This window comes from Lemur catta, chromosome 6, assembly GCF_020740605.2.
Source record: "Lemur catta isolate mLemCat1 chromosome 6, mLemCat1.pri, whole genome shotgun sequence".
NCBI lineage: Eukaryota > Metazoa > Chordata > Mammalia > Primates > Lemuridae > Lemur > Lemur catta.
Window position 1 is genome coordinate 50177835 of NC_059133.1, and position 72089 is coordinate 50249923.

Sequence of the window (72089 nt, forward strand, 5' to 3'; positions counted from 1 at the left end):
AATGAACACAAATGTCTCCAACCAGTTAGGTCTGTTTTGTTGACAAGGACTCTCTTGCAGGCTTTTAGAGAGTATTTGATTATATGTCATTCCAATACAAGTGTGTGTCAAATCATCCGCTAATGAATAGTGACCAGTGAGTCACTGGTCTCATCTGAGAGCGAGTTTTCTGAAGCATGTTTCATGTAGTTGAGAGATGTTTGTTACTAGACAACTGTGTTTTTTTGGGATTAATGGTGGGTAAGATAAGGATTTATAATTTCAGAAAATACTAGTGTAAGAGCCTAAATATCACTTCTGTAGACAAGCCCTCAGGAAACATCAAACTAGAGCAGGATTCCTCTAAATTATAATCTCCATGGCACTTTTCACTTTTCTTTCCTATTACTCACCCCTGTCTGCAATTATGTCACAAAATTAAGTTTCCAATTCCTTCGTCAACTGGATATGGAGCATATCCCCACAACTTTGAGACCTAAGCTTGTAAAGAATAGAAAAAATAGTTACACCAGGAGACACCACAATGTTAGCTGCTTTGGTAAGGTTTTCGTGGGCTTGTGACTTTCTTGTAAGCAATAGAAGTGACAGAAATTCTGCTGAGTGACTTCTGGGGCTGCATAAGAAAAGGTGATGCAGTTTCCAGCTCAGTTTACTCAAATACAGTTGGAGCTTTGACTACCGTGGGGCCACTACCTTATGAGGAAGCCAAGCCTAACAGAAAGGCCTCATGTAAATGCTCCAATCAACTCCCCAGTTTTGAGCCCTCTATGCCTAGGTGGCAGATATGTTAGTGGAAGGACATACAGGCTCCTCCAGTGCCCAGCCATTTGTGTCACCACCAGCCCTTTAGACTTAACAGCTGAACATCTAGATATTGTGAAACAGAACCAAGCTGTCTCCACTATATCCTTTCTGAATTCTTTACCCTCAGAATTCAAAATACCGCATAATATAGTGGTTGTTTTAAGCCACTAAATTTTGAGACAATTTATTACAGAGCAATACTAACTGGAACAAGAAGGATAATGGAGATATCGCAAGAACATTTTAGAATTTGAACAATGAACTAACTGTATAGGAATTTAGAATTCAAATATGATGGGCTATGAATATAGAGTCTATATATAATAGGAATTATATAATGAGCCTAAGCATTATGCTAGTGATTTTATATGCATAATATCATATAATTCTCATATTACCTGCATATGGTATGTATTATAATTATTTTCAATTTTTAAAAAATGAAAATAAAAGTTCAGAAAGGTAAAGTAATTGTTAAGTGTCACAGACACAGGACCTCAGAGGGCTTTGAAGTTTGGAATGGGCTTCCAGAATTGCCCCAAGTATGAACAGGGAGGGAAGTCAGCCTTTAATTCATGCCAACCAATCATTGGACACAGGCTCCTTCAAAGAATTCTTTCCATTTATATAAATTTCAAAACCAAAATGTATTCTAGATTATACAAATCAGGAGAGTGTTTTCAAATCATGGAAATATTGATTAAACAGAGAAACTAGTCCAGGAGTTCTAGACCAGCCTGGGCAACATAGCAAGACCCTATCTCTAAAAAAAAAAAATTTTTAAAATTAGCTGAGTGTGGTGGCATGTACCTGTAGTCCCAGCTACTCGGGAGGCTGAGGAAGAAAGATAGCTTGAGCCAGGAGTTCAAGGTTACAGGGATATATAATCACATCACTACACTCAAGCCTGGGCAACAGAGTGAGACTCTGTCCCAAAAAAAAAAAAATTAAAAAAAGGAAGAGGAAACTAAGTGTTCTACTGAAGGAGCTTATACTGGTGTCTTACTCTGATCAGGCTGCTGTAACAAACTACCATAAGACTGTTTGGCTTACAAACAGCAAATTTATTTCTTAGAGTTCTTGAAGCTGGGAAGTCCAAGATCAAGGGCTGACAGATTACACTACTAGTGAAGATCTGCTTCTTGGTTCATAAATGACCATTTTACTGTGTTATCACATGGCAGAAGGGGAAAGGGAGCTCTCTAGGGTGTCTTTATGAGGGTAATAACCTCATTCATGATGGTTCTGCTTTCATGACCTAATCACCTCCCAAAGTCCCCAGAATAACAGAATAACATTGAGGATTAGATTTCCATATACTAATTGGAAGGAAGGAATATAATATTAAGTCTATAGCAACTTGTCTGTTTACTGAACTGGGTTTTGGTTGCAAGAATGTGTTACTTTTGAATATTTATTGAGCCACACACAAATCATGTGTAAACTTCTTGTATGTATATTGGACCTCCAAATTTTTAAAAATCTGTTACACAAATCTTGTTTATGCATGAAGATAAAGTTGAATTTATTCTAAGAATGCAAGGTGGTTTAAAATTTAATTGAATTATTATCATTCACCAAACTACCAGATAAAGGAGAAAAACATCATACAATCATTTCAACAGATGCAGAAAAAAATTTGGATAAATACTATCATTAGAAAAAAACATTTGACAAGCATTATCTTCTCAATAGCAAGAACCTTTGGACCACTTCTTAGATATGTCCTTCTCTAACTGCCTTTCATCCCTGTTTGTCTTCACTCAAGATGGGAATACCCAAAGAGAAAATCTCTGTGGCCTTATTTTGTTTATATCCACACTCCTCTGATGAGAATGAGAGAGTTACTCTGGTTCCTGCTATATAAAAAAATGGAACTAAACATAGGTCAGGCAAAAACAAGATATGTTCACTTCTATATTTAAGAAGTATTCATTTGAATAAATCAATAGACTAACAGGTTCAAATTAACTTTTGTATATTATGAACAAGTGATTCACTGTGATTGGAAAGAACGATATAAATGATAAAATTATTAGATACAAAATGGCAAAGGTATACAAGAACCATTCTCAAATGATCTGTTAGTTCATGTAAGTAATAGGGATTTCATTCTAAAACAATGGGAAATCATTGAAGAATTTTAAGCACAATGGACATCAGCTAATGTATGCTTTAGTTAAGGCAGAGCATACTGAAACTCTATGACAAGAATTGATGTGAGGTGAGTGAACCTCAAGCACAGAGATTAACTGTAATAATTCAGATGAGAAATGAAGACCTTAATTAACTACAATGGAATTGAGAAAGAAAGATATTTAATTGTAATTTATAAAGTGCCATTCATAAGGCTTAGTATCTATTAATAGCTGAGTACACAGAAATGATGTAAGGAAAAAGGAAGAGTCAATGTTAGTGATAGGGTAGAGTGTGAGGCTAATTATAAACAAAGAGGGTATAAGAGCAGAATTGGTGAATGGGGGAAGGTAAAAATAATGAATTTATTTGATTTTGATTTTAAGTTGCCTGCTGGATGTTTTGCTGAAGATGTCCACTAAGCATCTGGATATATAGACCTGTATCTTTAAGGTTTCCCACTCTTCTTAGTAGATGTTGGGTATATGACAAATATCTGGTGAACCAAATAATGAAACAACAAATGAATGAATCTTTGAACAAAAACAAAGACTCCATAGAAGCCCCATTATCCTAGTACTTATCCCAGCACCTGGTACATAATAAATGTGCAATAAATAGTTTCAATCCATGAAAGATCAACAAAATAAAAAAAATACTTAACATTCCACAATAAATCCATAAATATATGTGAACTGCATGCATTTTCTTTTATTATTATTTATAACATTATCTCTCTTTTGCTAAAAACACTATATATTTGTGTATTTTAGGATGAAGAATGCATGAGAGTTTTTGTATCATTTAAATACCATGCATCATATCAGGAGTGTCCTTTATGTACTTCCTGCCCTTATGTGTAATTTTTCCATTACTTCAAGGCACTAGAATTTTGCAACATTCTTTTGTACTACATTGTAACACTGGATGCTTATAGATACTCCACTCTTTTCTTCATTACTTAACACATTAGCTATCAATAATATTGAGAAATAATGACAAGTAAAAAACTAAATGGCATTCTAATTCACTGTGGAAGAGGATCTTTAAACACTCATTGTCTGGTTAATGCACTATAAGGGGAAATGTACAGCAAGTGTTGTATTTCCTAGATAATGGCTAGCCATTTAATCTTGCTACATTTACACGCACAATCCCGATTTTATCTTCCTACATTCTGGTTGTGGTTGAACACTGTTCACATATGGGATTTTAAGAGTGTATGTGTGTGTTGTGGGTATAGAATTGCTGAGGAAAAATATACTGAACATAATGAAATTTCCAAGTAAAATGAAGCTTAATTATATTAGAAATACTTTTGAAATGGCAAACAATAGTAATCTTTGTCAAATGCATTATAAACAAGATGATCTTTAAAAGCAGAGGACATTGCTTTCACACGTATCTTTTGATGCCTTGATTTCTAATTTTGAGCATGATACTTTTACCACAGGTTTCTTCATGAAATTTTATTTTTTAAATTCTTTTCATATTCTTTGTGTCAATCATTGAAAACTCAACAGTAATGAAGTTTATCTCAAATAGACTGTATGGCTTTTCTACTGCCTTTAATCTGATATATATCAAAGCTTAGGAGTTATATTTTATTTAAGAATCAATATAGCTGAAAATGAAGCCATATGAGTAAAATTTAAGGCTTTAGTTGAGGAGGTTTGCAATAAAGAATTTTGTTCCTAAATATTTTTTTCTCTTCATGTATTTTCAGAAATATGTAATTAGTTCAGGGGGGCTGATATCTATGGAATTCATAAATTCTCTTACAACGTGTGGTGTTTCTCTACGAAAGTAAAAAGATTTACACGAGAATAACTGTTTCCCAAGTGTCATAAGGCTAAAATTATGAGGTTTTATTCCCCCTAAATGAGAGGTAAAATAGTAAAAACAGTACCTTCTTTGGAATCAGAAATGTACATTTAAAACACAGAATACATACATACATGCATTTATTAATTATATTAATTTATGAAAGTTAATTAACAAGTGAACCTCAATTACTTGCCTATAAAATGAGAGCATAATCTCTTATGTCAGGTATAAGAGTTGAGTGAAATATCATAATGGAAAACATTATCATAGTGCTTATGTGCCAGGGTAGGGTCTAAGATCTTTATGTATATCAGTTTATGTAAGTTATGTACATAATATACATATATGTGATTTCTAGGATAGAGTTTGGTATATATACTCAATTAGGTTAAATCCTATTAGCCTAATAACGAAAAATTTTGACATTTTGAGCCTGCAGATCACATGAGAAGAAAAATCATCAAGGCTGTTTGGGAAATGAAATACCAATGCTAACATCTCTTTTTTTTCAATACTAGGCAGCCATATAACATATAATTCTTATCATAATCCTTAGGTAACATAAAAATTTGGCAATTTTGATTCCTTAATACAAAGCTCATATTGGGAACTGAGAAGCCCCGGACTGATTTGGAATACACAGTATTGGACAAAAAAGATTAAAGCAAGATTAGGTCCCAAGTAATTGTAGGCAAATACCCTGAAGATCTTTAAAACTCATGCTGTGCATAACCTTAAGTAGCCAGAGTGTGGTTGCAAGAACAAAAACAAACAAAAAACTTGGTCCCTCACTAGTAGGTTTGTTCATAACATCTAAAGAAAGTAATTTTCTGTTTAGCATTTCAGTATGAGAGCAGTGAAGATAATGAAACAATACAAAGTTTAGAAGGTTATACTTTTTTTGAGAAATGGACTCAAAGAATACACGTGAAATTTGGAAAATATCACACTCAATGATTTAAAAACAGGATTTGGTTATTAAAAGTCATAATTGTAGGGATTAGAAATCATCTTTTTTTCCTGATGAATTTCAAGATCCATCTAAAGTGACGAAAACTGTTCTAATACCATTTTTATACAGCCTGTACCTTACTGTTTATTATTAGGGATTTTTAATCTGCCCTTGGCTCCTTTCTGAGACTTTCTTTGAGTAGTTGTCGAACAATTATTTCCTTTAGCAATGAGAAATAAATGATAGAGATGAGAAGTATAACTCAAATTAACTATTTTTTAAATCAATTTTTAACACATACAACATTTCCTACTGCTAAATATTTTGAGTTTCTACCTAATGCTGTGAATCAGTGCAATCTAGCAGATGTTAACAGAGACATCAGTTAGACTAATGTAAATATAATGTTCCCAGGAGTTCCCATGTGCCTAGAATCTTACTTCTACGTAGATTTAAAAACATATAAATTGAGGGGCAGTTTTCTCAGTCTTTTTCCAAATAGAATCAGAAGCGCGGAATCTTAGGACTAAAGGATGAAGATGATTCAACTTGATGTGCCAGAGTTGTGGAACCTGAAGGGAATGTACTGCCAAGGGAAGGATGCGTGATCCATTCTTCCCACTGGAGATAATCAGTGATTGTGTGATTATGTGCATTTTATGTGCACACCAACCTCTTTGCAAAATATCTTATTACTTCCAACACATGAGGCCATGTGTCAACGTGAAAGCAATAATCCCAGAAAATAATGGAGAAAAAACCTCTAAATTTGTGCTAAGTTGAATCAGAATCAAATCTTGGCAGGAACAGAATTTTAATTCGAAGAATGAAACACAAGGAAAAACAAACAAAAACGCTATGGCTTAGTGGTTATCTGAAAGAATAAGGCCCAGCCTTTTTTGGGGGGGACAAGTCAATACCTTTACTAAGCCTCAGTAAAGAAGAATGAAGTATAAGTTTCAGATAAGAGAAAGCAAAAGAAAATCAGTTCCAAAAAGGCAGGACCTCCCTGAAATTGTGACGTAGGTCATTGTTTAAGGATTGCAAAGAGAACCACACCTGAATAAACCTTGTCCAACTTGAACAGTTGTTCTGTCTAGTATACACATTCTAGTTTTTTGAACACCAGTTTCTTCATCTGTGAAATAGTGTTGATAATAACACGTTCTCTTAATTTCTTTGTGTGATGAGCAACTGAGATAGTGCATGAGAAATAATACCAAAAAAAAAAAAAAATAGAAAACACTAATTATAGGAATGGGGGCAGAAATCTAATGTCCATGTTTTAGTAAGAATTATGTAATGTAGGAGACCACAATTAAATCCCAGTACAACTAACTCTGTGGCAAAATGACATATAATTTCCCTGAATTTTCTGTTTTTAATGCATCAAGTTTGTAAACAAAATATGATTATCAAATCCCTACTATTTTATTGGTCTGTAAACATCTTATGTCTTTCTATCTCAATTCTTTTCTAAAATATGGTAATCATCACCATTTTTTATATTACTTTCTGACATTTAAAAAATGGTAATGGTAAAACATCAACAATTATTAAGTAATTAAATTAACAATTAAAGAACAATTATTAAAGGATGTCACTTGTTAATTACAAAAGTAAAACTAAATGTGGAAAAATAAACAGCTCTGAAATTAACTGCCAATTAAACTTCTAAAATCATCACAAAATCAGGGCTTTCACCCTTCTTTTTACATATTTAATAGTGTAGAGTATATTTGTGTGCATTTGTGTTTGGGGGGCTTGGAGGGCAGTGGGGGGAGAGAAGAAGGGAACAATTGGGCTTGGCTACCTTATTCGTGTGCAACGGCCTGCTTTTCATCTGCCATGCCTCAGATTATATTATAGATTATGAGCTATGTCAATCAATTAGCTCCAACAACAGAATTTATTGCTTAGCTTAGTTTTATTTTTTACATGACCTCTGAAAAGGAATATTGTTTTACATAAACAGACTCCTTTCCTGAGCAAATATCAAAATGTATACTTTTGCTTTTTATAGTGTGGGGGAAAAGTACACACGCAGCACACCATTATTTATTTGTGTTTGGAGTTTTGTTTGCCACAAAGCTGCAATCATAAATAACAGCCAGTAGAAGACAGAGACTCAGCCTTTAATAATATTGTTTTGGGAATACATCACCTAGCATTGAAAATGTCATATAAAATTCATATCCATAGCTGTTTACAGAGGGAAAAAAGAACAATTGAACTTTGCAATGCTAGCACAATTCTCCAAAACATTGAGAAAGATGCTGCATGCTCTGTCTTTTTTTCACACTTATTTTTGGTATCCAGAGCTATGTTTCAGGGTTATATCGATTTTCATTCTGGCTGTGGTTGATTAATGTTTCAGGAAGTAGTCAGGTGCATTAGTGCGGAGCTGAATAGAAATATCATTTTCTCAAGTCAAAGTAGGGTGGGGAGGTGTGGCAAAACAAACCCACCCACTGATTTTATCTGATAATGTGTACACACAATAAAATGAATTTCTAAAATTGAAAGCCACACAGACTAGTTAACAGGAAGCTTGACACTTTTTTCAACACTTGCTATTGTTATTAACAACCTGTAAGCAACTTCTGGCAACCAATAAAATGTTAGTGCTTTGTAAGAACATTAGTGATCATTTTTTTTAAGATTTAATCTCTAGGTTAAGTGTGTTCACCTTATAAATTTAGTTCCCAGAAGGTACACTCTTTAGTAATTGCTTTTCCTTGATAAGGATTTCTCACTCATTACAGGAAAACTGCAAATGTAATAGTTAAAGGACGATTCCATTGCAGTAACATTTTTCATCCTGACCCTATTCCCTAGGTTGACAAATTGCTCATCAGTTTAATGTTTTCTATTTGCTCCTTTGCCAGCTGCGTTTTTCTATTTTAATACCTCATTTTCCACCATCCACAATTCTCATTTTTCATATCAAGTTAGCTTTTTCATTATATGACTGTTACATGATGTTTGCAGATTTCTCTGAACCTGTTAAAATGTCCACCATATTGTCATTTCGATAAAGAATCACATCTAATTATTGTGACTTACAAGCTTCCATTAATTTCTGAGAAGGAAACACATTCTGTAGAATGTGCAACCATTTAGACGCATTGGTTATTACTGAGTTTGAAAACATTACATTTTATTTAAAGAAATGTTAATGATACAAAGAATGAGAATATATTTAATAAAACAGGCAGTAATCCAATTTAGTTGTAATCAAAGGTTATCCTACTTAGTACTTTGGAAGAAATCAACAATTTTTTTCTTATCTTTGGCAGTTCTCACATTTGCTAACATACAGGTTACAGGGAACTTGATTAAAAATTCAACTTAAAGATGCCTTTAATAGTGCCAAAGAATGAACTTTAGAAAGTACAGTACCCATATAATAAGAAACTGGTTATGAATGAAAATCTCTACATATAATAAGTGGAGAATGTCCCTTACTTCAAAGTCAAGTATATTCGTTTATCTTACACTTCAGTTCTTTAAAATGATGTCACAAGTTAGTTTGCACCAACTAATCACTGCTTTGATGAACAGCTTCTGTTTTCCTAACATTATTGAATAACTTTCAATTCTTAAGCTGACAAAAAAAGTAATGTTGCTTCTTATTCACCTCATGCTTATCCAGCCTTAAAATATTATTTCCTCTTGCATGAGGTCAATTTAGTGTTTCTGAAATACCTCTTCCAGAGCCCTCAAGTTTCCACATAAACTAATTGCTTTCTTAACTTGTTCCAAACCTTTCACTTTACTGGAATCTCCGTCTTCCTTTCTTTGACATTGTTTTGTTGTGGTTTATTGTCAAGTGTCTTTCTCTGAAGGGGATACATGGAAAAAAACATTTGTGTTCTTGCACGTCCGAACATATGTTTATTTTGATTTTATATTTGACTAGATGGCTATAGAATAAAGTTATTAAAATAATTTTATCTAAGAGGTTTGAGTGTTGTCTCTTCCATTCCACTGGTCTTTTTTTAGGGGTTCTGGATTTTCTATTATTTGTTATTTAAATTGAGATAATTGTAGATCCACATGAAGTTGTAAGAAAAAAGCAGAGAAATATCTTGTACACTTTATGCAGTTTCCCCAATAGTAATATTTCATGAAACTATAGCACTAGATAGTATCACAGCCAGGTATGGGCACTGATACCGTTCACCAGTCTTATTCAGAGTTTTCCAGTTTTGCTAGTTTCACATGCTCATTGCTAGTATATAGAAATGCAATCGATATGTGTGTGCTCATCTTGCATCCTACAGCCTTGTTAGATTCACTTATTAGTACTAGATATTTTTTGTAGGTTCCTACTCAAGATATTTTTATCTAGATAATCATTTATCTATAAGATAGATTTATTTAGTCATATAAGTATATATGACTTTTTTTTCTTTTTTCTTGCTATCACTAGAACTTCAAATACAATGTTGAATAAGAGCAGTGAGAGCAGACATCCTTGCCTTTTTCCCTGTCTTCAGGGAAAATATTCAGTTGTGCATCATTTCAGTATGGTAATCGTAGATTTTCTGGTAGATTCTCTTTTTCAAATGAGGTAATTCCCCTATATTCCCAATTGGCTGGGAGTTAATCATGGATGGAGTAGGATTTTGTCAAATCACTGGTGTAATAAACCATAAGTTTTTGGCTTAACACAACACAAATTTATTACCTTTTGATTCTAAAATTCAGAAATCCAAAAACAGTGTGTTGGCAGGGCTGTGTTCCTTCTGGGGGTCTAGGAAAGAAACTGGTGCTTTGCGTTTTCCAGTTTCTAAGGGCCTCCTGCATCACTTAGCACATGGCCCCTTCCTGCATCTTCAAGACATCCAGAATAGTGTCTTCAAATCCCCCTGCCACCTGTGTGTGTGTCCCTCTCTCACCTCTGCTACCATCATCACATCTTCTTTTCCAACTCTGATCCTCCTGTTTCCACCTTGTAAGAATTTGTGTGATTATACTGGATACACTCCAATACTACAGGATAATCTTTCCATCTCCAAACATTTGATTTGATCACATCTGCAAAATCCTTTTTGGCGTGTATGTAACATATTCACAAGTTTGGAGATTAAATCATGGACATTTTTTGGAGGGGTATTATTTTGTCTACTGCAGATCATAAAATTTTTCTTCTTTAGCTTGTTGATATGGTGGATTATATTAATTCGCTTTCAAATGTTGAACCAGCTTTGAATACATGGGGGAATATTTATGGGGTTTTGAGGTATAATTATTTTCATATATAGTTGTATTCCATTTGTTAATATTTTGCTGAGGCTTTTTACCTCTACACTCATGAAAGATATTGGTCTGTAGCTTTTCATTTGTCTGTTTTGTATTTTTAATCGCCTTGGTCCAGTTTTGATATCAGGATAACAATGGCCTCATAAAATGTATTTGGAAGTTTTCTCTCCTTTGTCTATTTTTCCTGGAAGAAAAGGTTGTAAAATTTGTGTTAATTTGTTTAAAGTTTGGTAGAATTCTCCAGTATACCAAATTCAATTCCCTTGATGGCTATTTTTCCTGGAAGAAAAGGTTGTAAAATTTGTGTTAATTTGTTTAAAGTTTGGCAGAATTCTCCAGTATACCAAATCCAATTCCCTCGATAGGCTATTCAGATTTCTAATTAATTTTGCTCGAGTTTTAACAGTTTATGGATTTTGAGGAATTGGTTTACTACTTCTGTGGGGAAGTTTTAAATTATAAATTAAATACACTTAAGAGTTATAAGGTAATACAATATTTATTTCATATTAGAAGAGTTGTAATATGTGCTTTTTCAAGAATTGGTCATTCAATCTCAGTTTTCAAATTTATTTGTCTCAAACTATACTCATTTCTATCATCTTTGTGATACCTGCAAGTCCTATAGAAATCCGCTCTCATTTCATTCCTGATACTGGTAATTTGTGTCTTCTCTGCTTTCTTCTTTGTTTGGCTAGAGGTATATCAACTTCATTGATAGTTTTAAAGAATAAGCTTTTGTTTTATTGATTTTGTCTTATTTTATTGTTATTCATTTCATTGTTTTGTGCTCTTCATTTTTACTTCTGATTGCTTTGGATTTATTTCCTCTCTCTTTCTTTCTTTTTAGGATCTTAAAGCTGAAGGTGGCTGAAGTTGATTTGAGACTTTTCTTCTTTAATGTAAGTATTAAATGCTTAGTGCTATAAAATTTCCTCTCAGTACAACATTAGTTGCATTCCATAAATTTTGAATTGTTGTTTTTGTTTTCAGTTTTGCACCTTTTTAAAATTTTTCTTTGACTGTTTTGATGCATGAATTACTTAAGAATGTGTTGTTTGGTTTTAAGTATTTAGAAGCTTGCCTGTTGCCTTCTGTTATTGATTGCTAGATTGATTCTATTATATTCAGAGGACATACTCTTATGATTTCAATTCTTTTAATTTTGTTGAGATTTGGTTTATAACCTACGATATGATTTATCTTGGAGAATGTTCCATGACCACTTGAAAAAAATGTACATTCTGCAGTTGGGTGAGTTTCTTATATTTGTCAGTTAGAGTCTATTGGTTGATTAAGTTGTTTAGATTGTCTATATCTTTGCTAATTTTCTGTCTAACAGTTTTGTCAGTTACTTACAGGGTGTGTTGAAATCCCCAGCTCATCTTTTTAATGCTTTCAAGTTTTTTTATGTATTTGAAAATCTGTTTAATGTCTACACCTGTAGGATTATTATGTCTCCCTGGTAGATCAATCCCCTTTTTACTATACAATATCTGTCCTTATTTCTTACTATGAAGTCTACTTTAGAAGATATTAACATATCTATTTTTGGTATTTTATGAATATTTGCATGGTATATCTTTTTCCATTCTTTTATTTTCAGCATATCAATATCATGAAATTTGAAGTGAATTTCATGTAGGCAGCATAGGGCTGTTTGTTTTGCCCTGTCAGTCCTCTGTCTTTTGATTTTTGTGTTTTGCTTATTCATGTGTATGATAATTATTAATGTGTTAATGCTTAAGACTGCCATTTGATTATTTGTTTTCTATGTATTTCCTTGGGTTTTTATTCCTCTATTTCTCTTTTCTTACCTTCCCACAGGTTACTTAAGTTACTTACATTTTGTGAAATTCCACCTTGATTTATTAATAGCATTTTTGAGTGTACAGTAAGTCCTCATTTAATGTCATTTATAGTTTCTTAGAAACTGTGACTTTAAGGGAAACCATGTATAGCAAAACCAACTTTACCATACGCTAATTGATGTAAAAAAGAGTTAAGTTTCTATGGCAAATTTTTGGTCACAAAACATCACTAAACTTCTAAATAAAGACCAAAACACTTCTAATATTAAACACTGAAATAAATGTGAACCATACATACATTTAAGAAAGATTAATAAAAAAGAAATAATTATTTGCTTAATTTTTGGTGAATCAGTGAGTGATGGTGGTCATAAATCAAGGAATAAATGTTTTTAAAGTGAAAATTGTAAGAAGCACTTCCTATTACAATGTAGTTAAAAAAACAACAATAATATATATGGTGGGCTTACAGAGGGCTTTCATACTCCATCATTTATCAGCATGCATTTGTATGACTATGTTCTACATTACAAATTTTCATTTTGTAGTAATTTGTATTCATTCATTCATCCATTTTCTAACCACTTATTCCAGTTCAGAGTCATGGGTGGCTGGAGCCTGTCCCTGCAGCTTAGTGCTCAAGGCAGGAACCAACTCCAGACAAGATGTCTTTCCACCACAAGATACAAACTCACTCAGTGTGGGACAATGTAGACTCGTGAATGAACCTAACTTGCACAGCTTTGCGATGTGAGAAGAAATCAGAATACCTAGAAAAAACCCATGCAGATGGGGGGAGAATGTGCAAATTCCACACCTGCAATGGTCCTTGCCAGAAATCGATACTTTTTCCTCATCATTATAATGAAGTGACTATGAACAAAACAAAATTATTTGAGGACCTGCTGTATCTGTATAATTTTAAAAGTGGTTGCTCTTGAAATATATACAGAGATGGCTTATACGAGTCTATTGGCATTAACATTTTACCCATTTGGGTGAAATGTGGATACCTCCCTTCCATTTAAGTTCTTTAACCTTCTCTACTTTTAAATATTATTGTCTTGTGTATCAAACAGTGGATAATTTTTTTCAATCATCAAATGTGATGTATAAATCTAAGAAAAGAATAGTGATGGCACGCATCCTTATTTCTGCTCTGTACATTGATACTTTTTTCCACCTGATGTTCCAAATTTCTTTGCCAGATAAAATCAGTATGTATTTTTATCTCAGTATTGGCGTCTATTGTATTTTCTCATTCAAGTTATGATTTCCTTGGCTCTTAGTATGACAGCTGATTTTTTATCACATCCTGAACATTTTGTCTTTTTATCTTAGGAGACTCTAAGTCCTAGTTAATTATTTCACTTTAGTGGGCAGCATGGTTAGGGTTAAGGTTAACATGCAGGTCTTGGCCTTCTTCTATAGGCTGTGGTTCCAATGGCAGTTTGACTTTCTGGCTTTTGCAGTGTTATTTTGGACTGCTTGATTCATCTAGTGCCTTTGTGGCTTTCATTGGTCCCTGCTGGTAATACCTTAGAGAACAGAACATTTTATGTAGGCTGTGGTGCCAGATGTCTCTTAGTAGGGAAGGTCTCTGGTAGGGTACTTATCCCATTTTCCAACCCCCCTCCCATCTGTCTTGGTGTCTCTGAGCAGAAGAGGAGAGTTTCTGGCTCAAGGGAACAAGTAGGCTTCTCTAAATAGTAAACCTACTATAGTGGCTCTCTCCTGCTGACTCTGCCCACCTTCCTTGGTATCTCTTGGTGGTAAATGGAAGTCTCAGACCAGTGGAGGAGAATGTTTCTGTTGACTGTTTATTCCTGGCAGATCTTCCAAGCTATCCCCATTATCGATGATGTCATGCTGGCCTGAAGTTGTCAGGACACGCATTCCATCAAGGTGAGAAAGGAGTCTATCCGAACAGTCTTCTGTCGGTAGGTGAGGGTCAGGAACTATAGGGAAGGGGTGGGCTTCTTCTGTTGAGTAGGAAATACAAGACTTCCTGCTGCTGTGCTGTTCCCCCAGTTCTAGGGCCCCAAACCAGCTCACCTTCTTAACATTTTCCAGGGTTCTCCTTTGGTTACTGTTTATGACTTTTCCAGAGAATACAGTTGTGCTGAGCAGAGATGAATAGAAAAAACAAGTCTATACCACCTTGTCCAGACTGAGAGTCTTCAATTTTCTTTTACTTTTATCTTCCCTTGGTGCTTTGAAATTTTACCAGTGCATGTCTAGGTGATGGTTTAAAAATTTGTCATCCTTTACATCAGGTGGACATTTCCTTTTTTTAATTTTTAAAAAATTATTTTTATTTTTTTCTTTGAAAAATTTATACGGTATAAGTGTTTTAGTTACATGGATGAATTATATCATGCTAAAGTCAGGGCTTTCACTGTACCTGTCACCAGAATAGTTTACATTGTACCTGATAGGTAGGTTTTTATTCAATTTATTTTCAGCACTGAGACTTTTTTTTCATCATTTCTTTGTTAACTTTCTCTCCTATATTTTATCTACTCTCTCATCTGAAACTCTAATTACATGAATATTGTCCCACCTGCATTCATTAGTTATAGGTTTTTAATTTTCTTTTTCTTCTAAAGTTTACTATTAATATATCTTTATCTTTCTGCTAGGAATGCTATATTCAAGCCCTTGAATAAATTTTTTCAATTCAGCAACCATATTATTAATTTTTAAGAATACTCTTTTCCCATTTTTCCCATAATATCATCACATTGTTTTGTAAACCAATAGTAATATCTTCTTGTAAAGTTCTGAAAATTATAAAGGTAAAGTTTTCATTTTTAAGTTCTTTTTTGTTCCCTGAATTATCTCTTATTTCTCCATGAATGAGTGTTTGTTTATTTTCTTTTCTCAGCCTTTCATTTTTACTTTGTTACTGTTTTGAGTCTGCTCTGAGAAATGTGTAATACATGTCTATTTCCTATCAAGCTTGCTGATTGTTAACTTGACATATGAGGGGCGTTTTCTTCCATTTACAGTGAGTTTAGGTATGCTGCACATTGCTGTGGTGTCTGAAATGCTGCAATAATAACAATGAAAACTCCCTACAGGTTTGCTCAATTCTTCAGAGAAGGCCTCTATCATTTTTTATACTGGGGTTAAATGCTAACCAGTATGGTATTTTTCACTTGTATAGTGTACCAAAAGACAGCTGAATTCTCTATTAAACTTCAACCAGTCTGCCTGTTTTCAGGACTCTTTGTCATCTTGCCCCTGCAACAAAGAGGGCCAAAGAGAAGCCTAGAGCCTTTCCTAGGACTGGCCAGGGAATTGGCATTTATGACACGCGGGCATCTTCTGTGCTTCATCCAATGGCATTCTTCCAGAGTTCTGCTACATCGTTTTTTTTTTTAGTCCATCATCTACATGTGAAGACTCCTTCCCTCTCTTCTTTGCTGTTATCACCCTATTCCTTTTCTCTTTCTGTTATTTCTGTGGAATACTGATGTGGAGTTGGGGGATAATGGGATATAAGTGCTGTCCTAAGTTTGCCATCTTAAACTGCAAGACTATAGATAAATTTAAGGGCTAAATTTTCTTTTCTTTTTCTCTTTCTTTCTTTTCTTTCTTTTCTTTCTTGTCTCTCTCTCTCTCTCATCTTTCTTTTTTTTTTTTTGAGGCAGAGTCCTACTCTGTCACCCTGGCTAGAGTGCTGTGGCGTCAGCCTAGCTCACGGCAATTTCAAACTCCTGGGCTCAAGCAATCCTTCTGCCTCAGCCTCCCGAGTAGCTGGGACTACAGGCATGCACCACCATGCCCGGCTAATTTTTTCTATATATTTTTAGTTGTCCAGCTAATTTCTTTCTATTTTTTTAGGGGGGGGGGGCTCCCGCTCTTGCTCAGGCTGGTCTCGAACTCCTGACCTTGAGCTATCCACCCGCCTCCGCCTCCCAGAGTGCTAGGATTACAGGCGTGAGCCATCGCTCCTGGCCTATATTTCTTACCAAGATAAATTTATCAGCAGACAAAAATCTTTTGAGTGTGATATTTACCAAAAATTTCAAGAAAACAGAGCAGATATGTTGCCTTTACATTATTCTCCTGACAATCAAATAACAGCAATAATTTCCCCAAAGTGTTAAAAAGTAGTCCTTGGATGATATTAAGTTCTTGGAGATATACAACTTTAGAAATCTCCTTTTGATCTACCTTGCACTCTAAAAAACGAAAAGTTCTTAAATTTCCGAATATTGCTGATTTTACTGTGGTTTTATTGTGCTGACATTATTGTGATTTTATTGTGGTTGTTTTCCTCTATTGCGGCTACATACATAATTGTTATTTCAAAAACCTGAAACATGTAAAAGAGAGTGACATTAAATAATTCAAATGGGCAGGACCAAGATGGGACCCACAGCACCCACTTTGTCCTTAGGAGAAGCGGAATCCCTCGCTATCTACCTAACACTTCTTGACTCCTTCCTAGATTAAATATTCCCCCAGGCCAGCGGCGGCGCAAGCAGCTGGAGCCCGGATGCGGCACCATGACACAGACCCGGGAGAGCGGCGCGGAGGGATCCAACATGGCGGCACGGCACCAGAGCTGAGGTAAAGTCCCTGAGCTGAGGTAAAGTCCCTGAGTTGAGGTACGGTCGGAATTGCAGCTGAGCAGAGATTCTGGAAAGGATTGTGCACCTGGGTTCCCAGTATGGCGGGCCTAAAGCGGCGGGCAAGCCAGGTGTGGCCAGAAGAACACCGTGATCTGGAGCATGGGCTGTACAGCCTGCATCGCATGTTTGAGATCGTGGGCACCCATTTGACACACAAAGATGTGTGCATGCTTTACTTCCTCATTTTTGATGTCATTGATGATGACCAGCGTGGACGCATCCGAAATGGATGTGATTTGTTCTTGGCGTTGGAGCGCCAGGGCTGCTGTGAGGAGAGTAACTTTCGCCAGATGCTGCAGTTGCTGAGCATCATCACGCGCCATGACCTGGTGCCCTACGTCACCCTCAAGAGGAGACGGGCTGTGTGCCCCGATCCTGTAGACAAGTATCTGGAGGAGACATCAGTTCGCTATGTGACCCCCAGAGCCCTCAGTGATCCGGGACTGAGGCCGCCCCAGCCCCACAAAACGGTGCCTCCTCGCGACCCCACGGTGTATGGCCGCCCTTCGGGCCCCCGGCCGTACAGCGGGCGGCCAGCGCGAGGGAGAGCGACCCCGGGGAGCCGGCGAAAACGCCGAAAGTCAGTGCCCCCGGATTCCACGGAAAAACAAACATGTGACATCAGACTGCGGGTTAGTGCTGAATTCTGCCAGCACGAGACCGCCCTGCAGGGCAACGTCTTCTCTAATAAGGACGACCCGCTTGAGCGCCAGTTTGAGTGCTTTGACCAGGCCAACGCCATCCTCGGGTCCCGGAACTTGGGCTCCATCGTCTGTGGCATCAAGTTCTGTCAGCTCACCGAACTCGACGCATTCTGGCGCGACTACATCAATGGCTCCTTAGTAGAGGCACTTAAAGATGTCTTCATCACAGACTCCCTCAAGGAAGCTGTGGGCCACGAAGCCATGAAACTGCTGGTGAACGTGGATGAGGATGACTACGAGCTGGGACGACAGAAACTGCTGAGGAACTTGATGCCGCCAGTGTTGCCCTAACTGCTTTCCCTTCCCATTTCTCTGGGGACTGTTCCCACCACCGACCTCTGGAGCTTACATACTGTTCTGGGGTTTGTTCTCTACCCTCCCAACCAGTTGCATCTCTGCCTTTTTTTTTTTTTCCTTAAAAGACAAAGGAAAGGGAAAGTGGTGTTCCCTACCCCTTCCTGCGCCCATGTGCCTGGGCTTCCCTTTTGTTTCCCTTTTCCGCTTACCCACTAGTGTGTGTCTCTACAGCCCCCTCTATTGAGCCCTAAGATGAATGTATAGGGAGAATCAAAATCTATAGAACAAATTCTTTGTAAGGGATTGAAGTGAACACTGCTTTTGGATGCACCGAGGGGTTATCAATACTTCTGGCTTTATGAGGGCTCTTAAATTTTGTCTGAAAAACGAAAGGGCTGTGAGTAAGGGAGCTATGTGGAAGGGGGGACTCCGAAGTGTATTTTGGAAATTAATTAACACCCTCTTTCAAATTACAGAATTTAAAAAAAAAGTACATAGTTGAGATTACTCTTTGTAACTTAACTCATAGATTAACTCTATGTAATTTGTGTGCCTACAGTTTTCTTATTATAACATAAGTTTAGTATTTTTCCACATTATTTGAAAGTCTATGTAAATGTTCATAATGGCCATTTTTCCATTTGGTAGGCTACTTTGTATTTTATTAAATCATTCTCCTACTGTTAGACATATGAGTAATTTCCAATTTTCTACTATAATAAGTCATACTGCAATGAAAAAAATAATTCAAATGATATTTGTTTGAATATCATGTCTGTATATATATGTGAAACATTATGCATAAGAAAATGATAACCTCGTTTTTTTAAAACTAAGCTCCAGAATGCTTTTGATATGTTACTGACTAGAAGTGTGACATATGCAGGTTATTTTACTTCCCTGGGTTTCAATTCCCCACCTGGGAAGAGAGGTCCTATGCTAGATGTAAGTGTTTTTCTTAGGATTTTACATTTATCTAGATTATGTTTTGGTCTGTATATCTAAGTTATGTTTGGAATATCAGCTGTGGAAGTTGAGGAATTTCTGCCTTCAGCGTTCTATTTTATTTGCTAATCTTTGAAGATCAATAAAATATTTTGGATAATCTAGATTTTTTTTTAAAGTTACTCAACTATGTAATTAAATTCAATAAATGCAATTGAATTTTTCCGTCAAGCTAGTGAACTTACTCTACCAAATGAAATACAGGTATTTTAGAGGCCATCTGAATATGTAGATCAAATACATTGGGAAACATACATACTGAGAATGTACATGCAGGGGCTGAAACTACTGTGAAATTCATATACAAAGAGAGATTAAAATCAGTGTATTTATTTGACAGGACTGTATGATAGATACTTTAAATTACCTACTAATATGCATTTTCTATATTTTTCTTTCTTATTCAGTTCATATTTCCCAGGTTAATAATGCACCACATAAAAATTATTTAACCTTCTAAACTCTCATGTACTTAAATTAGAATTACTGATCTATAACTGACCAATTAGATACAAGCTTTAATCTACGGATGACACTTCTAAAAAGCTGTTGATATCCTAAAAAAAAAATCAAAATTAATTGATACTCATATTTTGCTGTTCACTTTCTTCTTTCCTGATAATTATGCCTGCTGCTTATAGATACAGCAACTGTATTTCTAGCATAAGATAAGGATACTGATAAAGAAGGAAAAAAAAAAACAAGCTTGGAAACTAATTGAATTACAGAGGTATTCGTACCAGCTCTGGTGTCCTTGTACCTGAGTCTTCCTGTTACATGAGAAAAATAAATTTCTATTTGAATAAGTCTCCATAGGTACATCTCCATTATGTGAAGCTGAGTAATTTTTTTTACAGTTTCTTCATTATTCAATTAAATAAATACATGCTGATTTAGTAACATATGAATAGTATAATATTTAAATGATTTGTTTTTATGGTGAATGAGGGCCGTCAAATGATATGTGTGTGTGTGTGTGTGTATGTGTAATGCAAATTCAAATAACACCATGTTTTAGACCTCAGAAAGTTGGTGTGTGTTTGCTTAGATGCATAATTTCTAAATATAGGTAACAGTATAACTGAATTAGTGAAATTCATACGCAACCTTAGAAAAAACAAAGATAGACATCTAATCATCATATAAGTTAATCTGAGGGACTAATGAGCAGTTATTTAGGTGGTCTAAATATGAAGGGATATTTAAAGCAGAAGGATCAACATGTCCAAATATATAAAGAAATGGAATTGCTTACTATGTTTAAGGAATATCAAATGATTTAACAGTTGTCTTTCCTAGTAATCTATGAGGACAGTGGTGAACTTGTAAATCAGGTTCATCTGTAGCATTTAGCACTGTCCCCAATGAGTGGATAAATGCATTCATGAAAAATACCGTTTGGTTGGAGGTTGTAGGAGAGAAAAAAGGCTGGAATATGTTCATCCTTGTTTACTGATTAAATGTTTTTACCTAGTTTTATCACTCACAATCAGTCTCTTATTATATAATATGAGAATAATTATCTTAGGAAGGTGATATTTTTCAAAGGAAAGGCAATATGCCTATATGCATCCAATATTAATGAGTGGGGATAATTTTAGGGGTTTACTAAACACTTAACTATATATCATGTTGGACATTATAGAATTTGAAAAAAATGCCAGAAGATAGCAGTTTAATTCACTAAATTAACTAAGATTTCAGTATTTCATGAGACCATTTAGCAAATCGGGGTATAAAGAACTACAATTTGAAACATTTCAAGAAGAGGTTGCTTAATAAGTTATATTTAAGAAATACATGTGTCCAGTACCAAGGCAGATGAATTATTTAAAACAAAAAATTTAGAGATTTAACTTTCTTAATTTATATAAATATTTCCTGCAATATAACATATATTCTTAAAAATTAAATCTGTCTGTCTAGGCAATCTCCATTTCATCCTGAAATATAGTTCACTTTTACATAAAGTCATAAAAATTGCATTCCTCCAATTTCAGTTGGTAATCAACTGTGACATTAAATGGCATAAATCTTTGTTCAATTCATTTCCTGCTTCTTCGAAGAAAATGAAAATAAAGTACATCTAAAAATGGAGATTATAGCAAGCACAAGAGATTCTAACTTTTGTTAAGTTCTTGGAAGTTTCCATTTGATTTTAAACTTCTGCCATTCATCTCTTTCAATAAAAGAAAACTTGCTTTATTCTTGAACTAAAGATGACAATTTAAACATCAACTTTTTTCATTTTAGGTCAATGTGAAAAGCATCACTCAAATACAGTTTTATGCTTTCTTTTTTTTTTTTTATGGAATGCTTCACGAATTTGCATGTCATCCTTGAGCAGGGACCATGCTAATCTTCTCTGTATCATTCCAATTTTCTATCAGGGATTAAAACCATTTCCCTGGCCAGGCACAGTAGCTCACACCTGTAATCCTAGCACCCTGAGAGACTGAGGCAGGCAGATGGTTTGAGCTCAGGAGTTTGAGACCAGCCTGAGCAAGAGTGAGACTCCATCTCTACTAAAAATAGAAAGAAATTATATGGACAGCTAAAAATATATATATAGAAAAAATTAGCCAGGCATGGTGGTGTGTGCCTGTAGTCCCAGCTACTCGGGAGGCTGAGGCAGGAGGATTGCTTGAGCCCAGGAGTTTGAGGTTGCTGTGAGCTAGGCTGACGCCACGGCACTCTAGCCCGGGCAACAGAATGAGACTCTGTCTCAAAAAAAAAAAACAAAAAACAAAACTATTTCCCTAAGCCAAGTGGGAAAGCGTACCCCTTGCCATCTCCTCTACGATCTTCTATTTCCTTATCCCAGATGCCCTCACATTAGTGCTTTCTGCCAAGAAATGAAAGAAAGACTTCTCTTTTCTTATTTAAAAAAGACTTCATACAACATCAAGGATCACTGACCTTTCTTCTTGGCAATCAGAGTTTTGTTTGGGCTTTGCTGTAAAACTCCAGTAATGAGCACTAGATGGTATTACGGCATTAGGTCAATAAGAAAAGACAGACAGAATAAACAATACAGCAAAAACACATTGATAATTCAGATTGGCTAAAGTGACATTTCAAATAAGTGAAGAAAACTTGGTAGTCATGTGTTTTAAAAAAATTATAAGAATAAACTTCACTCTTTACATTAGGATTAATTTCAGATACATCAAAGACTTGCATATAAGAATAAAACCACGTTTTAGATTTACAATAAAATATTTTAAAATTCAACTACATGACAATTAAAAAGGTCTACAAAGAAAAAATTACATGTCATGTTGGAAAACATATTTCTGTTCATTTCACAAAGAAAGAGTCATTTTTCATGATATGTAAAGAGCTTCTATAGATCAATGAGAAAAATCCATAACAATAGAAGAATGAACAGGAGCTATAATGAGATTTCTCAGGGAAGGAGATGCAAAAGAATCTTAAAGGATAAAAATGTTCATTTTCAATAGTAATCAAATCAACATAAATTAAAATTACATTAAGATACCATTTTTCTCTTTTCATATTGGTAAAGATTATAAAGTTTGAAAACACAGTGTGTTGGCAAAGTCTGGGTAAAACCTTCATTTACCTTATTAGGATATGCGAAATAGCAAAAAACTGAAAATCATCTAAATGTCTTTCAATAGGAGAGTGATTAAATAAATCACGGTGCATTAATGCAATAGAAATCAATGTAGTTGGTTAAAAAATATAAGGAAGCATCTCATCTAATAATTTCTAAGATATACTGTTAATAAAAAAGTCAAGCTGTATAACAGTATGTGTAGTATGCTATCTACTGTGTGAAATAGGAGGGTGTGTGCATGCGTTTATAAGCATATAAACAAAATATATGTGGAAAATAACCACAGAAAAGGATAATATAGGATGCACTCAAAGAAAGAAAGTATATAATTGAAGATCAGGTATGCCAAAATGACTTTTTCGCTCTTTATTCTTTTATATCTTTTGAATTTTTAAATTTGTTAATGTATTACATCCACAAAAAATGACTAGTTAAAAATTTAAAATTTTCAAGAAATATGATATGTGAAAAATGCAATATACTAACAGTCACAATTTTTTTTTTATCACCCTGGAAATTTATTGACTCAAGCAGGTATATTTATTTACTCTTCTGCTTCCCTCTTCCGCATTTAAAGGATTTAGTGATTACATTGAGACCATCCAAATAATACAAAATAGTATCCTCATTTTAAGGTTACCTGATTAGCAGTCTCAATTTCATCTGCAACCCTAATTCTCCCTTTTCACATAACATAACATTATCACAGGTTCTGAGAATTAGGATGGTAAGGCCATTATTCTGCTGCCCACTATAGGCAACCTTTGGGAAATGCCTCCACTTTCCTCATGTGTAGTATGGAAATACTATAACCTCAAAAACAATATAGGATTGAGTTGTTTCTGCTTTGCAGAAGTATGAATTATGCTCTATTAAATAATATAGAGTTAGGAGTCAGAGGTACAACTACCAATTCTGGGTAGGTCTGTCATCTTCCAGAGATGTGTCCTTAAGATATTTCCTTCAACTTTCTTAGCTTTGATTCTTTACCCTTCATGTGGGAATAAAAGTATATACTTCATCATGCTTTTGTGAAAATTAAGTGAAATAATACATAAAAAACTCAAAAGACATAGTAGTGAGACTATTTTAATTTAACACATAGATGAATCTTAAAGCTTAATATTGAATATTATTATAGAAAACATACATTATGTTACCATTTTTATGTACTTAAAAGCCAAAACTTTCATGTTTAGAGAGACACACATATATGGTAAAACTATATAAAAAAGCTAAGAAATGTAAACTCGAAACTTAGAATCATGACTTCTGCTGGGGTTGCATGGAAGAGAGATTCATGGAGAAGCATATAGTTACTTCCGCGTTACTGAAGGTATTCCAATTCTTAAGTTAAACGGTGAATTTACAAAGAGTGAATTTGTAATTTTATTATGATAGTTTCCAACTTATAAATAGGTTATCAACATCTATCTATCCTTCTGTGTTCATCAAATATTATGTAATACAAGATGTAATTAGTAATTTTTCTAAAAAGTTCAAAATATTGTGATTGGAATGAGCAATTATAAAATAGCCTGGCAGAGGGGAAATGACCCCTTATTATGAAAAATAATCATTGTATCATCTTCCCAACACACAAATTAACCCATTAGTTATTTAAATATGATGAGAATAAGTCTCTCTGCCACAATAGCAATAGGAAATTAAATAAAGCCAAATATTCTTAGAGAAATATTGATTCGATCCATTTATATCCTCTCAATTAACACATTTTTCATTAAATTATCAATACTTCTTTCAATCCTAATTTCCTCTTTTGGATTGGATCCTGCAGTCCAGTTCACTACTGGCAAATTTTATTGGGTTTACCCCACAATAAATCCCTGCGAGTGAAGTCAGCATACACTTCAAATGAAGAAAAGAAAAATGAACCTAAAGAAAATTGACCTGCATCCTTCAATTGACTTTGAAACAACCACAGAGCATTTTAAAAATCAGGTTTAGGACTATTTATCCTAGTAGAAACCTAGAAAGAAAATGCTCTTTTACACTAAAAGGAGGAAAAAAAAAAAGCTAGCTCCAAGGAAACATACAGATTAAAAGCTTCTTATCAATAAAAAAGATCTAATTACTATGTCAAGATTGTCTTTTATGTAGCACCTCAACACTCAAGAGAGGATACCATCTGGGCGGATTTCAGTTAGATGGTGAAGGTAACCTAGCAGAAATGTCAGCAATAAAAACTGCTTTCTCAAATCTTTCTGATTAAACACTCTGGCACTAATTCACTCAGAGTTATTACGGAAACCTCTGATGCTCATTTGTTAATCCTTGAAAAGTTTAGTCCTGAAATCCACGAACTGTTTGAAGTCTATTTTGTAATCTGATTCATATTATGCACCTATAATTGAACTATAATTATCTGTCTTTTTCAGTGATGTAATTAAATCAGAGTGATTCAACCCTCCATGATGATTGAAGGAGCATGTGGCTTTAGCTCTTCATTCTTTTGTAAAAGGTTCCTGGATTGTCAATGAACTAAAATCTACAAGACTGCATTAAAGTAGTTGAATATGTCTGCATTTCACAAGGAAATGTTGAGAAGCTACTGGTTGCCCCTGTTAAGTCTTCCTCCAGTATAAAAATATTCTGAGGTAATTCTACCATATAAAGTGCACCAATTTTATTACCAAAAAAGAATCTTCTTCATAGAATCATTCCATCTCCTTTCCTTCTGGAATAAATAAGAGTTTAATTTGAAATATGACAGTGATGCTTTGTAAAATCAAGTTGGGATCACAATAGGATTTGTGAATATGTGGAAATGTCTACCAGATATCCTTAACATAGCATTCTAATCTAACTCATGTGCTCCAAAAAGAGGGAGAGATTTCTCCTCTTTAAACCCATTTGGGAAATATCTATTTTTCAAGCATTGATTGTCTTATTTTCTTGTAAGAGAAAAAAAAAAAGCCTGCTCTTCTCTCCTTATTAATATGCAGTTTTTCAAAAGATGAACTTCTCCCAAATTGAATTATTATTTTCTCTTTGAGCAGGCTGTCATTAAACTTGATGATGTTCCTTAAATTGCATTTATGAAGAAGAATAATTCAAACACAAATTCTAAAAATGATCCCCATACAAAACCATTTATGCTGGGCACAGTGGCTCACACTTGTAATCCCAGCACTTTGGGAGGCTGAGGTGGGAAGATCACTTGAGGCCAGGAGTTCAAGATCAGCCTGGGCAACATATGAGACTCCATCTCTACATTTCTTCTTCTTTTTTTCTATAGCCAGTCATGATGGTGTGTGCCTGTAGTCCCTGCTACTTGGGAGGCTGAGGCAGGAGAATTGCTTGAGCCCAGGAGTTTGAAGTTGCAGTGAGCTGTGATTGTGCCACTGCACTCCAGCCTGGATGACAAAGCAAGACCCTATGTCTAAAACAAAACAAAACAAACAAAAAATCCATTTACTATCTTTCATAAACTGTAAGTGCAATGGCCTGTCTGGTTCTCTTGGCATTCTTTATGCATATCCAACTATTTCCTTTTCCCTTTGCCTTCTGGTTGGGTTTCATCAAGGCCTTGAATTAACTGTATTTAGTCAGTATACGTAAGGAGATATTGAGCAGACTTAAAAAATGAAGTAAAAATCAACATAAGTCATGTCTTAATGCCAGAAAGTATGCCTTGTCCCTACATTGTACACCAAAGCATGGGAGAGAAGGCCCCCACCTTACCAGTCCTCCTCACTAGAGTTCTGCCCTGACATCCTGTCTGCAGCCTAGGCCCCAATCCATGTTCCTAGCACTGCTTACACAAGCTGCTTTGTCTTTGTCATGATGTCTTTCCTCCTGGGACATCTACACGTCTTCCTTCTTATTAATTCTGACCATATCAACTGCTATGAATCAGTATGGAATTGGTTTGAATCATCGAATCATCTGTCATACCTCTCTGAGTATCAGCAGGTAAACTGGATTTAATACCTGGCTCATTCCAGTAGCATCACTATCTTCCTACTGTCTAACTCCCCTGACCTGACCTATTCTACCACTGACAGGGCTTCAAAAAACATTTCTGAAAAACATGGAGGTTTTTATATTGAATTTTCCAGATAATTGTCTAACTTTTCAATTTAAATATATAAGTTTATTGGTGACAACATCATTGTTATGAACAATCCCTGTGGAGTAAGGGATAACTTTTACCTAACATTTATTCAGAAATGCTTAATGAGTGCTGCTATGTACTAGCTACTGAAGTTACAGAGGGATATGAAAATGTTCCTGTTTGTATAGAACTTTGTAGGGTGATACAAACAATGTACAAGTGAAATAAATTAACATGATGATTTTGAATAGATTTTTATAGTATGGAAAAAAACATAGCAAAATGAAAGCAACAAGGGTTTATATATTTGGAATCAACAAAAGCATGAATGTTGAGAAGGTACTAGCCATAGGGTAAGCTGTAAAGAGTGTTTTAAGGGAAAGAACAGCAAAATACAACATTTCTGAAGAAAAGACCAAAAAAGTTAAATCATATATGTCATGAAAAAGGTTATATTTCAAAACGAGAAAACTGATACTAAAATAGATTATTTAACAGAACACAATTCTAGAAAGGAATATAAGATTATGTTAAATATCATTAATAATGCTAAATATTAAAGTCTAACAAGAGCCTATATTTCAATCAATTGTAAAGATTTAATGCTGATCATGACAATCACATTCAAGAAAATCTAGTTTAAACCCTTTATTTCACAAATGACAAAATTCAGTGACCTAGGTTATAGGCCTAGCTTATTGTCAGTAAACTATAGCTCTACTTTCTTTTCACAAATCTGTGGAGCTAGAGTGGTAAGTGCCCTATTAACCTATCAAGACAATAATAAGAAATAAATATTTTTTCATTATTGCATTTCTTTTTTGATACAGTTCCCTTAAATTTGCCTTATGAATAATGATATACTATAAAAGAGAGTTTTTTAGTATTATCATTATTTTCAAATAACCTTTTGAGTTGGGATCATATAGTAATTTGGCTTTTGAAAAATCTCTAATTTGATTTCTCTCTACACATACACAGAAAATAAACAAAATTTTTGAATATATGAAAATAATTGTCAAATATTATTCTCATTTAATAGATGAGCATATTGAAACTTGACAAAATGGAATGATTTGTTTCAAATTTTATAGAAAATTTCAAACTTACACAAAAAGTACAATATAACAAATTTTCATGTACCAATCATCTTAATTCAATAATCATTAAGTTATGGCTAAACTTTGTCATATTGTACCATTCCTACCTCCCTTGATTATTTTGAAGTACATCCCAGACCACCATTTCTTTTCCAATGTGTGCACATTGCTACTGAGTTGGTCACTGTTTCCAGTAATAAAATCTCGGAAATATATGCTTTTGCTGAGATAAAATGTAGTGAAGTAGTGTGAGTTCACAATTCTTCCTATTTCAAATGAGGGCTTCAGGTTGTTTACTTAACTAATATATGTTTTTGGTTATATTTGACATCATAGTTTTCAACTGTTTAAACCTCTCACCAACTCTTCTAAAAATGTCGTCATGTTTACTAATCTTGCCTTTGTTACAGAGCGCAGAACTGGGATTTGTACTATAGTAAAATTCTTCCTACCACTGCATGTATTGTAAGAAATACTGCAAGATCCCATGTGCTCATTGCTCATTAGGGAATAGTAGAAAAATTCCCCATGCTATGCCTGGAAGTGCTTAAAATAAATTCTAGTAAATGTTAGTAGGTGAACCAGAGCCTGAATCTAGTCATGTAGAATACATCCACTGTGGGTTTGCTAAAAATCCTCCCGTCGGGACACCCTAGACTAAAACAGTTATGATTCTAGGATAGAAGGGAGTATTATCCAAAATATGTTAGTTGTACTTTGTCTCTGCAGTTAATACATTTCTTTCCCATATGGGATATCTTTTCCTCATATGGTTTACCTGGATTTGTAGCCATGAGTCCTATGCAGATAAAAAACCAAATATTTATTTATAAAAATTTGTAGCTAAAATAATAATATCTATCTTTTTATTATTCTTCAATTTGTAAATATTTATGCAAAGAAAAGGAGAGGATGAGGAAAGTCAGGAGAGATGAAGCTTTCCTAGAAAGCATGAAAAATTAAATGTGGACGAGGCTTAAGTGATTATATAGTTCAGTGTTCCTGACACCTGGCTAAACATGGAATCAACTGGGAACCTTAATAAACAAAAATCTGTGCCTGGGTTGTACTTTCAGAGACTCAGACTTAATTTATTTGGGGTAAGACGTGGATAATTTTTAAAGTTCTTCAGGTAAATCTAATGTGCAGCCACTGTTGAGAACCCATGACAGACTCTAAGATCCTCGTGAGATAATTGAAGCCCAAAGAAGTATAATGCGAAGGACACATGGCTGGTTAATGGCAGAGTCAGTGTTATGCATGGGCCCAGGTGTATCATACATCTCTATGACATGTCACCTCTTGGTCCCTTTTAATTTCTCTGCTTGGTAAATTACATTTTCTTCCTTATGTACTACTACTGTTCATGTACAGTCATTGCCTGTATTAGGTACTCATGCAATGAGTTAGGAGACGTTTCTAGTAGGAAGCACAAGTCTTGGCAATAGTTCCTTGGATGCTTTCCACTGGCAGCTCTGCCTATCAAGCTCTCTGTTGGCAGGGTTGTTCACTGAAGCAGCTTCAGAGGATACCAGCTTCTACCAATCAGGCTGTTTTCTAAATTGATAAAAGGCTTCATACTTCTCAGTCTTTACTGCATTTCCTGGAAATATATTAGCTCCAGTTAACTTATTGCATGTAATAATATCCAAAGAAAATGACAATCTGTAAGAAATTATGGCATTCTCAGCAGGGATTTTAATAGCTTGCAAGAAAAATAAAAAGCCCAAACCTGCTCATTTCTTGTGAGAATTTTTTCCACTTTATTTTTCTACTCATTTTTGCTCTACTTTAATATTTAAACAATGGATTGTTATAAAGCATAGGGTATATATTTATCATCTTGCTAAATTGAAATATATGTGCTACAAGTATTTGAATACTTTTTACCAAGAAGTTACTTAGTTTCAACAAGCCTTCACCCTGAGAGGTTTCTAGAATTATCTTGAGAATTATTGAACATATTATGTCTGACAGAGCCCCCATAGTTTAAGTTCATGACTATAATTTTTATTTAGTCATGCAATTGAAGTAAATAGATGGAACATCTTTTTTAAAAAACCAGAGATGGTCTTTTCATTAGATACCTATTCAAATTTACAAAAACAAAATTCAAATTCTATGTCTAATTTTTTTAAGGAAGATTGTGATTTGAAATAATCTTGTACAATAGCCAAGAGATAAACAGTTTACTAAAACCAAGGTCATCCTTTGAACCAAACCTAATGGATTATTTTAATCTTTCCTAGACAACACTGTGTTCTAGGGCAATGGTTCTTATAAACTCTATGTGCCTTTGAATTACCTGAGGATTTAATTTAAATACTTATTGTAATTCAGAAATTGTAGGTTGAGTCCTGAGAGTCTACATTTCTAGCAGCTCTCAGATGCTCCCTGCACTGCTTGCACTTGGAACCTTCAGAAACCTACCTTCCTGAGTAAGACTAGAGTACTTAGAAGATCACAAATCAAAGATAAGTCACTAAGACTATGGAGGGATTGTAGTCAAATATTCTAGCTTGTATTTTACTAACATTCTCTCAAGCCACCTATACTTATTTGGAGCTAGCAACATTTCTATTTTAAAATACTAAAGATAATATATAAATGATACCTGAAAAAAATGGTGAAATTGGAAGAAGAGTTTAATAGCTGTGGGTTTTTCAAAGATAGGAAACAGCCTATGGTAACCTCTTCTCCTCCCTTATGATTAGAATCATCTCTAAACTATAATCTGTATTGTCTAGTTAGAAAATCTATAAAGCTGTTAACTGAAAACAATGAATTATTGTCAATATTTTTACATGTAGTTCCTTCCCAGTGAATAATTTTTTAAAAAACAAAGCTCAGATCATATCTATACATGCAACTTAGATATAATAGATTAATTTGCAGTGGTAGTACAAGCAAGTAAATATATTTGACATCATTTTTTCAAGATTATAAACCAATGTGTCTCTAAAACCACATCTATTTTCCCAAATCCAGCACTATTTTATTTAGTGCACTCAATTCCTAAAGGTATTTCCAGAAACATATCCTGTGTCAGGGAATGCAGGAATGGATGATCCATCTGACCTAGGTTGCCCCCTTGTTCTTTCTCTCTCTCTTTCTCTCTCTCTGATAACCAAAATTTTTGTTTAATTGGATCTTTTTCTAAATAACTCTTTAACATCCTGAAAGACAGACAATTTTGGAAATCCCTGAAATTCCCTATTTAAAAAAAAATCATTCCAAAGCTATTATGGACAAGGCTCTAGCTAATTAGAAAGCACTTCCAGTGAGGGAACTATTAACAGTAAACATCTTCCAGTGGTCTCATAAAATATGTGATTGTTCAATTGAAGTCCAAAATGAAAAAAAAGGAAAGACTCAAGCCACATGCCAAGACCTTTATATAACACATAAATTTTCCAGAAGTAATTAGATTTTGCATTTTTTTGTAAATAGAAAGAACATTACACTTAAGATTATGCTTAAACTACATTTAGTTGGATCTAATTAGAGTTATAATCATCTATCAATGTGAAACTAGAAACTTTCTATTAGATTAACAGGTTTATTTTTCCAAGCAAGTAATACTATGAGATTTGATGTAAACTAGTATTTGTGCCAATAAAGCCTGAAGAAAGTGATTTCCTAAAATAATGTCAAATATCTTATGGTTTGCTTGAAAAAAATTATAAATGTATTTTCTCTATTGGGAAAGCAAAAAGAAAGGTAAAGGACAAAGGAAGTTATTCTCATTTTTTAATTTTTGAAAATATCTGCTGAGTTTTTGTAATGTGAAATACCCCACTTGACTAACATATGAGCTCATTACTAAAGAGCCTGAAGCCTTAGGCTCCTGTATAATGCCAAGATTCAGGATTTATAATATGATCATTATAATCCCTAATTAAAGAATGATTGATATATCTCAATAATCATTGTTTTAGTGTACCTTAATATGTGAGGGTATAATGCTTATTTTAAAAAATAAATATCTCAGACCCATGGAGTTCCATAACTAAGTAACCTAAAATGAACAAACCTTTCTCTTTGTTTTTTATGAATAGTAGAATGCTATCTCCTTCTCCACTCTCAGTGCAAGATATGTATTATTTTGCAGTACACAGGAATTTGAAAGACCAAACACACCGTAAATGATCAGAGAGATACTCTTCATTTTCAATGAACATCATGGCTTTTGCATTTAAGAGCAACAGAAAATTGTATTCTAAATAGAAAATATAAAGAATGAGATAATTTTCTTTAAAACAGCATTTGAGGGAAATTCAAAATTAATAATCTTTCTAACAAAAATTGAATGGAAATGATACAATAGAACATCATAAGCGTAGAAGACTTTTGTATTTTAATTGCCATTGTGCTTTTTTGTATTCATTATTATTCATCCTTTTATGTTAAAGGTAACTGTCAAATATCATAGCAGCACAAGTGCACAGAGAAAAACACTGTATATTTCCAAGGAAGCAACATGAATGAGAGAAGGTACTTAATCGATTTGGTAAAGATTCTCATGTAAACACAATTCTAAAAATCATAAACCATAAAAAAATGGAAAAGTGTCTAATTTAGGAATATTAAAACTAGTGTGGTTATCCTTGTTATCAACTTAAATGATATTTTTAAGAAATATATCTTTCAGCAAGTACACTTTTATATTTAAAATATGTTCCCAATGTAATAATAAAATACTTGTAAAAGTACTATCAAATTTAACTAAAATTAAAATAACTGGCTGGTCTCTATTTATTTTTTTGACATATAAAATGAAATAAAAGGATGAACAGGATATGTTACTCTCATAAATTTGTTTAATATGATTGCTGCTTTGACATTTCTCTTTAAGCCTGACGTAAGTTGTTTGAAACCCTGTTGTACCCTGTCCGTTTTGAACCAGTTAAAACTTCCCCTCCTCCTGCGGTTGTTCGTGATATAGCCCACTTAATTCTTTTTTTTTTTTTTTTTTTTTTTTGAGACAGAGTGTCACTTTGTTGCCCGGGCTAGAGTGAGTGCCGTGGCATCAGCCTAGCTCACAGCAACCTCAGACTCCTGGGCTTAAGCGATCCTACTGCCTCAGCCTCCCTAGTAGCTGGGACTACAGGCATGAGCCACCATGCCCGGCTAATTTTTTTGTATATATATTTTTAGTTGGCCAGATAATTTCTTTCTATTTTTAGTAGAGACGGGGTCTCACTCTTGCTCAGGCTGGTCTTGAACTCCTGACCTCGAGCGATCCACCCGCCTCGGCCTCCCAGAGCTAGGATTACAGGCGTGAGCCACCGCGCCCGGCCTATAGCCCACTTAATTCTTATCTCACTGACCCAAACCCAATGTACCCCCAGCTGCTGACCATGACAATAACTATTGGTAAGTGCCAGAGTCAAATAAAATCCCCTCTTCGGGAGTGTTTTTTTTAAACTAGCCAATCCACAACTCCCGTGGGAAAGCCTAAGGGCTAATGCCCATGGACCTTACTAAAGGCTTAGCCTCACGGGGTCTTTTTCTCTTTCTCATTCCCCACCTGCCAGTTGAGCTCCCTGATGCCTCTGGATTTCACACTGGCCTTGGGGCCAGCACCCCTAACCTCTGTGGGACCTGTGAGTAATAAATTTCTCCCATTTCATGTATTTTGATTTCAATTCCTCATTGTGTCTCACCTGACATGCACACCTGAACCTAACTTTCCTCCTGGTCAGAGCAGGGTTAGAGTTTACAACCACTCTCAAGAGAGAGACCTCAGACCAAATTAAAAAGAAATCATAACAAATTAAAATCAAAACATTTACCGTGTTCATGGGTATTCAACATATGTTTGCTATACACAGGAAAATTGAAACTGTTAGATAAGAGTTTTTTTAAAGCTGAAGCATGAACATTATGCATCTAAATTAGTGTTTCCTTCTTCAAAGTAATCTTCTTGCTTTTTCAAAATATTTCAACTAGTGTATTAAAATTGTCTTGTATACCAGAAAAATAATTCCATGAATAAAGTGAAGAATAAGAAATTTTTCCCCTTTGAGACTAAATTCAATTTTACAATAATAGTCAAATATAATGAAGATAATATTAAGCTCAAGAGGAGTATTATTATTGAAGGCAAAAAATAATGTATAGCTAAAAAGATTGAGGCAATTTTTAAATGTGAATTAGAAACTAGTTTTGAAAACACTGCCAGTCAGCATCAGAATATTTTGATCAGGGGACAGTTTATAAGAATATTAAATTGCTTCTCAAATGTGTTAAGTGGATATCACTAATTTCTGAACATTATGTTTTAGAAAGTGAGAATCATTTGTATCAATTAAAATTTCATGGAAGTATGTGAATATAGAATAATTAACATTTTAGTTTTTATATAATTCATGTAATTTTAATGAAAATCATAGAAAAATGAAAAACATACTAAATAGAGATAGATAATAGTGGAAGCCCTGTTACCTGCATACTAATATTGCCTCTAAGAACAACACCAAACACCGGAAGAAAAAAGTAAATCTACAAGGAGAATATGCCCTCAGCATAACTTGAAGAAAAAGAACAGAAAATTTCTAATTAACTATGAGTAAAAAGAGAAAAACACCAAATCCCTACACATGAACTTATGTCCCCGTACCAAACTGATGCTGCCACAAGCTCATGTTCCACAAAGGGTAGCCAAAAATAAAAAACAAACAAACAGATAAATACATGAATTAAGAAAAAGGGGGAAGCCAGAAAAGCAAAGTTAATAAAAGGCCCAAGTTTTATTAGAAACTGACACCAGAAAGCTTGTCTGGAAATACTAAAAAGGTACCCATGCATTTCCCAACACAGACCAGAGGGAATGAACCTTAAAGTACACTTAATTCAAAGGGCGTGGGTATGCTTTAAAGGAAAAAGCATATTTTAAAGAGCCAGGTAAAATGTAAAGATTAGGCATTGAAATACATACATTCTAGGAGAAACAAAACTAAGTGGAAAAGCACACTTTGGTATTAGGGTAGAGAAAGAAACAAGAAGACATAAGGGAAATTTTGGAGTTCTGCAAGACAAAAGAAATCCATAAAATCAAAGACTCACAATCATGCTACCACCAAAACTAAACAACCAACAAACAAAAAAACACCCACCAAAGTATCTGCGGTACTTAAACCAACAACGGAGGTACCTATACTGACAGAAGAGGGCATCGTTAAACCAGGATTCTCATAGAATGCATCAAAATGATAAAAATGAACAATAGGAAAGAAAAGTTTATACAAAGTAATTGCAAGAATTCAGAAAATAGCATTTCACAGAGCTGAGGAATTTCATATTTTAACCAAGAGAAATCCTCCCCCTGGGGAAAAAAAAATCAAAATCAATGAAGCAGGAAAATTGTAAGTCAATGGTCCAAAGAAACTTAACTGTACTTGAGCAAGCATTTAATGATATGAAGTACCTTGATTCAGAAATTTACAAATAACAAGCAGAAATGAACAAAAATCAGGGAGAAAAAAAGATGTGAATAAACTCAGCAAAGAAATAAGAGAAAGAAAAATTATCTCAGATATAATGTATTACATTGAGTCCAAAGTAGAAAAGAATCAAATACTAATTTAATAAAGGGCATTAAAGAAAGAAAGGAACATAAGCAAAAGAAAGAAAATAACATGAAGAAGGAAGTAAAGATCATAAAGAAAGGAGTAGAAATGGAAGAAAGAATAATATAGAAAGCAGTGAAAATGCAAGAAAAAATAATATTGCAATACCAGAGTTCCTGACAAAGAAAAATAAAACAATAGAATACAGCTATTATTTAAAACTACAGTCTACTTTCTAGAAATAGAAAAGAGCTGATTCTAATGCTAAAAAGGCTCACTGGGTGCCTAAAAAAAAAAAAAAAATTAACTCCAAATGATCGACTCTGAGACATAGCATAGTAAAACTTTTAGGTTTCAAAAATAAAGAATATATCTTCTAAACCTGAAGGGAAAACATTCAAACAATTAACAAAGCCAAAAGAATTAGAATGGCTTCAGGCTTTTCAAATCAACTTATGGGACTTCTTGCTTCTTGCACCAATGTATACAGGTCTTGGAATTAATCACTTCAGTCCTTACAACTAGAATAAAACTGAACAAACTGAAAATCAGTTATTTCTTAAACCCAGCAGAGAACTAAAGTTGCAGAACTAAGTGCCACATCTAAATAATGAGAGAGAGGCACATCTAGAAAGACATAGCCAAAATCTACTTGGAGCAGAAGCTGAGAAAATCTCTCTCTCTGAAGAAGAACACTTTGGCAAACCCCAAATCAACAGTGTAGGCAAAACCAAGGGCATTACAGTAATATGAAACTTCTTACACCTACAGCTCCCAAAAATATTAAACATAGCCCAAATACTGGCCTGATAAACATAATACTTCACACTAAAGGTTTACTTATAGATAAGCAAGTATGCCAACTAATCTGCATCAAATTTTGCGTTAAGTGTGAGCATTCCTCCATAGAAACTATTTGGATGACTCAGATGGCTTTCGGGGATGATGCAATGAGTGCAGTGCAAATAAAAGTGTGGCACAAATGCTTCAAAGATGGTTGATAATCTGTTGAAAGTGATCCACATTCTGGAAGGACTACAACAAGCAGAGCACCTGAGAATGTTGAACATATTCGGGTTAGGTTAAGAGACAGGGAGAACTGTGTGTGGTCCCACGGCACCTACTTTGAAGGGACTGAGGAGTCATTGTACTATGTCCAATGTTTCTTGTATCTTCTTCAATAAGTGTCTCCATTTTTCATATTACATGGCTGGATACTTTCCAGATAGCCTTTTTATATTGTGAAATGATAACCACAATTGAGCTAGTCAACATATCCATCACCTCACATAGTTATGATTTTTTTGTGTGGTTAATAACACTTAAGATCAACTCTATTAACAAAATCCAAGTATACGATACAGTACTATTAACCATAATCAACATGCTCTACATTATGCCTTCAGAACTTATTCATGCCGCATATCTGAACAATTGTACCCTTTGACCAAAATCTCCTCATTTTCCCCAGCCTTTAGCCCTTGGCAACCACCTTTCTATCTTCTCCTTTTATGAGTTCAACTTTCTTACATTCCACAGATAAGTGAGATCATGTATGGCTTAACGATGTGGCTACATTTTGAGAAATGCACTGTTAGGCAAGTTTGTTGTTGCATGAACGTCACGGAGTGTACTAACACAAACCTAGATAGTGCAGCCTACGATGCACGCACTTGGCTATATGGTATAGTCTATTGCCAGGAGGCTACAAACCTGTACAGCACATTACTGTACTGAATACTGTAGGCAATTGTAACACAATGGTAAGTTGTGTATCTAAACATAGAAAAAGTACAGTAGAAATACAGTGTGAAAGATAAAAAAAGTTACACCTGTATAGGACACTTACCATGAATGGAGCTTACAGACCTAGATGTTGCTTTAGGTGAGTCAATGAGTGAGTGGTGAGTGAATGAGAAGGCTTCAGACACCATTGTATAACTTTATAAACACTTCACACTTAGGCTATCATAAATTTATAATAAGTTTTTCTTTTTTCTGTAATAATGAACCTTAGCTTACTTTGTTTTACTTTATAAACTTTTTACCTTTTTTTTACCTTTTGACTCTACTGCAATAATATTTAGCTTAAAACAATTCATTTTACAGCTGTGAAAAATATTTTCTTTCTCTCCTTATTTTATAAGCTTTTTTCTAGTTTTTTTTTTTTTTGTCCTTTTTAAACTTTTTTGTTAAAAACTGAGACACAAACACACATAAATGCCTACATAGGGTCAGGCTCATCAAAACATCACTGGGCAATAGGACTTTTTCAATTCCACTATAATCTTACGGGACCACCATCATATATGCAAGTCCATCATTGACTGAAACATAATTATGGGGCACATGACTGTATTTTTGTTTTTGCATCTGGCTTATTTCACTTAGCATAATATCCTCCAGGTTTATCCATGTTGTTGTAAATGTTAAAATTTTCCTCTTTTTTAAGACTGAATAATACTTTATTTTATATGCATACCACAATATCTTTATTCATCTGTCAATGGGCACTCAGGTTGTTTTCGTATCTTGGCTATTGTGAATAATGCTACAACAAACATGGGTGTGCAGTTTTCTCTTCAAGATACTGATTTCATTTCCTTTGGATATATACACAGAAGTGGGATTGAGCAGGAGCCACACTCGTCTGTGTCCTGGTAACAGGCTTATCATCTGCAGTCTCCACTGTGGACCAGGAAGCAGCCACATGACCCAGCTCCAGCCCCAATCAACAGCTATTCAAGAGGCCATCCCATCAGTCCTGGTTCCCAGCAGTCTCATATTTATCTTTAAATATTTGAAGTGCTGACCAGTGATAATTGTTTTGAAATATTCAATGCAGTGGTGCCTGCAAGGAAATATTGGTAGAATTTTAAAACCCAGAATTCTAATAGCTTCTACCTATTCATTGATACAAATAGCCAATTGACTTTATGAATCTTATGTGATATCCCAGGAATACGTGGATTCTAGTCCCCATTTGATTTGTAATACAGGCACTGAAATCCTTTACGGAAATTCTGAGACCTACACAAACTCTAAATCTCCTTTAAGGGAAAAAGTTCATGATAAAAGCTTCCGCCATGGGTGTGCTGCCTTATGAATTTTTGCTAAATGGAGATGTTTAAGAATAAACAGGAATTTCTGAATTATATGGGAGGTTGGACCCAATGACTTATTAAATTTCCTTCTAGTCTACAATTTGGAATTATGATTTTTATTTTAAATATAACTACAATTATGTGAAGAGATATATTGTTCATTAGAAGGCAAAAATTAGAATCCACATGGTTTTCCCACATTTTATACATAAGGACTCTTGGCTTTTAAATTAGGTATATTTATAACACAATTCTACACAAGAGTTATGACTGTGATATTATGGAATCAGGAAATATTCTTTAAAAAAATAAATAAATTTAAACATATTATCTTTAATGTTAGGCATTTGAAGATTTGTAAATTATCAGTATTAGTAACCCACATAAACTATATTTAGTAAATATTTATTTTTTACAGTATAAATTATTTTATATTTTAACCACAGTAGCAAATAGAATACTAAGCTTTCTTTACTTGCTTTGATTTATGGTGAAAGAATTAGATCCTAAATGCTTCAAGAACCCACTATATTTAAGCACTCTATAAACTGCCCTCTACCCCTCCTCTGGTTCTGTACTTCCCATAGGTGGATTTGATCTGTAGCATGTTTCTTTCTTTCCTATTACAACAACGTACACACAAACCCCACCAATCTTGCATTATCCCTGTCTCTGACACACAATTCTCAAATTTCTAGGGTAATAAAATACAACTTACATTTATAAAAGTTTGGAGATTCAGTTAAGATTATTAGTAATATAAATTAAACTTTAAAGCTGTAGGAATGATACTTAATTTTGTATAATATACAGCATAATTATTTGATTTTGTTTACCAACCTCCATTTCTACCCTTCAAAATGTTAATATGTCTTAGGCCAGGAAAAGAAAGGCGGATACGCCAAAAAGTAAGCTCATGCCCCTGTTGGGATTCACTAGAGTTAAGAAGCATAGTATCAGATTCATGGCCTTTGATGTTTTTGGTATCTATTTTCAGATTCTATAGGTTTGACCCATAACATGCTATAATGTTCAAATTATATGTGAGTTATTAGTAGCTTTGGCTGTACAGGGTTCTTCTTGGCTAATTCTCAACAGGCAACCTAACTGTGGTAAGATTTACTGCAACACCGAGCATATTAAATAAGGCTGTGCCACACAAAGCAGAACATAATTAGTGCCAAAGCCTAGTTCTGCCTGCACATTTATAGTCTGTTTGAACTACTGAAAAGTGCCAGACTGGTTCAAATAATCAAGTCCTGCTGGAAATTTCAGTGATCTAATTTCATGGAACAGAATTGTGCTCCAACTGCTATCAGCAGAATGTCTTCAGTTGATTTACAAAATATTGATACAGCAAATGTTATAACTGTTATCGGGAGTGCTCTGGGACATTATTCTGAATTTATCCATTCTTCATCTTGTCATTTTTACTCAGTGAGGACAGAAATAGATGTAGGTTTAGGGTGGCTATGGAGAAACATGCACTTTCCATGACTAAGCCAAGTTTTAAGCATTTCATTTGAACCATGTTTGAATTTCTTTAGGATGGTTAACGAAGATTCAAAATGCTCTTCAAACTTCCAAGAAAAAATTTAATTCTTATCCCACACCAACTGACTTTGATTATTTTAAAATTTATGCAAGGAATCTATGCTCATTGTAGAAAGGTACAGCAAACACAAGATAGTAAAAAAGAAAAAAATTCACTTGTTTTTTCATGCCTAAGAGATGCTGTTCAAATTTAATATACATTCAACTAGAATTTTCTAAAAATATATTGCTTAAAAATATTAAACATAGTGTTTTATTGGCTACATGTTGCCTTGTTTTATAGTTTATTATTAGAAATAGCCTTTAAATAAACTTTCTATGTATATTTATTATCTACTTATCTGATTACCTTAAAGAGATTCATAAAATTAAAAAAAAAACTTGGGTCAGAAGGAAAACAACATATTTTAAAGGTTTTGACACAATTTACCTCAACTTCTTAAAAAATACTTAATGTGATTTTTCTATTCTGAAATATTCATTATATAAATCTAAAAATTTTTTAAATTAATTAAAGTATGTACTAAGATTTTCCTCATCATTCATCTGAAGGAAATGTTTTATATACATATTTAGGCATAGTTTAGAAATAACTATTATTAAGTTCATAATTCTCATGGGTAAGAAACTATGAAAAAAGATATATTTCATAAAAGGAGAAAATAACAAGGAAAATAACATTGAATTACTTTGTGAGATAGAAAAATAATAAATGCTTTCATATATATTGTCCTATTTTATTTAATTCGCACAATCACCCCGTGAGAGACACATTGCTATCTTTTTCTTTCCACTTCCAGAAGAGGACAATATGGCAGAGTGATTTTAAATAATAAACCTTGTTGACTTAACCAGTCAATAGTAGAGCAAAAATGTGAACTCATTTTTATGACCCCCAATTTCATATTCGTTTATATTATTCCACAAATGTAATTTAGGATTTTTTTTTCACTATACTAATGAAGGGGTTAGAAATCTTTTCACACAAGAAAATTAGAACTTGAGGCCTGAGGAGTAAAAAATTTAATAAGGATACCAAAACTTTTTCTTTTTTTTTTTTTTTTTTTTTTTGAGACAGAGTCTCACTTTGTTGCCCGGGCTAGAGTGAGTGCCGTGGCATCAGCCTAGCTCACAGCAACCTCAGACTCCTGGGCTTAAGCGATCCTACTGCCTCAGCCTCCCGAGTAGCTGGGACTACAGGCATGAGCCACCATGCCCGGCTAATTTTTTTTTTTGTATATATATTTTTAGTTGGCCAGATAATTTCTTTCTATTTTTAGTAGAGACAGGGTCTCACTCTTGCTCAGGCTGGTCTCGAACTCCTGACCTCAAGCGATCCACCCGCCTCGGCCTCCCAGAGCTAGGATTACAGGCGTGAGCCACCGCGCCCGGCCCCCAAAACTTTTTCTACACATCTAAAGGGCTATTCTGTTAAACAGAATGATTCAAACAGCATTTTTCATTGTGCTGTGTACAATGTAAAATGGTAGACTAGTGTAAGTGAAAGTAAGTAACTGAATAACTGGTTAAATAATTTGAGGAAAGTTTGAGTTATGCAGGATCATCGGGTTTGTTTTCACCATGTTTTAAGTCTGTCTGGGCTGCTATAAAAGAATAGGTGGCTTATAAACAACAGAAATTTATTTCTTACAATTCTTGTGGCTGGGAAGTCCAAGATCATAGTACCAGTAGTTTTGGTGTCTGGTGAGGGCCCATTTTCTGCCTCATGGCCATCTTCTCCCTGTGTTCTCATATAGCAGAAGCAGCAAGTGAGCTTCCTGGAATCTCTTACAAGGATACTAATCCCATTTATGAGGATGGACCTAATCACTTACCAATGCCCTTATAATGTGGGTTAGGATTTTAATTTGTGAATTTTGAAGGAACTCAAAACATTCAGTACGTAGTATAGCAAGACCTTACAGTGCTTTGACATTACCAGTGTGCCTTGAAGATTTCAGAGTGAAGGAGGATTGAGGGACCAGTCCCCCAAGGGATATACTTTGCTAAAAGCTTTGGTTGTTTGAGTGAATGAGGCTTGCCTAAATTTCTGATCAGATCAAATTTCTAATCCAGAATGAAAGGAGACAGTTCAGATACCTTCATGATTATTACCAGGAGATGAATGGCAAATGATCAACACCAGACCCACACCAGTTCTTACTAGAAACTCCCATTGACTTTGCCACACTATTTGCCTCCCTCTGCATCCACAAAGAAAAATTTTCCTCTACTAAGGATGCATCTATCTGCTACTCAGCCTGTTTATTTTTGCCCTATCCATTAATTTGTTTGGGGCTTGATATATCTAATAATGTATTTGCTTATCCCCTACTGTTTTGTCTCCTGCCCTTATTTCCACCTTAATCCAGAACACACTTTGTCTCTGCTCTCTGTCTCACCTGTCCTCTCAATCCACGTTACCTCACTTCTGAAACATATCTAAGTTGATTACTACTGATCCTTCCTAGCTCTCCTATTGTTCCTATCAATTCCTTCAAAATCATGTGTTCTCTCTTCCTGCTTTGGCAAACAACTAGAATTATGTCAAGTTCTATGTGTTTACATCTTCACAAATTAACACACCACATTACACTCATCTAATTCAATTTTTAAGACATCAATTTTAAGACATAGTATACGAAAGATTAAATATCATCTTATTAAATTTACTCAAAATAGGATTACACCATTACATTTAAAATAATTCCATCTTTTAAACTATAAAATTACTTTTGTAAATGTATATTGTCTTTCTTAGCCTTAAGATGGTGACACCAGATAAAAAGATGAATACCACAGTGCTATTTTTACCTAGATAGACTGACAGCACCAAGAGGCATTCATGATTTCAATTCCTGGAGAAATTATGAATAATTCCCACACACTGTTCTTGACCAAGCAGCATTATGATTTTCTACCAGATCAGTTTTAGAAATATCTGGATAGATGCTCTCCTAGCTTCAGGTTAAGGAACAGGCCCACAGCTAATTGTGGAAGTGGGGAAGTGAGGAAAGTGAGGAAAAGCCAAAGAATAGTTTGTGGGGTGAATAAAAGTTGCCTGACTCCTTTGAAGAATAGGAAGAACACTAAAACTGCTCAATATACCTCTCTGATTAGAACACTAGAGACATGGTAATTTATATCTCCTTCTACGAGAGAACAGTCCGCTACCATGGAACCCAGGATCCAAGGCATGGAAAACATCTCGTTAAGACCAATGATATTTGAGTAGACTCTGGCTAGATGTGAGGCACATAGGTGGAAACCCTGCAGACTATAACATTAAAATTGTATAATGTGATTTTTTTTTTATCTGACTCTGCTACTGTTCCTTATAACAAAGTGTATGCTCAGATTTTTCTTTCTTTCTTTGGTCTTATTTATACCATCTTAAAAATAGCCTTTAAAAACTTTTCAAGTTATAAATATTAGATCCAAGTACAGATAGTTTGCTACAATTTTTATGTGTCCCGAGTTTACTACCTAGATACTCTGCCTTTATATGCTATTTCTTTCCCTTTTAAATGAACAGACATTTATGAACAAATACCTTCAAATTACATTTATTTAATGTAACCATGTATTTTTGTCAAAATTGCACGTGTAAAATGGGCTGTTGACACCTTGAAAATGTAAAGCTTGTTCTGTTGTGTTTAGTTTTCTTTAATTAGGAAAAATATTGTATTTATTTTTTTAGGAAAAAAAGGAAGACATAGTTATGTTTTTAAATTTCAGCATATTATGGGGGTACAAATGTTTAGGTTACATATATTGTCTTTGCCCCACCTGAGTCAGAGCTTTGAGTGTGTCCATCTCCCAGACGGTGCACACCACACCCACTAGGTGTGAATATACCCATCCTTCCCTCCTCCGCCCCACCTGCCTGACATATAGTTTTTTATTTGTAAAGTTCTGTTTGTATGTTTAGTAAGATTAGACAATATTCTTATACATAAATCAGAAAGAACTACAAAATTTAGCCATAAAGCTAAGTACTGTCCCACATAATTAACATAAATGTTAAATATTTCAAAGTAAGAAGTGACAGAGTAAATAGTATAGCATGCAATATAGTTGGAAATTTTTTTTGTTTTAGAAGGGAGGTGAAGAAACAAACCATCAATATGAAGAAATAAGAAAATTGAATTAAAAAAGAAAAACCTTACACAATAAGTGCTATAGGCAGCAAACCAAAATTTAGAGATCTAAAAAACTGTTACTAAAGCTAAATAAATGCTCCTCTATGTGATGGAATTATTTCAAATACTAATCTATATGAGATAAAACAATAACAGTGGCCAAAAATCAAGCACAGAAGTGAAAATTTTCTTTTATTATACTTAAAAAATATAATCATGCTAGTAATAATAAAATAGAGAATAGAAAATGTACTATTACAAAAAAGAAAAAAGTCTTAATAATTTTAATTACATTAATGTTTTTAATAACACATATACCAACATTTAAAACAATCAGAGTAATAAACAGGGATATTATGTTTCTGTTTTCAAGCCTTCATTTTGCAAATTTGTCAATGGCTTTATCTAAAATTGTTCTGTGTATATTCATTTTCAATTGATTGTACGTCCAGATTTGCCAATCTGTCTTCACTCATAGTTAATGAAAGAACATTTTTGTTAACTTTCGCTTTGAAATTAATAAACCTAATTTTATTAATTGAAAAGTTTCTTTCAAATAAAGAAAAGGTATTCAAATAGGCAAAATCTTAAACCTAAAGCATATATTTGGCATAGATAAAAATTCCATTCACAATACACTCCAAATATTTTTTTAGATTCAAGTGAGCATATAGAACGAAGGAATTAAAGTAACTCAAATTCTACTTCTTTGTGGTTTAAATCACCATGCTGTCATAGTTTTATTTTCCACATTACCATTTAAATGCATTAAGATGTAGTATTCCTATGGTAGGAAACATGGATTGTGCCCAAAGTAAACTTGAACAATTTCAAAATTATTCTTCGTGCAGGTGTTATAGTCGAGAATATATGACTATATAACTGGGATTTTCTGAATTAACTTTGCTATAGAATATAATAATCATCAAAGGATTACCAACAAAAAGTTTCTAGTTTGAAATATATATACATATATATATATATATATAGAGAGAGAGAGAGAGAGACAGAGAGAGAGAGAGAGAGAGAGAAACAGAGAGCGCTGAATCCAGTATTCAAATCCATGTCTACCTAACTCTCAAGTCTATAAAATGCAAAGCAAAATGAATGGCATTTATACAGGGTTGAAGATATTTAATAGTAGGCCGGGCGCTGTAGCTCACACCTGTAATCCTAGCACTCTGGGAGGCTGAGGCGGGAGGATCACTTGAGCTCAGGAGTTCGAGACCAGCCTGAGCAAGAGTGAGACCCCGTCTCTACTAAAAATAGAAAAAATTAGCCAGGCGTAGTGGCACGCCTGTAGTCCCAGCTACTCAGGAGGCTGAGGCAGGAGGAATACCTGAGCCCAGGAGTTGGAGGTTGCTGTGAGCTAGCCTGACACCATGGCACCGTAGAACCTGGGCAACCAGTGCTAGTCTCTGTCCTCCCCCCCACACCAAAAAAAAAAAAAAGAAGAAGAAGATACGATAATAAAGCATTAACTATTTTGGAAAACATAAGTAATAATTCAAAGTTATGGGAATCTAGGGATCATTGAGAGACTATGGTATGAGATGAGGCTAGAATAGAAAATTGGATCTATCTACAAAGGAGACTAAAAATACTTATTTAGTCTCTGGGAACTCATCAAAGTTCTTTAATTAGGTGAGAAATCAGATCTGTACTTATAAATAATCCTACAAAAGAGATGGAAATATTAATAGATTGAAACAGAGAGACTAGAAATAAAGAGCATGTTAATATGCTTTTATGAAAGACTGGTGCAGACATGATAAAAACATTGAAATGGCAATGGTAGACAGAAGAAGTTGAGAGGTTTTAGTGAGTTAAGATATAAGAGAGAGAGAAGTGCCTATTCTTTCATTCTATATAAATATTTATAGTTATGCCTCATATAACCTGAGTGCCATTATCAAGAAATATGAAAACATTAGAAAGGGAAAATTTGGCTTTTCTTCCCCAATAGCTGTCAAGATTTTGGGGAAGAAGATGACAATATCTTGACACAGTCTTGCAATGTGGATAAGAACGACCTATATAGGTTTTTCCAGCTGCCAGAAAGATAAAAAGCTTAATATTAAAAATTCTTAATGAAACAAACAGAATCAATATTTCTTACACAACTAAGTGCATGGTTTGAAATTTATATCTCTTCTATATTTATCTCACTTAATAGCTTTGAAGAATTTATTACCTTTTACTTATATTTCTTAAGTAATATTTAAAATATTCCCTCTTGTCTTCCAGAAAACCATGTGTCCCTGTTTTACCACCCACTCATTATTTATTATTTCTTCTTTTTCAGCAATAGACTCATCATCTTTTGCTCTCACTTTGTATACCAGATCCTTGTCCTAGATCATCCACTTTTTTAAATCTACCTACATCCTTCTCTAGGCAACCATTCAAACACTCACAGCTTCAATATCCACCTATATGAATTGTTACTCAAATCTATCTTTCTAATTTAGAAATTTATGTTGAAGTCCAATTTCCTATGTAACAAATCTGCTTGTAAGTCCTAAAACTCATTAACATATGCTATTCATTGAAATCATCATTTTTTTCCTTCTAGACCTGCTTCTTTATTTCATTTATTAAATCTTAGAAAATAGATATATTAGTTTTAGAATATAGCCTAGACATAGGATTTGGGATTAGCAAACAATTTTTAGATACCATACCAAAAATATGATCCATAAAAAAATTGACAATGGCATATTATCAATATCAAAACTTTTGCTCTTAAAGAGACATTATTAGGGGAACTAAATGCCATAGTTTGGGAGAAAGTAGCTGCATATCACACATAGGATAAAGGGCTGTTTTTTTTTTTTTCTTTACAGTACATCAAGAATCCTTAATATTCACAATGAGAAAATAACCACACTTTTTAAAAATAAGAAAAAAACCTCTATAAAGACAATTCATCAAAAGAAGAATATAGATGGTAAATATGCATATGAAAAGATGTTCAACATTAGTCACTATGGAAATGCACATTAAAGACACAAGGAGATACTATTACATGCCTATTAAAATAGCTAAAATAAAAAATAATAAGAGCTGGTGAGGATGTGGAACAAGTGGTACTCTCATCCACTTCGGGTGTAATGCACAATGGTACAACCATTTTCGAAATCTATTCGGCAGTAAAACATACTGTTATGTTACCATAAGATCCATCAATCTCAATTTAGGCATTTACCAAAATGGATTAAAAACTTATTTTCTCCACTTTCCCCCCAAATCAAAATCTATCTATACATCCAACCATCTATCTGAAAAATTTCATAGCAGTCTTATTCATACCAACAAAACTTGAAGCCAATTTAAATGGTCTTCAACAGGTGAATGGATAAACCATAAATATTATACCCATTCAGTGGCACACTTCTCAGAATAAAAGAAATGAATGAACAATTAACCTGGGTAAAAACTTGAATGAAACTCATCTGCATTTGGTTAAATGAAATAAGCTAGTTCCACAAGTTTGAATACTATAGCACTTTTTGCAAATAAGAAGTAGACCTAGAAAATTGAGACTGCAATCTGGGGGACACACATTCAAAAGTCTGAAAAGGATGTTAATCTACATGTATGAAGCACATGCTAAACTGCTAGTATTATAAGCCTGTTTTTATAAGTGTCATGGCCTTCTAAACCACAATATAGACATTAACAACTGCAACAAAGGTATGTTTAATAAAACATCTCCCGTATAAAAATTTGGCCTCAATTTGGCTCCTAAGTCAGCATAAAGAGGAAAAGACTTACTCATAACTCACCTATTGGAAGGGATGCTAACTTTGGACAATAGTTCTTCCTTTTCTCTCAGGTCAATAAAAAACAAGAACATGAGAATGTGGGGAAATATTTCTCTAAAACATTAATACCAGAATGAGTTATCAAAGAATATAACAGAGCATTACCCCTGAAACTTTTACAGCTATTTTAACACATCGTTCCCAAACCAAATCCTAAGAAATCTGTATATACTCATTTTAGCCTTCTATGAATTTGACAATTGATTGTGATGGTCTAGTATGTATATTTAGTTGTTTAACCTAAATCAATTCTGATATTGAATTTCTTTACATAATGCAACATGCAAGTCAGCATCAAAATCAATAGCACTGGCTCCTCATTGTCACCTGCCGAGAAAACATCTATGAAATACAGCACAACTCTCATTCTCTCCTTCATTCACAGCCACTAACATTCTGCACATAACATTCACCCTAACACTCTGAATAAATGTGTGCTATTCAAGTGATAATTTTTCAGGTGTGAGATCAGTTTGGATTTGACAATTAAAGGAATGTGCAATCCTTCTGAAAATAAAATAGGGCCAAACTTTCCTATGTTTTCTATTTATCTACAGAATGATCACATATTGGGGTACTTCAGGTGAAGGAGCATTATTCATAAAAACTAGATTTGATCCAAACCATAAAACATTTTTAATGCATTGCATCAAAAATATCAAAGTAACAAGTAATAGGCTAGGTTTCTGAAAATATTTGACTTTCAGTGGGACAGCCTGGATACATAGAATAATTATACAAACACTGTGGCAATACACTATTAATTCTATGTTTATCCTCTCTTCAGTGTGACTGGGGAAGCAACTGGTGAATGCATTCACCATGCAGTAGTCAGACTCTTTGCACAGGGCTGAAATAACTAGGTCAGCAGTGCACAGTTATTTTAGTTAAGTGTTCAAACCATTGATTCTTTGAATAATAACTGTTAAGGTAAGAAGTAAACTTTAGTTTTAAACATCATATATGTAAAATTATTTTTTTCTAAATGACTTTTCTGTCTTCTTCTTTTAAAACCTTACATTTATTTTTACTATGGATGTTCAAGATAAATAACAAACATGAAACCTGAAAATAATTATACTTGTTGGCATTAGAGTGAGTTTATGTTATCTGAGAGTTACTTCTTTCACAAAAAAATCCAATAAAATACAATTACTATAATAACTTTAATGAAGCTCTCCTGGAGCTCAGATGCTTAGAGAGTTTGAAAAGCAGTAGCTTGGATGCCAGCTGGGGTTTTCTCAGCTCAGTCAGATTAAGGACAGAACACTTGTACAGCTTTATGAACACACACAATTTAGCAGAGTAACAGTCAGGCTTCTCTATTTCATGGGTTAGTTGCTTACTGGTAATATTCCTGGGAGAATTCAGGACTTTTAATTATACAGTGAATAGTTTACAGTATTGAGCTATGAAATGGAAATGAAACTGAGGACATTTTATCTGTGAACTGCTTAATTAAATAGCAGACAACAGCAAGCTATACTTATAGAAAACCTCAGCAGCTTTGGTTTGCCAACCATGTATGAAAATATTTTTTTCTTTTTAATGTCAATTAGTAGCCCATTGTGCTGAACTGAAACTGAGTCAAAAATGGGTTTTGAAGTTTTACCTAGGCATATAATGTTAAGCAAAGATGTTTAAATACTCATCAGGTATTCACAACCCCCAGTAAATCTGTTCTACCTTTCCAAGCGTATATTAAATGGATAAATATGACTCCTGAAAAGTATGGCTCATTGCTAACTTACAATATATCTAAAATAACATAAAAAGAAGAGGGTGTTTGCATGAAATAATGCAATTTTACAGAGCTGATGAAAAAGCTACTTTCCAGTATTAGAAAATAATAATAAAATTCATTAAAAACTTGATTATTAACAATTGATGTAGCTCTGACTTATCTCACATACATTTCAAGAAAATTGTTGAACCTCTACTCTATACCATGTGTCATGCTAGATGCTGGAGACAAGTAAGATTCAACATATTTTCTTAAGGATCTTTTCCAAATAAAAATCTAATCATTTAGAGGCCCTGCTTACTATTTTCAGTGACCTTTCATTACTATTAGAATAAAGATCAAAATCTTTAACTAGGTTTTAAAGACTCTTGAGGATCCTAGCCCTACACATCTATAAAACCTTAACTGCAACACTTTCCTGGGGTGTTCAGCTATGGTCACAATGGCATTTTTTCATTTCCTCAAATGTGCTAGGCTCCTTCTTGACTCAGAGCCTTTTCTGAATCTGAAAGCTTCCCCTGAAAGCTCCCTGCTCCCACTCGCTCTACTTCAATTTTTCTCCTGTATTCATTCTTTATAGTTGACTACAGACACCACTTTCTCATGGAAACTCTCACTGACCACTCACAGATTATAATCCCATTAATTCATTTTAATAAAGGATTGTGTGGTGGTGCTGTTGTTGTTGAACAGGTTATTGTGTATGAGAGTCTAGAGCTCTGGGAAGAAGTCCAGGTTGGAAAGATAAACCTGGGAGTCATTAGTATTTAAATGGTTATTTCAAGCCCAGAGACTAAATGACATCATTGCAAAGAAATGAGTATAGGTAGAAAAACAAAAAGCCCTGGACACTCCAAGCAACTTTTATTCAATTTGTCAATCTTTGTCTTTTAGCTGGCCAGTTTAGTCCCTTTACATTAATTGTTTAGATTTGCTTCAATAACATAATTTTTATATTAGTTTGTACTATTTTTGGTTTTGTTTAATCCTTCCTTTAAAAGAAAGTGTCTTCATTTTTAGCCTAAGAATAAAAGAACTTTACCACATTCCTCCCAATTTCATCATTACTATTATAGATTTCTGAAAATGGGTTATGATAGATAATAGATGGGATGGATAAGATAGATAAATAGATAAATCTAAACAAATAAATGCAAAGATACATGTTTAAAATAATGACATATATTACTAAGATATGGGTTCATATTTTCTTTAGGTATCTCCTTACTCTGTATCTGCTATTATTTATATACATCTTATACGACTGTGTGCAATGTGGTTTTTGTGTAGCAAATCTTCTTAAGACTTATATAACCAAGAATATATTTCATGCCCTCTATTGAAATAACGGTTTGCTAAATATAAAATTCTAAATTTTTTACCTTCGAACTCTGAAAATATAATTCCATCATCTTGTTAGCGACAGAAAAACAAGAGGTAATGGAATGTTAGGGACAGAAAAATAAGAGATAATGGAATGATAGAGGCAAAAAAACAAGAAGGAGGAAACATTTAAAGAAAAACAATAAGAAGGAAATACTTACAGAAAAATAACCAGGGAAAAACAGTTATTTCAGTCTTAGAGAATGGGTTAATTAGAACACAGAACAGTGACCACCAATCAGAAGATAGAAAAACACCATAAACAGTGACTTTCCCCATCACACATATAGGAGAAAGCAATGTCTGGAACATAAACTTTAAGTTATGTCCACACTTGGAAAAATCCAGATCCCAAAACCAGTGATATATAGTCATAAGTAATTATAACGGACCTTTACATCAACATATACTATGAGCATATAAAAGGAGAAACATAGAAGTAGACAGGGTCTTCCCCACTCACAGAGACAAACCTATTTTCCCTTAGGAAATGTACTATTGCTTTGAACCCTTAAACTTTCCTTACAATAAATTCTTCATGCATACTCATTAAGTGTCTGTCATCTCCCTCCGTGGCATGGACCAAGGCTTGCTATTCTTCTAAGCCAGGAGCCCAAGAACTGGGGAAACACTTTAAAGACCAGCCATAGACAGGACCATAACAATCTTCTTTCGTTCAGTTTTCCAAATTTATTGTCTATTTTCTTTACCTTGCTCTTTTTGTCTGTGATCTCTTTCTGCTTATCTTTTTTATTTGTCTTGGTATCTTAAATTTCATCATATCTAGAACTGGGGTGTTTCTTTTCTCTCATGCATAAGCCCTTTCAATACCATAAAATCTTTTATCTTTTTTTCTAATTTTACTACATTTATCTCCATTGTTTTTTCAAATATTTTTCCCTTTTTGTTTTCCTTTCAATCTTTCTGGGATTCCTGTTATCTACAAATTAGATTTCTACTTTTATTCTTTATCTCTGTAATGTTTTCTTGTCTTGGGGATACTGTTATCATAGGGGTGAGGGGAAACTTGCCCTTTCCCATGAAAGTTACCTGAAAACTCAACTCATAATTAAGGCAGATTAATAAGAGAAAGGTTTATTTATTACATACATGGGAAGAATTAGAGAATGATTATCCAATATCCCAGTGGGATCCAGATATTTGTATATATACCTTTTAGAGGGTTTGGGGGAAAATGAGGAGTATAGGTAATTCCACTAAGGGGAAATAAATGGTTGCTAGAGAGGATGAATAGATACTTGGGAGAATGAATGGATGAGAGAAATAGATTTACTTATAAATATACTTGAGAGACAGGTATTATGTTTTAGATGATTTAGGCCAGATCTGGTTGCATTCTGCAACATACTGAGATAACAGGGAAAGGAATGGAAGTCAAATCTTCTTTGATCTTTTGATGGGGTCAGTCTAGTTTATGAAGATAGAGGGAAATTCCCTTCCAGTGTTTTATTGATCTTGAGGGGCCTGCAATTCAAGATATTCTTTGTGTCTAGGAGTTATATTTTGGGGTGAAATTTACTGAGCTCCTTCATTCTCCCTGTCTGGAACTTCACTAGAAGTTTCACACTTTAAAAACTGAGTCAGTAGTTGTGGAGAGAGAGATTGGGTTAGTAGTCTAATAACAAGAGATATGAAAAGGGAGGAAAAAAATAGATTATCGAATGTAAAGGGCTGATAACTAGAATCTATTTAGAACTCAGGAAAATCAGCAAGAAAAAAATCAAACAACCCTATCAAAAAGTGGGCAAAGGATATGAACAGAAACTTTTCGAAAGAAGACAGAACAATGGCCAATAACTATATGAAAAAATGCTCAACATCTCTAATCATCAGGGAAATGCAAATCAAAACCACAATGAGATATCACTTGTCTCCAGTGAGAATGGCCTTTATCAATAAGTCCCCAAACAATAAATGTTGGCATGGATGTGGAGAGATAGGAACACTCATACACTGCTGGTGGGACTGCAAACTAGTGCAACCTCTGTGGAAAGCAATATGGAGATACCTTAAACAGATACAAGCAGACCTACCATTTGATCCAGCAATCCCATTATTGAGCATCTACCCAAAAGAACAAAAGACATTCTATAAAAAAAAAATCTGCACTCAAATGTTTATAGCAGCACAATTCACAATTGCAAAGATGTGGAAACAACCCAAGTGCCCATCAGTACATGAGTGGATTAATAAAACATAGTGTATGTATACCATGGAGTACTACTCAGCTATAAGAAACAATGGTGATATAGCACCTCTTGTATTTTCCTGGATAGAGCTGGAACCCATTTTACTAAGTGAAGTATCCCAAGAATGGAAAAATAAGCACCACATGTACTCACCATCAAATTGGTTTCACTGATCAACACCTAAAAGCACATATAGGAATAACATTAATTGGGTGTCCAGCAGACGGGGGGGATGGGAGTATACAGACATAATGAGTGTGATGTGCACCATCTGGGGGATGGACGTGCTTGAAGCTCTGCCTCTGGGAGCAAGGAGTGAGAGCATACCCTAGCCAATGGAATTATAATAAGCAATGGGATTATAATAAGTGAAGCAAAAGGAAATGCTCTAGGAAAAATTCATCTTAAAATATTTCTGGCAATTATTGATTATACATCAGATTTTCTCACAGTACCAAAGATATTAAAATAAACATCATATAGGAGAGTACTGATAGCAAAGTCATATTACAATATTAACTTTTGCTCTGACTTCCAAAGAAAAATTGACAACAATGTAAAACCAATTTGAAAGACACATATAGATGCAAAATAAAAGGGGAAAAAGCTATTAACAAATATGAACTATTAATATAAGTCACCAGCAGGGTAGGGATAACTCTTGACTCCCACACTGATGGTCTTTAAAAATGTACTAATGCTTATGTAAGATATCCATTTTAATGAATTTATTACCATTATATAGAAATATTTCAAATGAACCGGCTAACATAATCAAAACAATATAATTTTCCAAATATAACTGGCAAATCCCATAGGAATAATAACTGCAAAATAATTTAAAATAGCTTTGTGTATGCTTATAATGGGCCAGATGTTCTTTCAGTTAATTCTTAAAACAACCTCAATGTCTAAGTATTATTATTAATCTCCATCTTATTTATAAAGAAATTCAGACACAGGAAATTAAGTAACTTGCCAAGGACTACACACACATAGTGAATTGTAGATCCAAGATCTGAATCTGGATAGTCTGGATCCAAAGTCAATCTCTTCAAGCCTTAATATCTTATCTTTATAGAAAACACTACATGTGACACCTCTCCTAATAGGGTCTCCAACGTGTTTCTGAGGATTTATTGATTTGAGGTTATTTTCATTTTCATTCATCATTAAAAGTTATTTAATTATTTAAAATTCTAAGCACTGCAGAATGCTTTAGTGATTGAAACAGGAATTCTCCATAGGAAATGGGGCAAAAAAGGAACATTAAGAACAAAAGCTTTGAGTTGAGAATGTTGTGAATCAGTGGAATAATGTTTATAATTGTATATGTATACTTGAGATTCTTTGATTATGACACAATTATTAATTTTCTTATGGAAATTTAAGTGGGCTCTTCAATATAAGAGTGCAGCCCCAAAAGCTTTGCTATTTATGACACTTCTCTCAAAGAGAAATTTTAGATTTTTTTTTACACAAAACAAAGACAATAAAATATAAATATTTAGGAGCAGCCATTTTGGCATTAGAATTTTTTAGTTTATTTGCCCAGTGCACTCAATTTAACTGAAACACAAAATGAGAAATTCTATTGTTGTGGCATAAAGCAAATTATGATTATTTTGTCTTTCAACTCAGGGAACATCTCTCTGGTCATAAAATAGTCACAAAAGTATTTAAATTAAGATTTAGATCAAATAAAATGTCAATTCCTTTCTATTTTTAAATTTCCTCATTCTCTTTAAAATAGGAAAAAAATATTCTTCAGCTTTCAAAATGATTTTTACTTTGATGGTTTCATTGCCCCTCTTCAGTTGCTCCGTAATTTACTGATGATGCCCAACTCAATTTTCTCTTGGGAATAGACTGTAAATATTTGAAAGTGCTACTAATGCTACTGCAACATATTAAAGTGCCAGTTTACCTAGTTACGAATTACATAGTTTCAAGATCATTTGCATAGAAATTTCATCTTGATTTTCAATGAAATTTGTCACATTCATTCAGCCATTTAAACATGTATTGACTGACTATTTTATATTCTAGGGGCAGGTGATATAAGAATGAACAAACAGACAAAGTTAACGCTCCAGTAGAATTGTATTCTAGAAAAGGGAGACAAAAATACACAATAAAATAGATATAATGATAATTAAATAGATATATTTTTACATAAAAATATGTTGAGAAATTAACTAATTAGGCAATATGGAATGATGGCATGGTGATACTATTTTAATATGTGTAGCTACAGGAACCATTTCTAATATGATGGCATTTAAGCAGATCTAAATGCAAGGAGAACCTGGCCCTCTGGCAAGCCAGGAAGGGGACAGGAAGGGGACAGGAAGGGTAAAGTTCTGGGATGGGAGAAGCTTAGTTTGTCCACAAACAAGGCAGAGGCATGGGTGGCTGAGTAGCATGCGTTGAGGGAGGTGGTGTAAAACATAAGCAGAGTGATTTGAAATTTCTGTGACTTTCATGTAACTATAATGAAAACCAACGCTTCCAGTGACAGTTAAGAGGCTAACTTTGCAATAATGAAATCTCTAAATTGAGAATTGATATCTCTTCCCATCAAAAGACACATAAAGCACCACAAATATCTCATTATAAGAACATTGTGATATGACATATGGATATCATAATTAAAGTATGACAGGGAACAAAATGACCAAATGATAATAGATGGGTGCTTTTGATGTCTATGTAGTTGTCAGACAGATGGGATGAGTGAATTTTCCAATATGACCTCATTCCAGTATGACAGTATGTTATTAACTAGTCACCACACCTTCATTTCCCTTTCCCTTAAAGGCCACCTTGTACTTACCAATTCATCTTTTAAAGTTTACTTCCAGTAACATCTTTCATTTGCAGAGTGTATGGATAGAGGTTAAGATTTAGGCACTGGTAAATGCAAACATGTTTTTACAAAATATCACATTAATATTAGGTTACATGAAAATAACAATAACAAACCTTTAATATAGTTGAAACATACTTTTAAATATTCTAGTAGGTGACATCATTTAATTTGTATAACAATCCTATGAAAATAGTGTTCAAAGACTGTTTTCACACCCATTTTACAGACGAAAATGAGGCAAAGATTTTTATTTTCCAAAGTGACACAACCGGTGAGTAATCAAGTTGGAATCTGAACCCAAGTTAAGTGTCTCCAGAATCCATAGCTCAGCTGGTATGCAAAGTAAAGCTGGGTAAAAATAAGACAAACAAAATAAGTGAAATGTAACACAACCAAATATAAGAATTAATTAAAATATTCACTTATAGTTTTGCCAGCCTAACATTCAACTATTTTATTTCTCTCATGTTCACTTTCTATCTGTGCTAATGAATATACATATTTTTAATAATTCTAGGGGGACGGGAGAAAAAACAACTCTAACTGGAGTGCTCTACAATTTTCTATTCTATTTCAAAACATTAAAAATGTCATTGTTGAAATCATTTTCAAAATCATTATTTTAATAGCTTTATAATACCACATTGAATGGATATGCCACTCTTTTGCAATGCTGGAAAAATCATCATCTGAGAGTATTCCAGCATTGCAAAAGTAATTTTTTTTTTTTGGCATGAAGATATATTTACTTTTTAGGAACATTACCTTGAGAAGTGATTTCAGAAAATGAAAATGGAGTGTTTAAATATACAAACACATATAAGGTTCTTGATACATGTGTTGTTTGGAAAGTATTTTATTTGCCTGGTATCTGTTGTTTGCAAATCCAGATGATAATCATTAGCTGTATCTTCCAATAATATTCCAATAATATATTCTGCATGCTAAGGCTCATTCCCAGAAGCTGGGCCAGTCCATGAATATTTTATCACAGGAAAATAATACAATACAGGTGGTAACACCTGAAGTCAACATTTAGGAGTGAGAAAACTATTAAGCTTTGGAAGAAAGGAGTGAACACTACTCAAAACTAAGAATTTGTAATCTCTCTTCTTATTGTTCTCATTTTAGAAAAAATTATACACTATTTATTATTAGATCAGATACCCTCTCTGTTTCCAAGATAGCTAGATAAAAGTTTAAAGAACAATGCAATTCAGTAATCACAGTAATTTAAAGGACATTATTTTTCTAGGAAGGATCAACATGACAATTAACTGGGACAACTTTAGGTGTTGCCAGAATCATTGTGTATCAATCAGACTAAATATAATGGTCTGAACATTCTAGCATAAACATGACAAAATGTGTGCCTTTCCAGAATGTCTAAGGAAGTTATTGGTCTTCCCACCATTTTTAATATTTAATGCTAGTGAGTTATGTTGACTTATTTTTTCATGAAATATTATCATATGTGTTTAAAAATTAAGAATGGTGCCATCAGGAAACTTCAAGGAAATATATAAGCTAATGTTTTAATGTTTTCCATAAATATTTCCATGTATTCACATTCACATCTTTACTTATCTCAAATCAAAACCTATGGAAAGGCCTTCATTAAGGCATTCTGAAAAAATGTTTACTGAAAGAAAGCAAAAAAATGATTAATAAATAGCAGTCATGTAATCCATTGGAACTATTGGTCTTGTTATTAAAAAATAAACAAACATTGCATGAAAAGGTGGTCTTCATTAATGTAACAGCGGCCTCTATGTGCAAGAGTCTGCAATAAAGAGCAAAGTAATAGTAATCTTTGAATAGTTAATAAAACTTTTTCTCCATACGTTTTTACACATAAGGGTGAAATTAACTTCTTAACTTGTTTATCAGACAATTTTATAGTCCATCTCCATAAAGGCAAAAGGATATATTTAAGATTTTATAAGCAAAAACATGAACTGATACAAATCCACAGTTGTTAATTTCTTTGGAGAAGAGCCACTGACCTATCATGTTTGGATATTAAAAGCAGACGTGATTTTTGAGTGGGAAAATAAAACACATGATTAATGTTTAAAGGTCTTGTAAGTAATATAAAAATGTATGACTTTGATATAAACCATAAGCACAAATTATAGGTTTCATTCATAAGACACCTTCTTGCAAACTATAATGGAAAACCTGGATAAACTATATAGAAACCTTTCACAAGGAAGATTTTACCATAGAAATAATACCAGAGGAACAGATAAAAGTACTGTCCAGAAAAAAAAAGCCTTTATTTCCTCTCGACCTTTTAGAATACATAATGCATTCACATATTTTCCAATGTAGACCTTTGGCTACATGTAGAACTTCGGCTTCAAACTGTTAAAGGTAATGTATTAATAAAAATTACAATAGTGAGGTCTAGCTTTTTGAAAGCTTACTGAAATAAAAATAGTTCTAAATGCTTATTTGTTTTTATTAGTAATCTAAAATGTTTGCTCATTTAAGGTACCTATTATTAATAGTTTATGTTGTTTGCATAGTGAGGCCATAACCACTTCTAAATATTGAATTTTCTAACATAAAATGCACAAAAATGTGTATTTTAATTGGGAATTTTTATTCTAAACTTTTCATTTATGCAACTATGGTGCTAAGTACATTGCTAAAAATAAGAAGAAAAGAAAGATGGAATAAAGTGGACTAGGCAAATAAAGTTGCAACTTTTAATAAAGACACTATTTATTGATTTAGAAATGGGAGCAGCCCAAGGATGTCTAAGATGAATTGAACATTTCTGTCATACAATTTAAGTTTTTTACACAAATTCAAGGACATTAAAAAACTGTAACAATTTGAAGAAATAATTCTCCACGGTTTTCTCTAAAACTGTCCAGTTTATTTTACATAACTTATAATACAATGCTACTGAAGCTTGAGTGTATAATACTTGAGATGAAACAATAGACAGCCAAACTAAACAAATAAACTTAGCAGAAGAAAAGTTAAACATGGATATCTTCAAGTCCATCCCCGTGACTTCTATAAAATATACAAATAAGCCATCATATGGCTAATTAAAAAAATTAACCATTGAGACACTTAAAAATTGTCAGGGGCTTAAGCATAGAATCTTTCAGATCCAAAATATAAAGTTAGAACCTTTCAAATCCCCAATTATCATCTTTTCTGAGAAAATGAGCGGCCTTCAAATATGACTTATGAATAAAAGGCCTATGTTTTTGTTTAAAGGATATGGTGAAAGAATGAACTGTTTTGTAAATTATATTTTACACTTAATATTTAGAAAATTATTTAATTATTGAAGATATTTAATTTTCTAAAAACTAAAAATGTAATTTTAAAAGTATGAATTTTATAAACTAATATAACTTCAAAGATTAAGTAAAACAAAAAAGGAGTCAATTTGCTTTTCTTTTCAAAGGCAGGGGAGAAAAGTCAAATAACAAATATTTAACATTTTTGTTTGAAATACTGTGGTAAGCCAACATTTATATGTGAAATATTATACAGCAAATTTGTCTATATAAGAACCAACAGCACAGTAAAAAAATAAAAATAAATGTCCAAATAGTTACTGCAGTGGCTTATCAGTTGGCGCAGAGATCATTCTGTAAATTTTCGAGTAGATTAGTAGATATTTGTGGGAGAAAAGGATTGACTAACCACTCATTGCCATGTAATGTACTATTTAATTGAATGTAACTGTATCCCTATAATGCTGAAAGTGTCCAAAAGGTCAAGGATTCATTATCCAGAGAATTGTATTTATTTTTGAATTTAAAATATCATGTAAAAGGGCCTGAATTCACCAAATTCAGCCCTGATTAGTGAGTTAAACAGATATAGTCATTCATAAAAATCAAGAATGCTTGGAATCAATGTCCTAGAAAGGTACGGATTTTCATGTCAAAATTAAATGACTTGGCAAGTACTACTAGAAACACAGTGATAAGAATAGACAGTATCTGCCCTCCATTTTGTCCTTTTACAAAAAGAAGTTGGATCTCAAGACCTCCTCCATCCAATACATCCCCATGTCTGCCACCAATGACCTTGGTTGCTAGATCCTGAGTCCCTAGCTCAGACAATCATCTCTATTTGCTTTCTACCCCAGATCCCTCTATCTGGTCTTTCTTTGGTACAATTTATTGATGTTATGCTAGAATGACCTTTCAAAACCATCAATCCAGATAATAAGCTCCATGAGGGAAAGGCCCCCTGACAGTGATGAATTCCACTGCAGTCTGTAGCTTCTCACCATGTGCCGGCACCTGGCACATCGTACATAAAGCAAGCCTTCCATGAATATTGTTGAATAAGTGAATGAACAGATAAAAAACCTACTTATTATATTCCCTTCAGTGTCACCACATAAATTTTAACTTTATTAATGTGACCTTGAAGGCACTGCAGACACAAATCTCATCCTTTTGTAATCTTGTAATCTTTCTCTCCATGTTCTCCTTTCCCCTCCAATGTAATCTATTATCCAACAGCAGTACACTTCTTTCAGTGCCTCAAAAAAAGAAAAAAAAAAGAAAGGAAGAAAGAAAGAAAAGAAAAGAAAAGAAAAGAAAAGAAAAGAAAAGAAAAGGAAAAAAGCAAGCACTCCCTTTTACTTTCTTTCAGTCTGGAATAGACACTTTGGTTTCTTTATTCCTCTAAACTTCTAAACTTCCCTCCTTAAGGCTAACACTTACTCATATTACAGCCTCAGCTTCCTGTCAGCATGTCTCCTCAAATCCTTCTCACAAAGATCCCAAAATATAGAGGACAAATCTCTCATGTTTAATTTAGCCTGTACTCACAATAAATATATGTTGAAAGATGAGAGAAAGAGAGAAAGAAAGAAGAAAGAAGATAGAAGAAGAAAAGGAAAGGAAAAAGGAAAGGAAAGGGAGTAAGGAAAGGAAAAAGGAAGGGAGAGAGAAAGGGAGAGAAATGTCATTTAATTGATAATGGGTCAATTGAAGGTTAAGTTCTTTCATAGATCAAAGTCACTTTTGCACATTTTGCAAATTTGACTCTTGCCCTTGTGATTCACTTAACCTAATCCTTCTAACAAAGTTTCCAAGATAAAATTGTTGTCCAGGAAAATGACGATCATATCTTGCTCATATTGAATAAAGCTCTGTTGCAAACACTGTGCAAATATTCAAATATGGATGTGCATTCATATATATTCATAATAATTATATATTCATTTAATCAACAAAAGCATCACTGATTGACAGTGTGACAGAATGGAAAACTCATGGAACTTCAGTTATGCAGCCACCTGTGTTAAAATCTTAGACTTACCGATTCAAGTTTTCTGACCTTGAGTGAGTTATCAAATATGTCTGAGGCTCCCTTTCTTCACATAGAAAATAGAGATAAAAGCACTTTGCAGTGTTTGAAAGGAATGTACTGTGCAGGAAAGGCTGGAAGTATTCAAAAAAGAGTATTATTTCAAAGTCCTGTGTTAAAATCTATGTCATAGAATGTTTTTATTTTAGTGGAAAGAATTATTAACAAATAAAAGAGAGTACCACTCAAGAATATCATAGTAGATATCTTTATAAGCCTGTTGTTTTCCTATTTAAGAAGGTAATTAAAACTTGACCATGACTAATTACCTTAGAGATAGGTTTCCTGCCTCTATTGCAAATTAATTTGTGTCACATAAAGTGCACTAAAACATGCATTAAATTAAGTATTGAGTGTCTGGTAATCCATTTAAAAAAATTAAACACTTGTAAGTATGTCATTGATGCTTTTTATAATTTTAATAAAATTTTATCAGAGATTATGGAAAATTTTGAGATAGATTCTCCAAATTTTAACCCTTAATCTTTTACTTTTATGAAACTGAATTTACAGTTAAACATCAACAGTGAGTGTATAGGATTAAACAGTCTGACACTATTCATAGTAATTAGCTTAGCAGGTTAATTGGAATTATTTCTGAAATGCTTCTTATGTTCGAGGCCCAATTCTAGGCACTAAGGATATACTAGTAAACAAAATGGGGAAAAATCCCTACTTACATAACATCTTAAGACAGCACCCACTTATTGTCTCAGTTCTGACTGACTGGTTTTGTCTGGGTCCTCTGTTTAGGTCCTCATAAGGATGAAACCAAGATGCTGTCAAGGCTAGGCTCTTATCTGGAGTCTCTGAAAAGGAATCTGCTTCCCAGATCATTTGGGTATTAATAGTTTGGAGAATTCATGTCCTTGCAGTTGTGGGACTGAGGTGTTCATTTACTGGTTGACTGCGAGCTAAAGGTCATTCTCAAACTTGTGCTTGCTCCTGCACGGGACCCATGCCCTGTCCAAAGCCAGCAATGGCACATCAAATTCTTCTCATATTTCGCATGTCTCTGACAATCCTTTCTGCTACCAGCCAGAGGAAACTCTGTTTTTCAAAGGCTCATCTGACTGAGTCAGTTCCACCTGGGTGGATAATCTCTGTTATCTTAAGCTTTGCTAACTTGAGACTCTTATTACACCTGCAAAACCCCCTCCCAGCAGTCCCTAGATGAGTGTTTGATTGAGTACCCAGCAGACAGAAATCTTGGGAGAAGGGCGTCTTTAGAATTCTGCCTACAGCAATAGACAGACACCAATACTTAATGAAATAAATGAAATACAGATTATATCAGATGATGATAAGAGCTATGAAAAAAATAAAGCCAGTAGGATATAAGAAATGCTCACGTGGAGGTGGACAGACTAAAAGGAACACTGAAAATCACCCTGAAATTTAAAGTCGAAGGAGGGAGAAATCTTGGCAGGATCATTTCGTGTTTGGTCACTCCACTCTCAACTCCTTTCGGTGGATATTGGTAGACCAAGGTGGGGAAGAGCATCTTATAAAAAATATAGACTAAAAGAAACCAATTTAAGAAAAATATAAATGGGAGCTGTACCCATCCATCCTCAAGTGCATCTTCTTCCCACCAGCCTGAATGCGGTTATAATTCCAATGCATATTCTTATACTGAGCCTTGAAACACAAACCATATTTTAAAAACTGTATTAGGTCTCACAAAACAGGTAAATTGTACTAAAGCACGACATGCAAGACAAACTACCTAAGTCCAAACTCCTTTAACACCAGTTTATTCAAACTCTATGTTCCAAGTGAAAACACAAACCGACTGACCCTAGAGTAACTCCACAGAGACACGTATATTTTAATGATAGCACAACTGATCTAGCAGTTTCTTATTTTACAAAACCAGATCAACTCCTGTAAAGACCATCTCATGACTAATTCCCATACTCAAAATGCTATAAATAACCTTCCCTGACTGTCCATGTTGAGAATCTTCATGTTTCCCCATGGTTTGCATTTTCCTTTCCTATAGTTACCTAATAAACCTAACACCAATATCTCTGATAGTCTTATGCTGGTGAAGCTCAACAAGCAGAATCTCCAGCAAGATTTGTCAAGTTCTTTATTGACACTGATGGGAACCCCAATTCCATCACAGTGTGCACAGCTGAGACACTTGGAGCCTCCCTGCTCAAGGCCGCTCTGCCTGTGACTATGAAGTAAATTTTATGTTGAGTCTGAGCTCCAGTTATTTCATAGAGTCCTCAGTATTAGCTTTTCTTCCTCATCGTGAGAAAAGAGTGCCCCATACTTCTTGTTCACTTGGTTAAATTTGTATACATTTTCCTTTGTGAGGATTTTCCAAAGCATTCCTTTGCCAGTAAACATCCTATCTGCCTGTTTTACATAAGGCTTTATGTCTCTAAAAAGTTTCAGAAAATATTTTGTGTAAAGAGCCAGATAGTAAATATTTTAGACTCTGTGGACCGGATGGTCTCTGCTGCAACTGCTCAACTCTATTGTATCATGAAAGCATCGCATCCATAGACAATATGTAAGTTAATGAATGAAACGGTGTTCCAATAAAACTTTATTTACACAAATGGGTGTTTATATGGATTTAGTCTCCTGGCTGTAGTGTGCTGACATTTGGTTTATAAAATGAAGTTTAAAGGGCAAGAGACAGACAAAGGGTAGGTAGATAAATTGGCCTCCAAGCTGGAGCAGAAGCAGTTTCAAAATGTCATGTCATACTAGTGTCCTTTGGACAAATTTTATGTCAGTTGACCTTTTCGAAACCTTATAAGGAATCTGGGTGTGTTGTTGCACACCTGTACTCCTAGCTACTTGGGAGGCTGAGGCAGGAGGGTCACCTGAGCCCAGGAATTTGAAGTTGCAGTGAGCTATGACTATGTGACTGTACTCCAGCCTGGATGACACAGTGGGACCCTGTCTCAAGAAACAAACAAATAAACAAACAAACAAAACCTTATAAGGACATATCTCAGTATTATTTTTGTGTTCCTGTGAAAGATTTTATTTAATTCCTTCTGCCAGAGATAGAAGTTTCTTTGGGCCACAAGTTGGTGACAACTCTCTTTGGCCATGTTCTGAAGATACATGGCTTCACAGTATAATCCTTACTGAAGATTACAGTTAAATTTGTATTCCCTCCAGACTGAAGATTTGTGTCCTTCTTGTCTCATGTTATAGTATTAACTCACATGCAAATCTCTCTAACTGGTATAATTTCACTAAGGGCAATTTGGAATTGCAGTGACATTTAGGGAAACTTTTTATATGAACAAGATTGTTCATTTGAAAGGCTCCATAAAACAAGCATTTAATAAATCAAATTGTAAGGTCTCTTAAAATTTATTGAAACTTGTGTTTTAATTGATATATGTTAAGTATTTATATAAATTTAAAATAAAATTCAAGAATTTCTTTTAAATGTTTAACTCCCAATGTTTTACATGTTTTGATTCTTCCAAGGATCCCCATCTCTCCCTTACTCCACCCCAAGTAGCTCTGAATTTAAACTAAAAATGTTTTAAAATTCAGTGAATTAGGAGAGGGAGAAGAGCAAGATGACTGAATGGAAACTTCCAACAATCATCCCTCTGCACAAACATCAAATTTGACAACTATCCGTGTAAACAAGCACCTTTAGAAGAACCAAAAATCAGGTGAGCAATCATACCACCTCGTTTTAATATTGTCTCAAGGAAAGATGCACAGAAGAGGGCAGAAAAGACAATCATGCATTGCCTATGCCACCCCTTCCCTGTCCCCTAGCAGTGGAGAAAGAAGCTGTGTGCCCAGGGGAGGGAGAGTGAAGTGATTGTGAGACTTTGCATTGAAACTCAGGGCAGCCCTGGCACAGGGCAGAGTTCTGCCAGTGCCCACCAAGGGAGTATTTTCTAATAGACCAGCACAGACAGAGGAAAATCCTCCACCCTGGAACAACAATTCCAGAAAGCCTCATCACCAGCTGTCAAAAAAGCCTGGAGCCTGGACTAAATTTATAAAGCATTAAGGCCACAAAGGCTGTACTTCTTGGGCAATCCCTGCAGCTGTGCTGGCTCAGAGCCAGCGTACTCTGGGTGCATATGACCCAGTGAAACACCAGTGGCAGCAGCCGGCCTAGTGCCTGCCTCACTCCTCCGCCAACTCCAAGCAGTTCAACTCAGGAAGATCTTCTACCTGGGGAAAGGAAAAGGAAGAGTTCAGAGGACTTTGTTTTGCAACCTGAGTACCAGCTCAGCCACAGTAAAAGTATCAAGTAGACTCCTGAAGCCCCTGAGTATAGGACTTGGTTTCTGGGTGGCATTTTCTGGACCCACCCTGGGCAGAAGGAAGCATGCTTCCCTGAAGGGAAGGACCCAGTTCTGGTATGATTCACCATCTTCTGACTAAAATGTCCTTGGACTTTGAATAAACATCAGAGGTAGCCTGGCAACAGTAACTATGGGTTTTGGGTGAGACTGGGCTGGCTTTGGGTGTGACCTGGTACAAGAGGCCACAAGGAAGTGCCCATGTCATTCTTCCTCAAATCCAGCAGCCTAGCACAAAGTTAGGGAAGAGAGTGAGAGACTTTTCCTGGTAATCCAGGGAATTCTCACATATAATACCTTACCTAAGTCCACCAAGGTGGTACTACCGAGAATCTGCAAGAGTCTCAGCAGTACTGGGCTTACGGCGACCACAGTGCTGATATGGCTGCAGTGACCAAAGACAGATCACAACATTCAATTCCCTTTAAATATAGGAAAAGCCTTCTCCAGAAAAATGGGATCACACAAGCCCAGACTGTGAAGATTAAAACATATACCTATTGCCAAGGCACTTCGAACACTGACAAGCATCAAGAACATCCAGGAAAACATGATGTCACTAAACAAACTAAATAAGGTACCAGTGACCACTCCTGGAGTGATGGAGATAGGTGACCTTTCAGAAAATTCAAAATAGGTGTCTTAAAAAAGTTCAATGATCTTTAAGACAGTACAGTGAAGGGATTCAGAAACATATTAGAGAAATTTGACAAAGAAATTGAAATCGTAAAAAAAAATAGGCAGAAATTCTAGAGGTTAAGAATTCAATTGACAAATTGACAATCGACAAATTGGCAACTTAGAAATGCATTAGCAGAATGTCTCTTAACAGCAGAATTGACAAAGCAGAAGACAGAATTAGTGAGCTTGTAGACAGACTATTTGAAAATACATACTAAGAAGAGAAAAATGTAAAAGGAATGAAGCTTGCCTACAAGATCTAGAAAATAGACTCAAAAGAACAAATCTAAGAGTTTTGGACCATAAAGAGGAGATAGAGAAACTGACTTTGGTAGAAAGTTCATTCAAATAAATAACAGAGAACTTTCCAAACTTAAAGAAAGATATCAATATTCAGGTACAAGAATGTCATAGAACAACACCAAGCAGATTTAACCCAAACAAGACTACCTCAAGGCATTTAATAATCATGTCCTCAAATGTCACAGATACAGAAAAGGTCCTAAGGGAAACAAGAAAAGTAATAATATATAAAGGAACTTCAATACGTCTGACAGCACACTTCTCAGTGGAAAACTTATAGGCCAGACTAAGAAAAAAAGAGAGGAGAACCAAGTAAATAAAATCAGAGATGAAAAAGGAGATATTTTATAACTGATATTGCAGAAATCCGAAGGATCATTAGGGACTACTATGAGCAACTATATGCCAGTAAATTGGAAAACCTACAAGAAATGGATAAATTCCTGTACACATACAATCTACCAAGATTGAACCAGAAAGAAATCCAAAACTCAAATTAACCAATATAGAGGTTTATAATTTTTGTAAGAATATAGTAAGTTCACTTAATATTTCTGAAGAATGGAAAAGAAAGAGGGCTCTTTTTAAAGTGTAGTATTACTAATATTGGTTATAAAACAACTCTCTATGTTGTTTTCCAAATTTTATCACAGAACAAACTTTGTATAAGACTAAGAATTATTTTATCATGATTTGGACTCTAAATTTCATATGTTGATTTTATGTATAAAGCAAACTATATTGTTTCCAGAGCATGTTTGTAAACAACAAAATATTGTGTTTATCTAAAAGAAATTATAATAAAGGGTGTCTTTTAATGGGATTCATTCTTATACAATTCTTATCTTGTTCAATTCAAAAGGATAAAGGGAACTATGTTAATTTAAGTAATGATTTCAAGATTCTTATAAGACCTTAAACTAAAATTAATTGATAAATTATGTGTATGGACAATATAATCTGTGCTCTTATGTCCTTCAGCTAAAAGGGGCATACAAATATGTTCAGGTCACGTTATATATGTGTTTATTTAGAAGAAATGTAAAAAAATGTGTGTGAAGATAGGAGGGTGAGAATACAGAGTAATGGATATTTATTGTTTATCTAGGAAAAAAAGAAAGATGAAAGGGAATTTTTTTTTTAAATTAGCGTCCCCTTGGCCTGGCGAGGTGGCTCACGCCTGTAATCCCAGCACTATGGGAGGCCAAGGCGGGCGGATCGTTTGAGCTCAGGAGTTCGAGACAACCCTGAGCAAGAGCGAGACCCCGTTTCTACTTAAGAAAGAAATGATTTGGACAGCTAAAAAAATATATATAGAAAAAATTAGCCAGGCATGGTGGCACATGCCTGTAGTCCCAGCTACTCGGGAGGCTGAGGCAGGAGGATTGCTTGAGCCCAGGAGTTTGAGGTTGCTGTGAGCAAGGCTGATGCCATGGCACTCACTCTAGCCTGGGCAACAGAGCAAGACTCTGTCTCAAAAAAAAAAGAAGCGTCCCCTTGAACCAAAATAAAAGTAAAATAATGAAAAAAAAATACTTTAGAATGTATAGTAAATGTCAAAGATATAAAGGATATGAATTTTGTGTTCCTGAGTTTATAATAACTGCAAATAATGAGTTAGAAGCAATGAAATATATTAAAAAATTGACAAATTTTGCTAAATATGATTGGTTTATTTATAAAGAAGTAAAAGGCTTGTGACTCCTTTATGCAAATTGTTAAATATGTTTGATATGCACACAAATGTACAATAAAGCTAGAATTTGAGTTTTTTCTCTGTTAAATACTAGAGTTATTCTGTGCCCAAGTAAGAGTTTCCTTTATCACAAATATATTTTAACTCTTTGTGCTTTTTGATATATTCGTAAACTACCTTTGAAAAATTTTATTTGTTTTTGGAAAAAAATTATAAGCTCCAAATATCCGTATCACTTACTATGGGATATACATGTGCATGTGTTAGTTTGTATGTGTTTTATTAAAAGATTATATGTAATTATTTCCTGCCTATTGGGTATTTTAAGTTTTGTTTGGATACTTGCTACTTTTGTTTGTATCTTTTTCTCCTGACAATTTTTTTCATTTTTGCCTTTCTTAAGTTTAGGTCTCAAATTCATAAAAATCAAACTCTTTTTTTTTATGCCTAAAATAGCTATGTGTTTCCTAAGTGGCCATTATTAACACAAAATATATGCTCCTTTACCTTATAAAAGGATGAAAATTTAGAACAAATTAGGTTTCTATGGCATGCTCTAAGTTTTAATGAAGTAAATAAATGGAAGAGTCCATTTGATTCCTTAACAAAACAAACGTGACAAATCAAAAAGTATTTTAGTCTCTTATTTTTTAATCACCTGCTACTTGTCAATGGTTTGCAAAACTGGACAACTTAGGTGTTTTGAGTGAGCTAATAAAGCAACATGAAAATACTGAGAGGATGAAACAGATTTTCATGTATTCTTTTGCTCAGCTTAGATTTCTTTAGGCACTACATAAAAAGCAGGAAGATAGAATGACACTTCCACACCAAGGGGCTTAGTTTACCAATGAACAGGGTCATTCAGAGTGAGTATGTTTGTCGGCAGGAGTTCTTGTCCATTTCTGCTATTTTGAGGTAGGGAGTAAATAATGGTGCATATAAATTAGTTTCTCCCCAGAAGAAAGTCTCAAGTTAGTTGTACTATAGAAAGCAACCTAAAGGGGCTCAGTGAAGGAAAACCCACAAGGCACTGTAAAGCATGACCTGAGTCATAAAAGGAAACTATATTCGATATAAACAGAAATACAAATTGCGACTGAATTATATTCAGTTTAACTGTTTAAAGGTCAACTTTTCATTCTAATCTTTGACTTTTAGAAATCTTTACTTTGCTATTTATTAAGTGTAGAATAAGAACTGAGTATACATTATGTATTTAAGAGGTCATATAAAATGGAAGGTAATTTAGAAAACCAAAAACTATAAAATGACTGAAACTATGAGAACCTTAATGCAAGAAAATTAAAGTATTCCTATTTTAAAATCATTTTTGTTTAATTATGATTGGAAGAAAAACATTTTCATTTGCAGATGTCTGAACTATAACATAATAGGGTAAAGTGACAACAAACAGAAAAAAATCATTCAACCCTATTAACTTTATTCAAGTTTTGTTCCTCAGAAGCAGTTCTGACTACCTAAGTCTAGTGACTTAATAAATAATGGCAATCAATAGTGATGTCTTTTGAAATTAAGAGAATGCAGATTTCTTAACCTTTTATTTATTCTAAAAGAATGAAAATCTACTTTCATAAAATGTAATTTATGTCTACAAATGAAAATAAAGAGTGAATATGACTAGACTCCAGACATATAAATGAACAAGCATGCCATAACAGAATTTTTAAGGTTTAGTTTATGGATGTAATAACCTTATAAATTGATTATTAGAGGCCAGGACAAAGAGCTTGAAATGCGGCTTGAAAATGTGAGAACAAAGTCTCAACTTGTTTGGTATAAATGTTATTATAACAACACATTTTGAATGATGAGCATACATGATACCCACTACAGAAGAGAAACACACCAGAATATGAATGAAAAGGAGCATAAATAAAACCGAATGTAACCCTGTAGGAAAACCCACTGACAGGAAACTATAAAAATAGATTGGTTAACGAGAAAAGCTTTATAAACATTAAATTTGAGGTAATAAGTTTATTAATGTGGAATAAAAATGATGTAAGAAGGATAATATACATAATGAGAAAAAAGAAATAGAAAAATATATATAAGAAGACCCCTCAAATGTAGGCGTTACATTCTCTCTCTCTCACACACACACACACACACATGCAAATCAAGAAAGGGTGAGTAAGAAATGATCACTAAGAGAAAGATTCTCCCTGTGATTTACAAAGAACTTCTAATGATAGTTTATTAAATTTCTTATCTAAAGTTGCTAAAAGAGTGACCTGCTGGTTATATTAGTTTGTCTCTCCTCCAATGAGGCTTCAGTATTTCAGGTAAATTTTGGTGATTCTTAAGAAAAAAAGTTGAATGGAAGCAAAGATATCTTAAACATTTTTAACAAACAGATTAATTTGATTCATAATGCATATAATATAACAGAAAAAATTAAAATAAGAAAATTGAGAATTTTTTTAACATTTGAGAGATAGAAGGAATATTGCATTATATTTTCCTGTAAAGATATTTGACACACAGGATATAAGTGCTTCTTTTTATCATGATTCAAGAGAAACTATGGTAGATGATGGGAAATAGAATGCCAAATAGAATGTGAATTAAGGAAAAGAGTATTATAGTAGAAAGAATATCAGCATAGGATTTTGAAGACTAGGAATCCCAGCTCCGGGATTTATTTATTGAGGCACCCAGGCTTAATTGTTACTCTTCTCTAAACCTTTATTTCTTTCTCTTTAAAATATGGCTAATACTAAAGACATAAGATTGTGATGAGGATTAAATAAGGAAATTTTTATTTTTTGCTTATTTTCTTTTTCCTCTGAATTTATAACACAATTGATCTCTCTTGAATTTACAGTTCTCACTGAATAGCATTTGTTCTAATCACTTATAAAAAATGGGCACTTCACACATTAAAAATCAGTACCGGTCTCGAAATTTGGAACAGTTGTTTGCAATGCATTATTCAAAATCATGAGGGAAGTAACATTTCATAATGAAATTTCCAGATTATAGTATTACTCATCCTAATTTGCAAGGAGCTCAGTTCTATACAATAGAAAATATTGAGGTCTAGTAAAAGATTGAATGATATAAAAGGATGAGGGCAGTGGTACACTGGTAAACATT

At 34.1% G+C, this 72089-nt stretch overlaps 1 protein-coding gene and 1 pseudogene across 1 annotated transcript; one reads left to right on the top strand and one right to left on the bottom strand.

The window, feature by feature from the left end:
* The first annotated feature begins 17479 nt into the window (after nt 1-17479).
* Nucleotides 17480-18436, top strand: LOC123640665 (death effector domain-containing protein-like). The gene has a single exon (XM_045555243.1). The coding sequence runs from the start codon at nt 17480-17482 to the stop codon at nt 18434-18436; it is 957 nt and encodes a 318-aa protein (XP_045411199.1).
* Nucleotides 18437-21749: 3313 nt separating this feature from the next.
* LOC123640864 lies at nt 21750-21848 on the bottom strand (annotated as a pseudogene).
* Nucleotides 21849-72089: the final 50241 nt, after the last annotated feature.

Coding starts and splice junctions, on each gene's coding strand:
- LOC123640665 (XM_045555243.1), top strand. CDS start 17,480: ATGGCGGGCCTAAAGCGGCGGGCAAGCCAGGTGTGGCCAGAAGAACAC.